Source organism: Nansenia antarctica (genome assembly GCF_963989245.1).
Source record: "Nansenia antarctica genome assembly, chromosome: 3".
Lineage (NCBI taxonomy): Eukaryota > Metazoa > Chordata > Actinopteri > Argentiniformes > Microstomatidae > Nansenia > Nansenia antarctica.
In genome coordinates this window covers 84,526,993-84,588,895 of record NC_137688.1, presented here as the reverse complement: position 1 = coordinate 84,588,895, position 61,903 = coordinate 84,526,993, and the positions used below count along the sequence as shown (strand labels likewise).

Below are 61,903 nucleotides of genomic sequence, written 5' to 3'. Positions count from 1 at the left end.
CGTCAGCAAACTTAACGATGCAGTTGGAGTCGAAGGTGGCCACACAGTCATGTGTGTACAGGGAGTACAACAGTGGGGATAAGACACAGCCCTGGGGGGCACCCGTGTTGAGGGTGAGGGGAGATGAGGTGTGCCTGCCCACCCTCACCACCTGAGGTCTGCCCGTCAGGAAGTCCAGGATCCATCTGCAGAGGGCGGTGTCTAGCCCCAGGTCCCTGAGCTTGGTGATGAGTATGGAGGGGGTTATGGTATTGAAAGCTGAACTGTAGTCGATGAACAGCAGTCTGACATAATTCAACACTTTCCCCTTGCTTTTGTCCAGGTGGGATAGGGCAGTGTGGAGGATGTGGGCAATGGCATATTAAGTGTAATGGCCAGCATGCCATTATCACTGTCTGTTGTGTTGAGTGTGGAGGGGTGGGGATGTCACAGAGACAGGTCACTACCAGGGTAAACTCCATGCAGCCAGGTCACATGGTACACACTGGTATACAAGGCAGTCCTGCCTGTGGTTGGGGGGAAAAGGGGACTTCAACAGGCTGCCAAGAAAGTGTTCCTTCACTGACAAAATGCTTTAGTGCAAATGGAATGGATTTAGAAGGATCTGCTGTTTGAATCCCAGACAGTGAAAATTTACTTAATAGTCCTTTACCAGGAAAAGCCTCTTCTACTCTATCTAGTGGTTAGCAACTGATCCTGTGTACCTCTCAAAAGTCTACACTAGACAGACTTGTAGGCCATGATATGGATCTATTGGATTTCTTCCAACTCATGAACAGCATGTAATCTTTGTACATCTCATTAGTGGCCCTCTGTAGCTCAGTTGGTAGAGAATGGCGCTAACAACGCTTATGTTGTGGGTTCAATTCCTCTTTGGGACCATATATACTGAAAATGTATGCACTCACCGCAATGTAAGTCGCTTTGGATAAAAGTGTCAGCAAAACGGCATATATATTTAGGAAGAACTTAAACACAGCTTGTTGTAATGTAACATTTTAATCATCATACGGCAGGTAGTTTGCAGCCCCATGACATTTCACAACTTAAATATAAAACTATTCAAACTGATAAGAGCGGTCTTTAAATTGTGTGAAATAAAGTTTATTGCTTAGACTTTTCATTGAACAACACAATACATATATTTCCTTTACAAGGAAAAAGTAATTTACGTGAGAACAGTTTAGCCAAAAAGAACCAGCTAAACGGCATATATATTTAGGAAGAACTTAAACACAGCTTGTTGTAATGTAACATTTTAATCATCACAATCGCTATTCCTTTCAGACCTTCAACAACTCCCAACTTTTGGGTCCTCTTTAACAGCATTGACACTCGGCTGTACCGTAAAATCAAACCAACGGATTGTGGAAGAAGTCGTGGATGTGCTGGGCTGCGGCCTGGCCCACCAGGGGCTCTAGTTCATGGGTCCCGGCGTTGCACAGCTGGTGGACGGTGGAGAAGGTCTGGAGCAGAGCCAGGGCTTTGACCTTCCCCACCCCCGGGATCTGCTGCACCAGGGCCAGGACCACAGGGTCCAACAAGCGAGACACACTCTTCCTGCGGAACGGGTTCTCTTTACTCTCTCCATGCACCTGCAGAAAAAAACACCCGCGGGGAAGTAACCAAAATCACCAATTATTCAGCCACTGAAAGTCATTGATTATTACTCTTTACTTGTTTAAAAAGTATGACTTACTATCTGAGAAATGAGTTGGGAGGCTTCTGTTTGACTGCCAACAGGTAGCAGTGTCAGACCGAGTTCAAACACCACAAACTTCTGCATGGCAGGGAAGTACTGCTCAGTGATTCTGGTCTTCTCCACTAACACGATCCCCTGGAGACTGCTGTTGGCCTTCAGAACAGGGCAAGAGACATGAGAGAGGCACAATAAGAACACCACTAATGAAAAGCAGTCTGAGTGTAAACAAACCTTTAGAATAGTAGTAGTAGACAACACAACATTGAATTTAAACTTACATTTCTAAACCGAACAAGTGTTCTTTTGTAGTTATTTCCAGCCACAATGTCACACTCAGAGACGTACAGGATGCAGCTTTTATTGGACAGATGAAAGTCAACCACGCCGAGCTCGTTCTCGAAGATGATTTTCACACTTCCTAGAGTCAAAAAGTCAATGAAAGGTACAATTCTATAGGAAGAAGTTTAGCCTGCAATACATGCTACGCCATAAAGGCTTATTCTATCGTTTGTGTTGTCAGGGTCATTTGTGTCCTCCCCCCCCAAAAAATGTAAAGGCTAAAAAAAAGTGCTTCAACAAATGAGTAGTGTTGTCTACCCACAGATCAGACAGTTGTTGTCTTATCCGACTCCATGGCACTTTACCACCGAGTCAGACAACCTTCCCGACTCACTCATCAGTTTAACTCTGATCAAAAGGACATGATCATTTGAGATGTTTTTCATCACCTTGATTGGTTGGTCCTGCGTTACTCCGAACTGCTGGGGGAAGTTGTATTTATTTTATTTAACCAGATGTCAATAGGCTAGGTGCACGATATCCCTACTTCCTGAAAGGCAACTGGGATGAACATATCCTGTCTCACTCTATTGGTTTAATTGATTAATCAGCTGTGCGGTAAACTGTTGGAACACACAGTGCACAGCTGATTAATCAATTAAACCAATAGAGTGAGACAGGATATGTTCATACCAGTTGCCTTTCAGGAAGTAGGGAGATCGTGCACCTAGCCTATTGAGAATCAATTGATTGAACATCAACAGTTCAAAGTTGATGGGTGAGTTGAGAAGGCAAGTTACCATGCAGTCGTATCACGTGGCTGTTTGTTTTGACTAAGGTTGTTGATTAGTTTAACTAGCGAGTTTAACTTACCCTTCAAACTTTGCACGAGTACTGAGCCCCTCCACTTCTCATTGGCAATGATGTGTCCATAAGGGGGGACGGCGTTGACAAGCACTGCCCTTTTTGTCTCCATTTGGAATCACGAACAGGACGAGTTTCCTGGGAATTCCGTTGGTTGATTCTACCTGGACGACAAAGACAGATGAACGAACGGACAGAAAAACTAAATAATTGAAGTACAACCGAACAGAAGAAATGGGTGGACAGACAAACAGACAAACTAAATAACTGAATTAGGAACGAACAAAATGGAAGAACTAAATAACTTACGAATGTACAGAATAACTAATTAAGTACGAATGATCAGAAGAAACGGACAGATTAACGGAAGAACTAAATAACGGAAGCAGGATCAAACAGAAGAAACGAACGGATGGCAATCAGACAGACGAACGTAAGAAAGAAATAACTAAACTAAAGTACGAACGAACAGAAGAATCAGGCGGACAGGCTAACTGAATTGCGAACAAACGAAAGAACAAAATAACAGAATTCGGAACAAACTAATAGACAAACTGAATAACTGAAGTACGAATGAACAGAAGAACTAAATAACAGAATTAGGAACGAATGAACGAAACGGGCGGACAGACCAACGGAAGAAAGAAATAACAAAAGTATGAATGGACAGACAGACATAATGGAAGAACTGAATTACGAATCAACTGATGAAACAGACGAACAGAAGAACTAAATAACTGAATCTAATTATAGGTTATTATTATCTACCGAAACGAATCCATATACACTTCTACTTACACTTCAACTAAAACAGGTACGAAATGCATACAAGGGTCGACAGGGAAGCAGTGGCGACGGGTTAGCTACAGCAAGTAGCAAGCTCGCTGTGATTGACCAATCACATTGCAGGTGTTCCAGTCAGGTCTGTGATTGACCAATCACATTGCAGGTGCCAGTCAGGTCTGTGATTGACCAATCACATTGCAGGTGCCAGTCAGGTCTGTGATTGACCAATCACATTGCAGGTGATCCAGTCAGGTCTGTGATTGACCAATCACATTGCAGGTGATCCAGTCAGGTCTGCAGGTGCCAGTCAGGTCTGCGTGAGGTGCGTTGGACTTCTTGCTCAGCGAACTTTAAGAAGGTACAAAACTAGTGAAATTGCTAAGCTATCACGATTCAAAGGCATGTGCAAGCGAATATCTGCTAGCTGAAATTATAATTAGCCAAGAAAATCTCCGTTTACCATATGAGTTTATGACCAGACTGCGTTTCTCGTGAAGTCATTAGCTAAGCAGGCTAAACGCAGGTGCTTATTTTATTGAGCAAAATCATCAAATGCACGACTATAACTAACTATTTTAACCATTATTATATAGCTTATGGATTTAAAGAACACACCAAGCTGAGTTTGTTGCTGTGTTGTGGAAGCTAGCTCATAGATAAAGCAAGTTGCAATGATATGTCATACAGCCACGTGCGATGTTCTTTGTTTTAACTTGCAGTTGGCCACGCTGTTGGAGGGTTGAACCATGCTTGACATATCCATTCTGAAGGTAATTATTTCATCATTGCATAAATGTGTAGTATTAATAGTGGCTGATGTCAGTTCAAGTTCTGACCTTGTTAGAAGAAGAATGAATGTTTTATTTGCCATGCAATCAACTTGTCAATCAATTGTTGGAATTTGGTATTTTTTGCTCTAGGCACAGGGTCAGCAATAGTCGGCTCCCCTGGAGCAATTAGGGGTTAAGTGCCTTGCTCAAGAGCACATGCAGCTCCCTCATGAGGCGGGGATCGAACCAGTGACCTTCCGATTGCTAGCCGGCCTCTCTAACCACTAGGCTACCGCCTCCCCCATACCATATTGTTGTTACCTTGCATCTTTGAGACCTAACCTGTATAGTTGACTTGACATGCTCTCTATCGAAGGCTGAGAATCCGTTCTGTCTCTGGGGCCGGATCGTGAAGGGACCAGGGATCGAACCAGAGAGTCCAAAAGCGTATGAAGACCTGCAGGTGAAGATGAACCTCTTCTATCATGATGTCAACCAGGATGTGCAGAAGATAAAGCCTTCATCTATACACGAAGGGCAGGTAATGACTGTGAACTGTTGTGCACACATTCTCCATCTACCTGTTCTGGAGACATTTTCATGGTATAAGAAACACATTTTGTAGTTTCTAGTAAAAGTATGCCTGCATTTCTACATGGCTTAGCTCAGTGGTTCTCAAGCCTCTCCTCGGGGACCCCCAGCCGCTCCACATATTTGGTCCGTTCCACCACCAGCACACCTGATTAAACTAATCAAGTACAAAGCAATTCTGGTTTGTACTTGATTAGTTGAATCAGGTGTGCTGGTGGTGGAATGGATCAAATATGTGGAGCGGCTGGGGAGCCCGAGGAGAGGTTTGAGAACCACTGTTTTAGCCCATGCATGACTTGAATGTGGAGGTGAATAGGGATGGTGATTGATAATATGTTATTGATACTAGGGATGCCCTGATACCGTTTTTTTTTTGCCACCGATCATCTATGAGCAATATCTGTCGATATACTGCCAATACCGATATAAAAAAAAGAAGAAAAAAATGAATTTGTGTTTTTAATTAACACATAAATAACATTAATCTGGTGTAGTCTAAAGAAATATGAATTCAAGAATACAAATAGTGAATTAAATAACACATATTATTTATTTATTACTAGGCTGGAAAAAAAGAAACAAAAATGACCTTATTATGTCTTGGAACCGCTTTGCATTATTGCAAACAAAATAAATAAATAATATTAATTCAATCAAAGCTCGTTTTCCATGGAGAGTGGCTTATTTAGGTTATTGAGCATGCGACTGTTATGTAAGACACTGTGTTTTGGTGTTTGCGAAGTCACTAAAACTACAAACACACCACAGAACGGTGTGGACCTCAATTCTTTCATGCCTCTGAAATATAACATTGGCGAAGAGGATGGCTGAGTTTTCACTACCAACACCTTTCTGGTCTGTGCTCGACGAGCCTCTGATTCCGTGGGGTTGCACAGCTGTCAACGATAATCAAATCATAACAAGAAAACACACTAACGTAATCACAACAAAACACACAATAAAGAGATGCATCTCTGTACCTCAAATAAACACAGCAAAAATAGGCAAAAGGTAGCAAGCTGCACACCACTGCTGCATAAAAGATATACAGGTGCAACTCAAAAAAATTGAATATCGTGCAAAAGTTCATTTATTTCAATAATTCAACTTAAAGGGTTAAACTTAGATATTATATAGACTCATTACATGCAAAGCGAGATATTTAAAGCCTTTATTTGTTATACATTTGATGATTATGGCTTACAGCTTATGAAAACCCCAAATTCAATATCTCAGATATTAAGTTTTTTCCCCAAGGAAAACATGCTTGTTATTTCTGCCCTAGTTCTTTTTTTTTAATAAAAAAAAAGCTTATCAATTAATCGATAATTGATCGTTAATTCTTGTGATTATCGAAAAAGAAATGTTGATCGTTTGCCCAGCCCTACTTCGGGTACCATAGATATTACACACAGTAGATGCCTCGTGCACGACGATAGACAGTCAGACGCATAGCGGCTACATACAGCAGTGTCCGATGAGGTATCTACGTTTCTATATCTACGCCGGATACTACACCACAGAGTTTGCCGCGTCTGGCAACCGTCAGAAAAAAATGCCGGCATCGATAAAAGAAAGAACAGATTCAGGTTCTCGATTCCCATCCCTAAGAATGACCACAGCTCTTCCTACATGAGATGGAGAAGGTGGGTCTACTGTGTTGCTCCCCCAGGTGTGTGTGGTGTACGTCTCTGGCCTGAAGAACTGGTGCAGAGCCATCGTGGAGTCCCTCTTCCTGGGTACCGTTGGCGGTCAGGCCATGTGCTTCCTGGTCGACCACGGAGAACACACCGTCGTCTGCTCAGATGAGTATGTCTCGACTCTGCTACTGAAACGATACAGAACTAGAATAACAATGCGTTACTGTAATCAGGGTTCCCACGGGTCCTTGAAATCCTTGAAAGTTTGTGAATTTGAGAGAAAAAAAATCAAGGCCTTATTCTCTCTCTCTCTCTCTCTCTCCCCCCCCCAAAAATATAGGTAACATGTAGAAGGGAATAAAACAACCATACTAGTTGCTGCGGTTAATTAGTTAGATTTGAGAACTGTTCATGGTCATTCCTATTATATAAATTCTCATCTAGATCTGTCTCAAACTATGCTGTGGTGGGCCCTTGAATTTGAAGGAATTGAGTCTTGAAAGTCATTGAAAGGTGCTTGAATTTGATGTTTCAGAAGGTGAGGGAACCCTGTGTAATGTAAGTAGGGATGCACTAGTATGAAAATTCAGGGCCTTTACCGATTATTCATAACACAATCGGCCAATACCCATACCGATTATTTGTTACATTTACATTGTTGGCTTTTAGCCGGCGCCTGACATTGACCTAAGACCAGTGACACTGCACTCTGCAACGCTTCGGGTTCAGGTGGTGAAACGGGGCTCTGATCTAGAGTCAGTTTACCATAGGGTAATCATTATGTAGGAAAGGGCAAAACTGATCTTAGGTCATTATGGGTAACTTGGCTGAACAACCGTTGCAAGAGTAGGCGCATTAGGTCTGACAAGCCATCAGAGTTGGATAGACCTCCGGAGAGAGAAGCTTCAGATAGGCCTTCACTGTCTAATCTTAACATAATCTCAGTTTACAGCATGCGTTGCCCAAATTCATCCCAGCTGGCTGTTATAATCACTCACTCACTCAAAAAAACAAACATGAGATTAAAACGGATCAAATGATTTGTTACAAATAGGTTTGTTAATGGGCAGGAGCAGATTACTGCCTTTCAGTAATCCCTGAGTTTGTGTGTGTGTGTGTGTGTCTGGCATCTCTGGACCTATGAGCATTTTGCATCCATTGAATTTCAGAAACTCACCCTTTTGACCACGTACAAGGCTCATTCAGAGGAACAGAATGTCTGGGTTTACGGTCTTGTGATTTCCAAAACCTTTCAGAGAGAATTCACGCTGGTTTTTAGTTACAACAATCAGCCACCAGTGTTTATTAGGATCTATTGTCCTAGACAGTATATTCCTTCGGTGAATTGATCACGCACAGACATTAAGAAAATATTCCTAATCAAATGATCATGCCAGGTTAGATATCGCAATATCGGTTTGAATAATCAGCCATGTCAAAGCATTCGGCTGATCAATTTCCTAACCATTATCGGCCAATACCGATTGCTGCCCATATTAATCAGTACATCCCTAAATATATAATGATTATGACATTGTAATTGTCTCCAAAGAACCCTTATATTTCTTTCTCCAGGGTCCGAGCCCCGTTGGAGAAGTTTCTGCAGCTGCCCTTCTGGGTCAGGAAGTTCCAGCTGGCTGGTATCCAACCTGTGAGGCTCCAGGTGTCCATCTGCAAAGAGAAAGTTGAACTAGTGTAAGGGTTGACTAACTACTGAACTAGTGTAAGGCTTGACTAACTACTGAACTAGTGTAAGGCTTGACTAACTACTGAACTAGTGCAAGGGTTGACTAACTGCTGAACTAGTGTCAGGGTTGTCTAACTACTGAACTAGTGTAAGGGTTGACTAACTACTGAACTAGTGTAAGGGTTGACTAACTACTGAACTAGTGTATGGGTTGATTAACTACTGAACTAGTGTAAGGCTTGACTAACTACTGAACTAGTGTAAGGCTTGACTAACTACTGAACTAGTGTAAGGCTTGACTAACTACTGAACTAGTGTAAGGGTTAACTAACTGCTGAACTAGTGTCAGGGTTGTCTAACTATTGAACTAGTGTATGGGTTGACTAACTACTGAACTAGTGTAAGGGTTGACTAACTACTGAACTAGTTTATGGGTTGATTAACTACTGAACTAGTGTAAGGGTTGACTAACTACTGAACTAGTGTAAGGGTTGACTAACTACTGAACTAGTGTATGGGTTGACTAACTACTGAACTAGTGTAAGGGTTGACTAACTACTGAACTAGTGTAAGGGTTGACTAACTACTGAACTAGTGTAAGGGTTGTCTAACTACTGAACTAGTGTAAGGGTTGACTAACTACTGAACTAGTGTATGGGTTAACTAACTGCTGAACTAGTGTCAGGGTTGTCTAACTACTGAACTAGTGTAAGGCTTGACTAACTACTGAACTAGTGTCAGGGTTGACTAACTACTGAACTAGTGTAAGGCTTGACTAACTGCTGAACTAGTGTAAGTGTTGACTAACTACTGAACTAGTGTAAGTGTTGACTAACTACTGAACTAGTGTATGGGTTGACTAACTACTGAACTAGTGTAAGGGTTGACTAACTACTGAACTAGTGTAAGGGTTGACTAACTACTGAACTAGTGTAAGGGTTGACTAACTACTGAACTAGTGTAAGGGTTGACTAACTACTGAACTAGTGTATGGGTTGATTAACAACTGAACTAGTGTAAGGCTTGACTAACTACTGAACTAGTGTAAGGGTTGACTAACTACTGAACTAGTGTAAGGGTTGACTAACTACTGAACTAGTGTATGGGTTGATTAACAACTGAACTAGTGTAAGGCTTGACTAACTACTGAACTAGTGTAAGGGTTGACTAACTACTGAACTAGTGTATGGGTTGATTAACAACTGAACTAGTGTAAGGCTTGACTAACTATTAAACTAGTGTATGGGTTGACTAACTACTGAACTAGTGTATGGGTTGACTATGACTAACTACTGAACTAGTGTAAGGGTTGACTAACTACTGAACTAGTGTATGGGTTGACTAACTACTGAACTAGTGTAAGGGTTGACTAACTACTGAACTAGTGTATGGGTTGATTAACTACTGAACTAGTGTATGGGTTGACTAACTACTGAACTAGTGTAAGGGTTGACTAACTACTAAACTAGTGTAAGGGTTGACTAACTACTGAACTAGTGTAAGGCTTGACTAACTACTGAACTAGTGTAAGGCTTGACTAACTACTGAACTAGTGTAAGGGTTAACTAACTGCTGAACTAGTGTCAGGGTTGTCTAACTACTGAACTAGTGTATGGGTTGACTAACTACTGAACTAGTGTAAGGGTTGACTAACTACTGAACTAGTGTATGGGTTGATTAACTACTGAACTAGTGTAAGGCTTGACTAACTACTGAACTAGTGTATGGGTTGACTAACTACTGAACTAGTGTAAGGGTTGACTAACTACTGAACTAGTGTATGGGTTGATTAACTACTGAACTAGTGTAAGGGTTGACTAACTACTGAACTAGTGTAAGGGTTGACTAACTACTGAACTAGTGTATGGGTTGATTAACTACTGAACTAGTGTAAGGGTTGACTAACTACTGAACTAGTGTATGGGTTGACTAACTACTGAACTAGTGTATTGGTTGACTAACTACTGAACTAGTGTATGGGTTGACTAACTACTGAACTAGTGTAAGGGTTGACTAACTACTGAACTAGTGTATGGGTTGACTAACTACTGAACTAGTGTAAGGGTTGATTAACTACTGAACTAGTGTAAGGCTTGACTAACTACTGAACTAGTGTAAGGGTTAACTAACTGCTGAACTAGTGTCAGGGTTGTCTAACTACTGAACTAGTGTAAGGCTTGACTAACTACTGAACTAGTTTAAGGGTTAACTAACTACTGAACTAGTGTAAGGGTTGATAATGGTCTTAAATCACTGTAATTGCTATAGTGCTATTAGATTTGAATTGTGTGGTTATTACTGATCCTTGAGAGCTTACGTTTTCATTCTAGACCGTCAAATCAATGGGACAGCTCTGCTACGCGCTATCTGCACAACCTCTTACAAGGTAAACTAATGTTGTATCATTGCAAGATAATTCTGTAGCATTGTAAAGATAATTCTGTGTCATTGTAAGATGAGAAGCGTGATTTTAACATCTTTGTTGATCGATAGTCTTATACAACTTCAGTGTTGAGATTCTCATATCAGCCCCAAATCAGCACTAACTATATTGTCTGTGTGGCCTGGGGTGGTCCAGTGGTCTAGCTCCATGGTGTACAGTGCACACATATCCCCATGTCGGCGTGGGTTCGAATCCGGCCCATGCCCTGCTGACATGCCCTCTCACCCTTCTTCTCCTACTTTCCTGTCTGTCTTCACTATATCTGTCCAATAAAATGAAAAATATGAGTGGGACTGCCCCACTCTGAAAAATAACTATATTGTCTGTTCAATTGTTTACCTGAAGCATCCAACCAGATGGAGGCAGTGTTGCGTGAAACACAAGCTGATTCCACTTTCATTGTGCTCTACCTGACCATAAGAAACGTGAAGGTGCGTTGGTGCGGAAATGTGGATTTGCAAAAAGAGAAAAAAAGTAGTGAAGTGTGCATAATTTCTAATGTACATTTGTTTAACGTTAGTCATAGAAGCTAATTCTCCCACTCTCCCTCTCCCAGATCTGTGTAAATGACGATCTAGTCACCAAGAGGTTTGCATGTTTCCCAAGCGGGAAGAGTCATTCCCCTGCACAGAATGGTGTTGTGGATCGATCCCCTGCCATCCTGACTTGTGACATCTACTCTGACACGGAGAGTTTCCTGGCCACAAATGGCTGCACCATACGATCACTGTCACCCCTGGTCTCACCCAGGCACCCTGCTGTCACTAAAGGTGAATGCACCATTATTATTATTATTATTATTATTATTATTATTATTATTATTATTATTATTATTTTCCCCTTTTCCACAATGCTAATGCATGTATTTTGAAAGGGGTAGATTTTGATGGTACCACTTATTAAAAAAGCCCTCTATATTGATTTCTTCAGTGACCAATCAGAGACCGGTAATAACATCAGGGCAAGTGGCATTGCAGACTTCCAATGGAGCATCACAGGTCAGTGTCACTGCCCATATCAACGTCTAGGAGAGATTACTGTGATTTGCAATTGAATTTCCCCAATTAATTTAAATGTTCTTTGTGGTTTTATTTAAGGGCCAAGGAAAGGTCAGAAAGCTCTCTGAGGGAGGCGGAATTAACCAAAAGGAGGCGCACCATCCAGAGCTTGACAGTGACGAGGGGTACAAATGTTTTACATCGTTTTGAGAATAAACTCAGAAATATGGCTGCATTATATGCAGCATGATGTAATTAGATCTGAATTGTTTAAACATGTGTGGGTTGAGAGAGGACACACAGGACACAGAAACTTCTCTGGTGGCAGACTTGTTAAAAAATCTGAATCGGGTCAGGTAAGATATTGACTTTTAGTTTTGTAATAGCTCCAAAGAGAGTCAAGTTAATTCCTACTTTTTCTTAACAGATTCCTGACGTTTCTGAATCCTGCTTCGAGTGCTCAAAGGCCGGTTCCTAATGTGAGTGTGGCTGTTTTTAGTTTTCTAAACTTGCAGTATATTTCACATCCCCTAATGTCTCATTCCTACATATTGGTGATTCATCATCCAAATCCAGGAAGTATACAGTTAGGTCCATATGTGATGGCAGCTGATGAAAGGTGCAACCAGTTGTCAACTGTGAAACCTTGTGAATCCTAAACATAGCTTTCTTTTGAACAAAATGTGATTTTAGTTTTTCATAATACGCAACTTGAAGTACCCACGCGATATAACAAGCAACTGTTTTACGATCACTAAATACGCTTCATTTGTCAGCAAAGTGAGCTTGTTTTTCTATCTGCTAACAGTAGGGTTTGGGGGTGGGGGGCATGTTTTGTTTCCAAGAAACCAAAGTGACAAAGGGGCGGGATAAACAAAAATGTCACAACAAGAAGTTCAGCCGCGAAGTTGTTGCACTGTTGTCCTATATCAGTGCAGACTGGCAGGGTAGGAGCACAGGTTGCATACAGGTTAGCGCACCGTTATTCTGTCATGGTCTGATAATGAAGCATTGTTATTGCTATTATTCGGCCGAATACATTCGGTGGCCGAACCTTCGGTGCATCCCTAGTATCGGCAGATATTGCTCATAGATGACTGTCTTCACTTTTCAGAAAGGCAAACTCAATGTAGAAAGATACCGCACGAGTGAGAGCCGCAGCAGCTCCGCGACACACGCGCTGCTGAGGTAGAGGTAGCCCTGCTGAGGTAGAGGTAGCCCTGCTGAGGTAGAGGTAGTCCTGCTGAGGTAGAGGTAGCCCTGCTGAGGTAGAGGTAGCTCTGCTGAGGTAGAGGTAGCCCTGCTGAGGTAGAGGTAGTCCTGCTGAGGTAGAGGTAGTCCTGCTGAGGTAGAGGTAGTCCTGCTGAGGTAGAGGTAGTCCTGCTGAGGTAGAGGTAGCCCTGCTGAGGTAGAGGTAGTCCTGCTGAGGTAGAGGTAGTCCTGCTGAGGTAGAGGTAGTCCTGCTGAGGTAGAGGTAGTCCTGCTGAGGTAGAGGTAGTCCTGCTGAGGTAGAGGTAGCCCTGCTGAGGTAGAGGTAGTCCTGCTGAGGTAGAGGTAGCCCTGCTGAGGTAGAGGTAGCCCTGCTGAGGTAGAGGTAGTCCTGCTGAGGTAGAGGTAGTCCTGCTGAGGTAGAGGTAGTCCTGCTGAGGTAGAGGTAGAGGTAGTCCTGCTGAGGTAGAGGTAGCGCTGCTGAGGTAGAGGTAGCCCTGCTGAGGTAGAGGTAGCCCTGCTGAGGTAGAGGTAGCCCTGCTGAGGTAGAGGTAGTCTGCTGAGGTAGAGGTAGTCCTGCGCTGAGGTAGAGGTAGTCCTGCTGAGGTAGAGGTAGAGGTAGCCCTGCTGAGGTAGAGGTAGAGGTAGCCCTGCTGAGGTAGAGGTAGCCCTGCTGAGGTAGAGGTAGCCCTGCTGAGGTAGAGGTAGTCCTGCTGAGGTAGAGGTAGTCCTGCTGAGGTAGAGGTAGTCCTGCTGAGGTAGAGGTAGCCCTGCTGAGGTAGAGGTAGTCCTGCTGAGGTAGAGGTAGAGCTGCTGAGGTAGAGGTAGCCCTGCTGAGGTAGAGGTAGTCCTGCTGAGGTAGAGGTAGAGGTAGCCCTGCTGAGGTAGAGGTAGTCCTGCTGAGGTAGAGGTAGCCCTGCTGAGGTAGAGGTAGCCCTGCTGAGGTAGAGGTAGTCCTGCTGAGGTAGAGGTAGCCCTGCTGAGGTAGAGGTAGCCCTGCTGAGGTAGAGGTAGCCCTGCTTGGTAGAGGTAGTCCTGCTGAGGTAGAGGTAGTCCTGCTGAGGTAGAGGTAGTCCTGCTGAGGTAGAGGTAGCCCTGCTGAGGTAGAGGTAGTCCTGCTGAGGTAGAGGTAGTCCTGCTGAGGTAGAGGTAGCCCTGCTGAGGTAGAGGTAGCCCTGCTGAGGTAGAGGTAGTCCTGCTGAGGTAGAGGTAGTCCTGCTGAGGTAGAGGTAGTCCTGCTGAGGTAGAGGTAGCCCTGCTGAGGTAGAGGTAGTCCTGCTGAGGTAGAGGTAGCCCTGCTGAGGTAGAGGTAGCCCTGCTGAGGTAGAGGTAGAGGTAGCCCTGCTGAGGTAGAGGTAGCCCTGCTGAGGTAGAGGTAGCACTGCTGAGGTAGAGGTAGAGGTAGCCCTGCTGAGGTAGAGGTAGCCCTGCTGAGGTAGAGGTAGTCCTGCTGAGGTAGAGGTAGCCCTGCTGAGGTAGAGGTAGTCCTGCTGAGGTAGAGGTAGAGGTAGCCCTGCTGAGGTAGAGGTAGCCCTGCTGAGGTAGAGGTAGTCCTGCTGAGATAGAGGTAGTCCTGCTGAGGTAGAGGTAGTCCTGCTGAGGTAGAGGTAGCCCTGCTGAGGTAGAGGTAGCACTGCTGAGGTAGAGGTAGCCCTGCTGAGGTAGAGGTAGTCCTGCTGAGGTAGAGGTAGTCCTGCTGAGGTAGAGGTAGTCCTGCTGAGGTAGAGGTAGTCCTGCTGAGGTAGAGGTAGCGCTGCTGAGGTAGAGGTAGCCCTGCTGAGGTAGAGGTAGCACTGCTGAGGTAGAGGTAGAGGTAGTCCTGCTGAGGTAGAGGTAGCCCTGCTGAGGTAGAGGTAGCGCTGCTGAGTAGTGCTGTCCCAAACGACTATTTTTCTAACGATTAATCTAGCGATTATTTTATCGATTATTCGATTGGTCTAACGACTAATTTATCGATAAGTCTAACGAAAATGTTTGTACTGTAAAAAAAAAAAAAAAAAAAAAAAAACTTTTTTGTCTCCACCTCACTGCTATGTTTAGCCAACTTGAATGCCAACATGGCCATTTAGAAGTCTGTCCATCACCACAACACATAGCTAGCTAACGTTACTCTCGCTGCTATGTTATGATTAGCTAAATTGATGCTAACGTAGCATGCGAGCTACGAGCTAGATAACGTACAGTAGGTGCTCGCACCACAATGACAATAGGCTACCGTAGCTAGCCAGCTACATAGCTAACTTTACTAACACCAGAAGACAAGACATACGAACTGTGGTGAGCTACATTGCTTGTGTAACATTAGCTAGTAGCTATCCATTTTCACTCATACACTTAATTGTCTCGCCTGGTAAAATAAAGGCAAAAAAAAAAAAAAATGCGACTAACCGACGTATATTACGCTAACCGACGTATTGACGTAGTCGGTGACGTCGACGACGTCGAATAATCGTAACAGCCCTACTGCTGAGGTAGAGGTAGCGCTGCTGAGGTAGAGGTAGAGGTAGTCCTGCTGAGGTAGAGGTAGTCCTGCTGAGGTAGAGGTAGAGGTAGTCCTGCTGAGGTAGAGGTAGTCCTGCTGAGGTAGAGGTAGCCCTGCTGAGGTAGAGGTAGTCCTGCTGAGGTAGAGGTAGCCCTGCTGAGGTAGAGGTAGCCCTGCTGAGGTAGAGGTAGTCCTGCTGAGGTAGAGGTAGAGCTGCTGAGGTAGAGGTGGTCCTGCTGAGGTAGAGGTAGCCCTGCTGAGGTAGAGGTAGTCCTGCTGAGGTAGAGGTAGCACTGCTGAGGTAGAGGTAGCGCTGCTGAGGTAGAGGTAGCCCTGCTGAGGTAGAGGTAGAGGTAGCCCTGCTGAGGTAGAGGTAGAGGTAGCCCTGCTGAGGTAGAGGTAGCCCTGCTGAGGTAGAGGTAGAGGTAGTCCTGCTGAGGTAGAGGTAGCGCTGCTGAGGTAGAGGTAGCGCTGCTGAGGTAGAGGTAGCCAGTGTGGCCCTAGTGTAACTGTTAGCCTGTGCTGCGGTAGCAAAGTAGAATCTTTCACTACTGGCTTTTGAGGACAACAAGATGATATTTCACCTGAGCATGAAAATAGGCCGAACCGTCCCTTTAAGTACTGTGGATGTTTTGATGTTTAGACTGATCTTGAGGAAGAGAATGAAGAAGATGATGTTCATGGGATCTCTGGGGCTAAAGATGAAGAGGAGCTGGTTGGTGCAACCCAGCAGACCGTAGATGAAACAGCAGGATGGTATGAATGCACGTTACACAACAACTGCTACTACTACCACCCCTAAGTAACTGTTAGATTTTAAAATCCAAATAGTTGGAGTATATAGCTAGAAGTATAGAGCTAAAAGAAGACAAAATACTTCCTCTTTCCAATACTTAATAATAATTTTAAAATGACACTGTATTCTATTGACATGTGATGATGACCTGTTGTAACAGTCCAGATCTCTGTGTTCTTGCAGTAACGGTGGAGGTGAAACTGATGATCCTATTGAACAGCAGGGCACTGAACCAAGGTGTGCCAGTCCTTCTCTGTCTGATGTTCTACTACATGTCTGTCTTCAGCGGGAAGTCCATGTTACTGTTTGAAAAAATACAATTGTAAACATGTGATCGTACTTTATCATATTAAACGCCAAGGAAAGTGATTTGTACATTCTCTGTGTGGTTAACAATGTCGTTCAGTTGGTCATTGGTTTGAAAGGCTCCTATACTGTGTTGTACCTCTCTAATGACAGTACTCCCAGTGACCCACCTGGAGCTCTTACACAGGAGGCTTTTGCTGAGCAGCCAACCATTGAGGGCGAGCTAGCCTGTGCACGGTATGGTCATCCTGCCCTGTGCTGCTCTCTTTGGAGTCTTTTAATGCTGCGCTCACTAGAAATTGAAATACACATGTGCTGACAATTCATAACCGTGGCATTGGGCTATGGTGGGAGTTTCAGTGCGTTGAGAATCATACCAGTGACCTGAGCTGCCGCTGTGTCTCTGCAGGTTGTTGCAGTCGCTGAACCCGGACCCTCTGAACCCGGACCCTCTGAACCCAGACGTCGATTCATCAGATGTCACCGTAAGCACTTTGGATCAACATCTTAGGAATGTGTGAATGCATGCAACTGGCTGTGTGGGTAGCAATAACCTAATACATCTTCTTGGCACCATTACGTCAAAGCGTCATTGACTGACCGTGTTGTCCGTGTCAGGTCATCCATAGTGATCCCAGCAGGAGCGCCGTTGTGGTGCACTCTGCCTTCAGTCTGGACCCGTGCACCAGTCTGGCCAACGCTCCCATCACTGACACCTTCCGCAGGGTACGTTCTGCTCTCTGTCAGGCACTGATAGTCCTGACTGAATCTACTGTTCAAATAACATTATATTACTCAATTGCACCTGGAATACAGATGAAGTCAGTTAAATGTATATTACATTTTGTTATGTCCCCAAATAGTATCCAGGGGATGAGGGGAGTAACAATAGAATAGAACCGGGAGACGAGACCAAGAGGCGGACAGGAGAATATAAATAAACCAAGATTTATTGTATAATTTGTCAAATAAACAGGTTTCCGTGAAACTCTTAACTAAAAACTACATTCTATTAAAAAAGGAGAAAGCAAATGAATATTTATAAGCAATGTAACAAGTAAATTATATAGTTAGCAGTTAACTGTAGAAAAGACATGGTTAAATGTAGAAAGTAACTTAAAGTATGGCCAAACACAAAACTAACACGCACTCTCAAAGTCAAAGTTACCCACACCGGTACACACTACAACCTGTAGCAACACACAATAGCTGTAGCTAACACTTTAAACACACACACACACAAAACTCGGCTCACTCAGGCCGTCACCATGGCGATAGGTAGGGAGGAAGGGCAATCACCTGGGAGAAACACAGAAAACAAACAAAACACACACACACACTACATAACAATTTGTTATATTAATAAAAATATTGAATGAGGGTTTCTACATGTGATCTGGAAGATGTGAAATCACATCCATTGATTATCAGTTGTCTAAGTCAGATGTTGTGGTGACGAATGTGTATAATATATGTGACACAGTCTGATCATTTGGTCCGCATGTCGGCAACCAATCAAAATGTTCAGACTTTTCTTTTGAAACACTACGTTTCAACGTTGTTGAGAATCACAACACAAACTCGCTAGTCAAGCCAAAATACTGCAAGGCAATGGATTGCCGGTGAGTAATCCCCCCCACTGCCTCCTAGTTAACTATAACACTACTTTACATTGTTAGCAGGCTCACAAAACAAGCTGTGTTCGTTGACTAGCGACATGTGTGTGTCATTGATTTTCAACAACGCGGAAATGTATTCACATTTTTCAAAAGAAAAGTCCGATCATTACATCGGATCCCGACATGAGGACCAAAGCATTAGAATGTGTCACATGTGTTCTCTCCAGATCCTAGTGAGACAGAAGTACACTAGGCCGTCAGTGGCTGAAAGCTATTGCTGGCCAGCAGTCGCCCGGGGCTGTGACACGGTCCTCATCTCCCGCAGCGCAGACGAGCCCCTCACCTACCTCCCCCCGTTACTGGCTCACATGCAGCTGTCCTCAAGCTACAGCACCCTCTCCTCACACACCGGGGTGAGCCCAGCACACACACACACACACACACACACACACACACACCAGACTGGAGGATGGAAGCTCAAGCCTGTCTCCATTGTGTCAATGTAGGAGTGTCTGTGTTATTAACAGACTAGCCTAAAACTAGCTAAAATGTGTACAATAGAACAATATTGTTCCAACTCCAGTACTTTCCATGCTATCAGTAGGCTGATTTTTAGATGTGGTTTTCTGGACTACTACAAATCCATAGTAAAACGACGGTGAGTGAAGATACCCATGTGTTGTTGTTGTTGTCGTCTGGTGTCCCCCCCCCAGCCCATAACAGTGATCCTGTGCCCGGGGTGGGAGAAGGCCCAGACTGTGTTTGACCGGCTGGAGGAATGCCAGACTGCCCAGTCCCTTCACCCCATGATTGCACTGGTGGGACTAGGGAAGGACGAAGCCAAGACGATCAAGATCCAGAAGAACTGTAAGCCTACTGTCACAGGAGCTCTATTAGACTTGCTCTAGTTGAAGTCAAAGAACATGTTTTTTTGGGGTTGAATTACAACATTGGGGGGGGGGCAGCGGTGGGGGTGACTGTAGCCTAGAGGTTAGAGAGGCCAGTAGCCTAGAGGTTAGAGAGGCATGTAGCCTAGAGGTTAGAGAGGCAGGTAGCCTAGAGGTTAGAGAGGTAGCCTAGAGGTTAGAGAGGCTGGCTTGCAATAGGAAGGTCAGGAGGGCGCTTGCATGTGGCAATTAACCCCTGTGCGTTTACTATGCAGGCTGGGAAGTGTGTGTGTGTGTGTGTGTGTGTGTGTGTGTGTGTGTGTGTGTGTGTGTGTGTGTGTGTGTGTGTGTGTGTGTGTGTGGCTACTTGAAAAGTAGATCTTGGTTCAAAAAAGATTGGGCACCCTGGGTCTAGAGCAAAAATACCAAATTCCAGCAATTAATTGCCAAGTTGACAAGTATATTGTTGGATATTTGGAATATGTCATTCCCTCATTCCCTCATTCCCTAACCCTTCTGTCTCCAGGCCAGATGGTTGTGACCACTCCCTTCAGCCTGGTGCGTCTGATGGCCTTCCACTGCTTTATGTTCCTGCGGCTGTGTCACTTGGTGCTGGACGAGGTGGATCTTCTCTACTCACAGGCCCCAGACGAGGTCAGAGAGAGAGAGACATGATTTTATGATGTTTAGAATGGGGTTCACTAAGTTAAAGAGGAACAACCGACTGATGCCGTGGAGGACTGTCTGTCAACTAGGGCTGGGCGATATGCCCAAAAAACGTTATCATTATATATGATATATTTTTCCTATTGATCAATAACTACAATTAACATAATAATTAATTAAATGATGTTCCATGTACTTTTTGAAGGGCATTTTATGCTTATTACTGAAGTCTAAAGAAACCAGCAGGTTCAAAATGTCTGAAGGCAATACCAGATAACCAAAAAGCAGCGCTTGATTACAGTTGCAGTAATAACACTTTTATCTATATATTTTTATTCATTGTCTTATTATATTGTTAAATGTGTATCTATTTATTTTCCTCCTTTTTCTGTATTTTTTAATGCTATATGTGAAGTTCTTTGAATTGCCCCTGTTGAAATGTGCTGTACAAGTAAACTTGCCTTGCCAACACCATCTCCCCATGAGTGTTCTCTGACTGCATTGTTCCTTCTCACCCTTCTCAGATGGCCACCATTCTGCAGCACTTCCAGAAGGTGACCGACAGAAGCGAGCGGGCTTCCTGCCCCAGGCAGATCATCGCCGTGGGCAAACGCTGGAGCAGCCAGATGGTGGGGCTCCTGGCAGACCACATGATCAACCCCTGCATCATCATCACAGTGACCGAGGAGGCAGCACTTTACGCCAACGTGCACCAGGTCAGCTTAACCCTTGAGGTTGCATATAGGCAACCATGTCTTTAAACTAATGCTGTCAATCGATTAATCGATTGACAGCATTAGTTTCGATTGACAACCGCATCGATTGACAACCGCTCTTTTTTCCCACTTTAAGCCCTCCAAAGGTATAACAACTTGAAATGCTAATGTTGCCTATGCGCAACATCAGGTGTTAAGGACTATAAATCACACATGTATGCTTAGGCTTTCATGTAAAATAATATTTTTGTGGCTCAAAGGCTGAATCAAGACACATGTGGGTATTAACTGCCTATACCTGTACAAAAAAGTCAGACGTGTTATCCCTTGGGAAGTCCTAATCACAGTTTAATTTCATGCAAGGCAAACTGGGTCCTGGTATCAAAGGGTTATGGGGGTAGAGCAGGGTATCCGCGGTGTCTTGAAAAGTATTAAAAGTTGATGAATCAATTTTGGGAAAATCAAGACCCTTAATAAGTATTAAAAAGTCTTATCACACTTTTATGAGGTCTTGAATTTTGTAGGTATTTTTCTGAATTAGACTCTGTCCAAAGAGTTTGAGTCCTAAAAACTTTTAGTAAAAGTTCGTGAATTTATTAGTTTTATTAAAAAACAAGGATCAATCAGAAATTCTGTTGTATGATAGTGGTCTAGTCTATTGTAAACTAAAACTGTTAAGTTAAAGGTGTTGTCAGTGGTTACAGCTCGAAGTGGCGGTGAGGTCTGGAAAAATATTGACAAGGTCTTTAAAAAGTCTTAGAAAGGTATTGAAATGAACCTCAAGATTCCTGTATATACCCTAGAGCAGGGGTCGGCAATTAGGTTTGGCCTCGGGCCAAAAAATTTTTTGCCACTAGATGGCGGGCCCGAACATAATTTAAGTAATTGATTGTTAAAAGATGTGACACGTTCTAATGCTTTGACTTTTCTTTCGAGAAATGTACACATCGCTAGTCAACTAACACAGCTTGTTTTGTGAGCCTGCTAACAATGTAAAGTAGTGTTATAATTAACTAGGTAGCAGTCCAATCCATTTCGTTGCAGTATTAGGCTTGACTAGTGAGTTTGTGTTGTGATTCTCAACAACGTTGAAACGTAGTTTCACCCTTTTCCATAGTTTTGAATAATAAATGTGTGGACTGACGATGTATCGCAGCCTAACTTATTCTAATAATTATTTAACATACTTTTATTCTGAATGATTCCCCCCTCCTCCAGACAAGGTCACATTATTTATTATTGGATTGGTTGTTTGCGTGTCGGGTGAAGTTAGCTAAACATTTAACCTGCTAACTAGCAAGAGAAACATAATGTCACTCTCCAAAGGTCTAAAGAGGAAAGTTGACGGTGAAAACAGGGCATTTAAACAGGAATGGACAGCGAACTATACGTTCATCCTACCTTTCATCAATGCAAAGCCGTTGTGAGACTCACATCTTCCGTGCTCACAATGTTCCCTTTCTATACATGCGAGTCGTCCTTTTCCTCAATGAATGTGATAAAGACGCACGAAGGAATCGATAGATGCATAAAAAATAAAAAAAACTGCCTGCGGATTAAAGTGACGTCAATATCACCAGATATCAAGCAAATAGTGACCGATGGGAGATGCCACTCTTCACATTAAGTGAGTACCAAGCCTGTCGTTATTGTATTTAATAAACTAATTGTATTTTGTATATTTTGAATGAATGGCTTATGGCTCATTGTACTTATTATCCCTAATAGCGCGTTTGCTCTGTCGTTTCAGGAGCATAGGTCTACCACCACTTTTGCGCCGATTTTGTTGTCAATGTTTTTCAGAAAATTAAACAGAATTTGCTTTGTTACTGTTCATATGTGTGTTGCAGTCACATACGTAAACATTACGTTTGAATGATTTAATGAGCTGATGTTATATATTTTTTTCAAACCACACACCGCATGTCGGCTATTTCAGCACCACGCCGTGTCCACCTGCTTATGATTCACTATGAGGGGTTCAGCGTCAGTGCGCTTCGGTGCACCCCGCTGCCTGATTGTCTGTCCCTGTGTCATTCACTCTCAACATGAATAAAAGTACAATAAGCATTATTCAGGTGGTGGTAGATTCTCTATTCGGACATTATAGGCGCGGTGTGGGACTGTCGGTCCGATATTGTAAAAAAAAAAAAGAAAAAAAAAAAGGTGGATTCTCTAAATAATCTGCTGGGCCAAATATTATTGGTGACGGGCCAGCAATGGCCCACGGGCCGCCTATTGCCGACCCCTGCCCTAGAGGGTCTCCACAAGACAGTTGGGTACAACTATCAAACCCCATGTCTCCTAGTGTTGTCATAAACAGACTTTATTTGGCATAATCAATCGGTGTACAGATCCCCCCAAAAATCTGCCATTTCTGGTTAAATCTTACGGTTTTCAATCACTTGAGATTATGTTTCCCGTTCATCTTTCTCCCCACAGATGATCCTGTTGTGTCTGGAATGCACAAAGATCTCAGTGCTGCTTGGTTCGTTAGACTTCGACCCTGAGGTGGTCCAGAAGACCCTCATTATCGCTAACTCTGCAGAGGAGGTCGAGCATGTCTTTAAGGTACAACACTCTCCTGTGTGAAGAGGGTTTTTTCATTTTTGCAACCTTATATTGGGATTTTTGCCTAATTCTTTAGCCATTTGACCAGTGATTGTTATGCCATTTCGTATGTCTGCTCACTGTGCCAATGTCTACACGTCTCCTGAATATTGTAACAATTAGTTTGTGCCATTTTAGTTTAGCATTTACCTTTGTAAACATGTATCTTGTCATGCAAAATATAAATCACTATCTTGGAGAAAAAGTACTGTAGAAGTATAATAAATAAATAAATAATAGTTGGTCATTAATTAATACATGTTTTAAAAAAAATATATAATCAGTATTTTATTGAATTGTTCATATTGTCACATTTGGTCAACACATTTCTCGACTCATACAACTGTAGTATAAAATGATAACAATATCACAGAATAACTCGATTGGACAATTTCTCCTACATAACACTGTCACCAAACATTAATACATGTTTTTAACTTTTAACTTATCTATTTGATCTTCCCTCCTTGAATCTGTCATTCAGGCTGTGACCAGCACATCTGCATTCTCCCTGAAAGCTCATGAGGGTTTAACATACCAGTTTGACTTTGTGATTGAGCAGTGGAGGAAGGACATTGGACTTGGCACTCATGTCATTCTGGGTAAATTAAATAAATAAATTATTTGACATTTAAATCTTGTCAATTTCATATTATTGATAACTTTCAACACATTTCTCCATGTATTTCCCCTGTATTCCTGTATTTCCCCTGTATTCCAGTCACCACCAATGAGTGTCTGAAGGCCCTGGGCATCAGGGATGCTACGTGTGTCGTGCATTACGGCTTCCCAAGCTCCCCTAAACTGTTTGGCAGCCGTCTGTTCTGCATGTCTGACAACTTCCAGAACCTCTCTGACAAGGTAGGACAGACCAGCTACCCTCCACTCCTTTCACAAGCATACTGAGTTCACAGGTCTTTTTTTATTTTTTTATTTTCTGTTTTATACACAAGACAAACAAACAAACAAACTAACAAACAACAAACTGCCAGGCATACATGTCTAGTATGATTTGGTTCAAAGCAAATTCCCAAAATGCAACATCGTCAGGTATTACAAGGGTACAAGTAAAGAGTAAAATTACAAAATAAAAAGTAAAAATAAAAAAGTGCACAGGCTTGCATCACTACAGGATATAATCAAACATTTGAATAAACTTTGAGATAGTCAATAATTGGACCCCATATGTTCAAATATCTATTGGGAACTTTAGAGTTGTAGAAGCGTATTCTCTCCATCTGCATGATACTGATTAATCCGTTGAGCCATTTCTGGAAGCAGGGAGGTGGAGGTGATTTCCAATCCAATAGAATAATTTTCTTAGCAGCAACAATACCAGTCATTAATTCCGACCGTTCCTCAGGCGTATAGTTGGAAGCAGTCTCTGAACATCCTAATAGTGCCAGTTCAGGATCAGGGGGAATGTCCCTTCCATAGACCCTGGAAAACCACCAGAATTTTTTGCAAATGAGGACCGAGCCAGAAAAGATGCGCTAGAGACCCATCTGCATTTTTGCATCTGTCACACAGTGGAGAAACCGATGAATAAATTCGGTGTAATGTCTTTGAATAGTGGAGTCTATGGATGTCTTTGAATTGGATCAATTTGTACCTGACATTAATTGATCAAGATTGGATTCTAGCTAAACCTTCATTCCAAATGTCGTCAGTCACCTTGATATTAAGGACCAGGCTTCCCTCAGATGGTCAGTGGATACAGATGTGCCTCACCTGGGAAACCCCATTGCCAGTAAGACAAAGCCCTAGCGTTGGCTGCCCAGAAATAGTTACGAAATACAGGAAGGCCTAATCCTCCCTCAGTTTTCGACTTTTGCAGATGTGCTTTCGATATGCGATGAGCTTTATATCCCCAAACAAATGGAAAGATAATGGAGTCCAACTTCTTAAAAAATGCTGAAGTGAGGAAGATTGGGAGATTCTGAAATAAATAAATAAAAACATCTTGATCGTGTTGATACGGCCTATCATAGATAAGGGCAGAACGGAGAGGAGCTCTCGAAAGCACGTCTACTCCATCCACTACTCACTAGCGCCCCCCCAGTTCACAGGTCTTTTAATTTGCGTATTATACCTGTTGCTTTGCAAACGTCTGAGAAATGTGCCCCATTTCCCAGCACCATGATTGTATTGGGTATTCTTTCTCTGCTGTCTGGCCTCACCAAAGGCTTTTCTTCAACAGGACAAGAAGGGTGCATCCCACCCCCTGAAGTCAGTCCTGCTGCTGTCTGAGAGGAACGCCCGTCACGTCATCGGGGTCCTGCGCTACCTGAAGCGCACCGAGGCATCACTGCCCCCCGAGCTGCTCCACTTCGCCCAGGGGGTCCTGCAGGCCAAGGAGGAGCAGAAGACTGACAGGCCCTTCTGCAGCTACCTCAAGAGCTTCGGCTTCTGCAAGTCAGTGTTCAGAATACGGACGGATTTACCTAAAATGTACTTGATTTGACATTAATGATCTGCTAACATGCAACAGTAATTAGCTGAACCCTGGATTCGGCTATTTTGCTCGTAGGTATGCGTCTGAAGAAAGGTGAAGTGGAACTGAATTCTGTAATGCTTAATGACTTTCTTTCTGTTGCAGGGACAGTAGTGTTTGTCCTTATCGACATAGCATCAGCCCCAAGCAGGACCGCCCACTTCATCAAGACTCAGGAACTATAGTGGTGAATCATAGTTTATGATTCATCGTTTATGATTCATCAAATTTTTTGACTATGGTCCAAATGTCATTCAGAGTATATTATATGGGTGGTAGTGGGTGCTTGTCTATCTTCCACAATGAGATGAACCTCTAACTGTAACATGCCTATCTGTGTATGTACACTTACTCAATATTTCCCTTTTTACCTGTTTGTCATCCAAGGTTTTGCCCTTGCACATCAAGACCGCTTCCCTCTATTATGGCCGCATTGTGAGCAACAAAGACGACTGTTACGAGAGCCTGGCTGCAGAGATGGTCTCTCACTACGCCAAGGAGAAGCTGTGTGCCAAGGAGGTGCTAGAGGGAGGCCTCTATGGAGTACAAGAGGAAGAAGCCTATCATAGGTGAGGAAACCCCCCCCCCACCCAACACAACATGAATACAACATTTCAGCTATGAAACGACAATGTTCTCAATGTCTTTCTTTCTTTCTTAATTCTTTTTATTGATTTTTTAGACATGAACATTGACAATACACATTACCGATTGGGGTGATCGGGTGAGCTGGTTCAGATTAGACATGAATACCAGGATGTAGGCAGCATTACAAAAAAAATATATATATATATATATATAAACAACAGTAACAACAATGGAGAGCCAAAACGCGACTCCATGGCATCTAATCATGTTCTCAATGTCAACAATCGGGTGACATTAGAGAGAAGTCCCGTTTGAGTTTTTTTTTTTGAGGCGGCTCCTCTGAGACTTAACCGTCTCCCCGCTCTGACGTTCATCTCTGTCAGAGTGCGGGTGACCTCGGTGCCAGAGGCGGCCGGGCGTCTGTTCTCCAGCGTGACGGTGGCGTTCCTGGACGAGGGGCGCGAGCAGGAGACGAAGACCCACCAGCTGCTGCAGCTGCCTGCTCAGTTCCACAGCCTGCCTCCCCAGGCCGTGGAGATGGTTGTGTGCCGGGCCAAGCCCGTCGACGCTGAGGTGGACTGGAACCCCAAGGTCAGTACAGTCACAGGACTCGAGTATCACGATTCGCAAATCTATGTACAAAAGAGACAGAGATGAGCAAAGGAGATGAGCAGACCAGCTAGCTAGCTTGCTAGTTCTTTGACACTATTCACACCATGGAACTATAATCAGACACTTTCTAGTCACAATAATAACGACCAATTTGAACCAGCGTTCTCTGTCACAATTATATTTGCTAACGTTTCAGCTTACTTTCATCTGCAGACATCTCACCCTGCAAAAACTCTCTCGCATTGCGCCAGCACAGTCGCGCAAAAATCGTTATATTCTCCAGCGTTGGCCTTGTGGGCGACCAGGTGCCCGCGGGCACCGTATTGGCTACCCCTGCTGTACTGTAGAAGAACATCATACAATGACATTCCAAGGGTGTAACTTACCCGCTCTGGGCTCACCATCTCTCCTCTGAGCAGGTCACGAGAGCCATCAGTCAGAAGATCAAAGGCCTGCATCACCAAGCCAAGGTCGTTCTGTGTCTGGGAAACACCGTCTTTGTGGATCCCATGGTAGGCTTTACATTACACTTAGCACTATAGCAACTTGATAACCCAGAGTTATCTCTACTTCATTTCAAAGTCAACTGAACTCCTAGCCTAACCCTTGTGTGGCATGTCTGTAGGTGAGAACCACCCGTCTGCCAGGCCTGAAGATGTCCATAAAAGAGTACAACGTCCACGCCGAGATCCTGAACACAGGGATGGGCACCAACAACCTGCACCACCTAGACCTGCTGAAGGAGCTCTGCCGGGGGACTGTGCCCGCCGGCGCTGGGGAGGTCACTCACAGCCTGGGGTGAGCGATGAGGCTTCCAGCACCACACACACCAGACATCCTAATGACCTCCTCACACGTCAGGGGACCCGTGGCATTTCGTTTCTATATGATAGAGAGATTTGTCGTTCTCAATCTCAACCTAGTTCCCCAATAGTTGCTGAGAGCACTTCACTGGCTCCCCATTAATAGTGTGTGTGTGTGTGTGTGTCATGTTAGGCCGGAGGGCTCTGAGGTGACTCTGGAGGACAGGATGCAGGCTGCCGAGGAGACCCTGACCCACCGGATGAGAGCAGCCAATCAGAGCCTGCACTGTCACCAGGAGGTCCTGACAGACCCACCCACCCAGGCCCTGACAGACCTACCCCAGGCCCTAACAGACCCACCCACCCAGGCCCTGACAGACCCACCCCAGGCCCTAACAGACCCACCCCAGTCCACCCCTGTCTACAAATAATACCATCTTCAGTAGCGTTGATACTTTGCATATCATTGATATACAAAATGAACAGTTTTGGGCCCAACACTGACCCCTAGGGGACACCACAAGCAATGTCCAAACATGTTGAGCAGAAGTTACTCATCTTCACAAACTGTTGTCTTGAGTTGTCAAGAGTTTTTCTATTGTGGAAGTAAAGAGATTCAGATTCAGATAACGTTTATTGCCATTATGCTTGACACATATAGGAATTTGCTTTGGCATTACAGAAGGTGCATTTATGCTTTTTTCACATATGTGTCACAATTTGATGTAAACAGACACCTCTCGGAAATGAGAAAGACGTGAAATTCGTCTTGAAAGTTTGTTTTTTTCTTTTTTCAGATTTTCGTTTTTTTAGCTAACATTCAACTCGAAGATGTGAAGTACCCACTCGTTATTTTTCCGAACAGTTTTACGTTCATTAAATAAGTGTAATCTATAACACAATGACTTCGTTTCTTGTTGTTTGATGGGGATTCATTATCTTTGATGGGGATTTTCTGTGCTTAGTGATTTCAGGTGTAGCAACTTTCAAATACTCGTCTTCAATTTGTTTACGATTTCAATGTATGATGCATCATTTGAAAGCTTACAATCTGTAGTTTAAAACAGAAAAATGATTTTGCCTACAGGTAGCCCTTTTCATTGGCAGTTGTCACATATATATGAATGAAACAAGTACAATACAAATGCAAAAACAGGCAAAAACAGGACAGACAGTGCATGGATAGTGCTGTATATAAAGTGCAGTGCAGAGTTATTCAAGGTCTAGTGCATGTTCAGTCCTGGGCAGACTTGGAGGCGGGGGGAGGGGGAAGCCAGAGTCATTTAGCAGCCTGGCGGCTGAGGGGAAGAAACTGAGCCTGTGGCGGGCCTTCAATGCCTTAGGCAGCCGCAACCTTCTTCCAGAGGGAAGCAGGGTGAGGAGGCCGTGGCCGGGGTGGAAGGGGTCGGCCATGATCTTTCTTGCCCTCCTCAGAGCCCTGGTGTCATGCAAGGAGTTGAGGGAGGGCAAGGGACAGCCGATCACCCTCTCTGCTGAACATATCACCCGCTGCAACTTGGCCTTGTCCTTGGTCGTTGCAGCAGGGAACCAGGTGATGATGGAGTGGGTGAGGATGGACTCTATGATGGCCGTGTAAAACTGGACCATCATGGACCTCGGCAGCCTGAATTTTCTCAGCTGCCGGAGGAAGAACATCCTCTTCTGGGCCTTCTTCGTGAGGGCCTCGGTGTTCCGCTCCCACTAAAGGTCCCGGGAGATGGTCATGCCTAGAAAGCGGCATGACTCCACGGAGGCCACCGGGGTACCTCCCAGCGTGACCATCTCCACTGTTTTTAGAGCGTTTAGCTCCAGATTGTTAAAACTGCACCAGCTCTGCAGCCCCTCGATCTCACCCCTGTAGGCAGATTCGTCCCCCCTGGAGATGAGGCCCACCAGGGTGGTGTCGTCTGCAAACTTCAGGAGCTTGACCGAGGGGTGGCGGGAGACACAGCTGTTGGTGTATAGGGAGAACAGTGCTGGAGACAGGACGCAGCCCTGCGGGGAGCCCGTGCTGGTGGACCTGGAGCTGGAAATGCTCTTCCCCAGCTTCACCCGCTGAGACCTGTCAGTCAGGAAGTCCGTGATCCACCTGCAGGTGGAGTCCGGCACCTGCAGCAGGGATAGCTGGTGCTCCAGGATGTGTGGGAGGATCGTGTTGAAGGCCGAGCTGAAGTCCACGAACAGGATCCTGGCGTAGTTGCCTGCAGTGTCTAGGTGTTCTAGTGTGTAGTGCAGAGCCATGTTCACGGCGTCCTCCGTGGATCTATTGGCTCTGTACGCGAACTGCAGGGGGTCCAGCACAGGATCCGTGATGAGCTTCAGGTAGGCCAGGACAAGGCGCTCCAGGACCTTCATGATGACAGAGGTCAGAGCGACGGGTCTGTAATCGTTAAGGCCTGTGACCTTGGCCTTCTTGGGGACGGGGATGATGGTTGACGCCTTGAAGCACGCTGGGACGTGACACAGCTCCAGCGAGGCGTTGAAGATGTGGGTAAACACCGGGGCCAGCTGGTCGGCGCAGTGCTTCAGGACAGAGGGAGAGACGGAATCCGGACCAGCTGCCTTCCGGGGATTCTGCCTCTTGAACAGTCTGTTTACCTCTCGCACTGTGACAGAGAGAGGGGGTGGGGAAAGGGAGGTGGGGGGGGGGGGCGGGGCGGGTGAGGAGGGAGGGGAGGGGAAGGGGGGAGGGTGGGGGTAGCAGGAGGGACATTGGCCCCCCTGGGGGACGGGGGTGGTGGTTGTAGCCGGGGGGGGTGGAGGGGGAGGGCGGGGGTGGGCGGGAACCTCTCTTTCTCAAACCTACAGTAGAACTCGTTCAGCTCGTTAGCGAGAGGGAGGTTGTCGGACATCAGCGGGGACTTGGGTTTGTAGTTGGTGATGGTCTTGAGGCCTTTCCAGACAGGAAAGTGTAGTTTGTGAAGTGGTGTTTGCTCCTAGTTTTATACAGAGGTATGACTTTAGCTATTTTCATTTGATCTGGAAATGGTTTACAAAACAAGCTGTGTTAGTTGACTAGCAAGTGTGTCATTGATTTTCAACAACGCGGAAATGTATTCACATTTTTCAAAAGAAAATTCTGAACATTAAATCGGATGCCGACATACGGACCAAAACACGATGCATCAGCCATCATAAGAAAGAAAACAAAGTGCCACTGATTGGCAATCCCAATGCTCCTTGTGTAGTGTGTGTGTGTGTGTGTGTGTGTGTGTGTGTGTGATGCATGGAACGGAATGAGGAATGGTGTCACAGAAACACACATCTATTGTTGCTCTTCGTGCTGTAAAAACACTGTAGACCGGCTGTATTTGTTAGTATGACCATCACATCTAAGACGATTCTAAGTGTTCTAGAACCGTTATGTAGTTCCAGTGTTTGTTTCACTAGTTCGTGACGTTAGAATTATGAGGTTCTATCATGTCAAAATTCTATTTGTCAAAATTGAGTTTTTTACATAATCTGATCCATTAGGTGTGTGTATTAATGCCTGTGTGGTGTTATTTTTTAAATGTTGAAATTTTTGAGTTAGTAATTCATAAAATACAAAGGTTCCATCCCACAAAACATAATGGAATGTAAAAACATTGACGCTCAATATCTCTGAACTGCCCTAAACGGAGATAGAACCTTAGAATTCTAAACTCACTTGTTCTCATCTGTCCTGCAGGAGAGTGGCAGCAGTGAGGTGGTGTTCATGCAGCTGGATCTGGGGAGTCTGGAGTCCGTGCGCTGCTTCGCTGAGACCTTCCTGAAGACAGAGCCCAGGCTGGACCTGCTCATCAACAATGCAGGTGAGTTCTGAAGGGAGAGAGAGGGAGGGAGGGAGAGAGACAGAGACAGAGAGAGAGAGGGAGGGAGGGAGGGAGAGAGACAGAAAGATAGAGAGAGAGGGAGGGAGATAGAGAGAGAAAGGGAGGTAGAGGGAGAGGGGGGGGGAGGGAGGGGGGGAGAGAGAGAGAAAGGGAGGTAGAGGGAGAGGGGGGGGGAGGGAGGGGGGGAGAGAGAGAGAAAGGGAGGTAGAGAGAGAGAGAGAGAGAGGGAGGGAGGGAGGGAGAAAGAAAGATGGAGAGAGAGAGAAAGGGAGGTAGAGGGAGAGTGAGAGTGAAAGGAAGGGAGGGAGGGATATCAAAATGAAAATCGTATTAATATGAATATTATTCATATGAGCATGTTAGGTAGGTCCACCAGCCGTCCCTGGCTGTAACTCATCCCATTTACATTGACATTTTTGGCATTTAGCAGACGCCTTATTCCAAAGCGACTTACAATCAATACATTTGAATACTAAGCAAGTGAATCATCAATCCACCAGTCGTAGCAGGAAGAGTAATCCACCTCAGGCCCGGGGCCACTGATAGAAGGAAAAACCTTCTTCTATCAACCTTCTATCATCCCCCTCTTCGGCCTCTCTCTCGTTTCAGGGGTGATGGGACTCGGCCGCACGGGGGACGGCTTCGGCGCGGCGTTCGGCGTCAACCACCTGGGTCACTTCCTGCTGACCTCGCTGCTGCTGGACCGGTTGAAGCGGTGCGGTCCGAGTCGCGTGGTCAACATGTCGGGCCTCCTCCACCGCCTGGGCACCGTGGACTTCGCCCTGATTGGCTCCCACAAAGACCTGGTGCCCCCGAGCGGGCAGTCTGCCTGGCACAGCCTCAGGGCCTACTGCAACAGCAAGCTGTGCAACGTCCTCTTCACGCGCGAGCTGGCGAATCGTGACGTTAGAATTATAAGGTTCTATCTCCATTTGTCAAAATCAAAATTGAGTTTTTTACATAATCTGATCCATTAGGTGTTTATTAATGCCTGTGTGGTGTTATTTTTTTTTTTTTATGTTGACATTTTTTTAGTTAGTAATTAATCAAATACAAAGGTTCCATCTCACAGAACATAATGGAATGTAAAAACTTTGACGCTCGATATCTCTGAACTGCCCTAAACGGAGAAAGAACCTTATCATTCTAAGCTCACGAAGTGGTGATGGTAATGCTAATGATGCTAATGCTACCAATTCAAAGTCAATGTAGACAGTTAAATCCATCAATCTGTTTTGATCTTTTCTCTCTCCTCCCCTGCAGGAGTCATCGACACTGTCGCAACCTGAGCCTGTGGCAAAGACTTCCCCTGTGGCTCTGTTCCAAGCTCTTCTTCCTGGACGCAGAGGCGGGCTCCCAGACCACCCTGCACTGTGCCCTCCAGGAGGGCCTGGAGCCCCTCAGCGGACGCTACTTCTCTTCCTGCGGCCTACAGGATGTGGGCGCCAGGGGGCGGGACGACGCGGAGAGAGTGTAATTGGCCCTGTCTGAATACTCTGAAATAGCACTTATCATTTCACTGATCTGAATGACTACTGATTGATAGGTTCAGTTTCTGACATATTGCTTTTATCCGTCCATGCTACAAATAAGTTCATAGTTGCAACCAATTCTCATCTACAATTAAATATAATGATTGATGTAATATAGCTAATAAATACAGTTTTTTGGAAGAAACTCGTGTTCTGTAGTGTTTTACACACAATCAACCCTCCCCCTGACCTGAGAGACGCTGGAACGCCCTCCCCCCTGACCTGAGGGACTCTGGAACGCCCTCCCCCCTGACCTGAGAGACTCTGTAACACCCTCCCCCCTGACCTGAGAGACTCTGGAACACCCTCCCCCCCTCTGGAACACCCTCCCCCCTGACCTGAGAGACTCTGGAACACCCTCCCCCCTGACCTGAGAGACTATGGAACACCCTCCCCCCTCCCCCCCTCTGGAACACCCTCCCCCCTGACCTGAGAGATTCTGGAACACCCTCCACCCTGACCTGAGAGACTCTGGAACGCCCTCCCCCCTGACCTGAGAGACTCTGGAACGCCCTCCCCCCTGACCTGAGAGACTCTGGAACGCCCTCCCCCCTGACCTGAGAGACTCTGGAACGCCCTCCCCCCTGACCTGAGAGACTATGGAACGCCCTCCCCCCTGAGGGCGTTGGACTCTGGAACGCCCTCTGGAACGCCCTCCCCCCTGACCTGAGAGACTCTGGAACATCCTCCCCCCTGACCTGAGAGACTCTGGAACGCCCTCCCCCCTGACCTGAGAGACTCTGGAACGCCCTCCCCCCTGGCCTGAGGGACTCTGGAACGCCCTCCCCCCTGACCTGAGAGACTCTGGAACACCCTTCCCCCTGACCTGAGAGACTATGGAACACCCTCCCCCCTCCCCCCCTCTGGAACACCCTCCCCCTGACCTGAGAGACTCTGGAACACCCTCCCCCCTCCCCCCCTCTGGAACACCCTCCCCCCTGACCTGAGAGACTCTGGAACACCCTCCCCCCTGACCTGAGAGACTCTGGAACGCCCTCCCCCCTGACCTGAGAGACTCTGGAACGCCCTCCCCCCTGACCTGAGAGACTCTGGAACGCCCTCCCCCCTGACCTGAGAGACTCTGGAACACCCTCCCCCCTGACCTGAGAGACTCTGGAACGCCCTCCCCCCTGACCTGAGAGACTCTGGAACGCCCTCCCCCCTGACCTGAGAGACTCTGGAACGCTTTCCCCCCTAACCTGAGAGACTCTGGATCGCCCTCCCCCCTAACCTGAGAGACTCTGGAACGCCCTCCCCCCTAACCTGAGAGACTCTGGAACGCCCTCCCCCCTAACCTGAGAGACTCTGGAACGCCCTCCCCCCTAACCTGAGAGACTCTGGAACGCCCTCCCCCCTGACCTGAGAGACTCTGGAACGCCCTCCCCCCTGACCTGAGAGACTCTGGAACGCCCTCCCCCCTAACCTGAGAGACTCTGGAACGCCCTCCCCCCTAACCTGAGAGACTCTGGAACGCCCTCCCCCATGACCTGAGAGACTCTGGAACGCCCTCCCCCCTGACCTGAGAGACTCTGGAACGCCCTCCTCCCCCCTAACCTGAGAGACTCTGGAACGCCCTCCCCCCTGACCTGAGAGACTCTGGAACACCCTCCCCCCTGACCTGAGAGACTCTGGAACACCCTCCCCCCTGACCTGAGAGACTCTGGAACGCCCTCCCCCCTGACCTGAGAGACTATGGAACGCCCTCCCCCCTGACCTGAGAGACTCTGGAACGCCCTCTGGAACGCCCTCCCCCCTGACCTGAGAGACTCTGGAACACCCTCCCCCCTGACCTGAGAGACTCTGGAACACCCTCCCCCCTGACCTGAGAGACTCTGGAACGCCCTCCCCCCTGACCTGAGAGACTCTGGAACGCCCTCCCCCCTAACCTGAGAGACTCTGGAACGCCCTCCCCCCTGACCTGAGAGACTCTGGAACGCCCTCCCCCCTGACCTGAGAGACTCTGGAACGCCCTCCCCCCTGACCTGAGAGCCTCTCCCTCAGAACTAATCTTTAAGCGGCAACTAAAGACACATCTTTTTAGACAGGCCGGCAGTCAATTTTAGCCTTCTTATTGTTACTGTTTATGTTTTGTTTATGTTGTCCCCTTTGTGTTTTTAATCATTGATGTTTCAAATGTGCTTCCCGTGCTGGGAAGGGTGCTATATAAATAAAGTTTTACTTACTTTACTTACTTACACACACATGTGACATTGTTGTTGTTTATTGTTCTTCTTTGCAATTTATGATGTCACATTCAATATTCAAAATTCAAAAATCACTTAATGTCATAGTAGGAAGCTTGTAACTCAACATGGCCGCAAAACTATTTCTGTTGGTCAATAAAACACATATAGTCCGGGAGCTATATGGGGTTGAACCTTGTTTTGTCGGGTAAATAAAAAAAGAATCTGCTGTTTCTTGTTGCTTGGGGGTTCCTCTTCAACATACAGGAGGGTGCCCGGTGCTCCTGAGAGATCTTATCCTGAGAGACTCTGGAACGCCCTCCCCCCTGACCTGAGAGACTCTGGAACACCCTCCCCCCCTCTGGAACACCCTCCCCCCTGACCTGAGAGACTCTGGAACACCCTCCCCCTGACCTGAGAGACTATGGAACACCCTCCCCCCTGACCTGAGAGACTATGGAACACCCTCCCCCCCTCTGGAACACCCTCCCCCCTGACCTGAGAGACTCTGGAACGCCCTCCCCCCTCCCCCCCTCTGGAACACCCTCCCCCCTGACCTGAGAGACTCTGGAACACCCTCCCCCCTGAGGGCGTTGGACTCTGGAACACCCTCCCCCCTGACCTGAGAGACTATGGAACACCCTCCCCCCCTCTGGAACACCCTCCCCCTGACCTGAGAGACTCTGGAACACCATCCCCCCTCCCCCCCTCTGGAACACCCTCCCCCTAACCTGAGAGACTCTGGAACACCCTCCCCCCCTCTGGAACACCCTCCCCCCTGACCTGAGAGACTCTGGAACACCCTCCCCCCTGACCTGAGAGACTATGGAACACCCTCCCCCCTCCCCCCCTCTGGAACACCCTCCCCCCTGACCTGAGAGACTCTGGAACACCCTCCCCCCTGACCTGAGAGACTATGGAACACCCTCCCCCCTGACCTGAGAGCCTCTGGAACGCCCTCCCCCCTGACCTGAGAGACTCTGGAACGCCCTCCCCCCTGACCTGAGAGACTCTGGAACACCCTCCCCCCTAACCTGAGAGACTCTGGAACGCCCTCCCCCCTGACCTGAGAGACTCTGGAACGCCCTCCCCCCTGACCTGAGAGACTCTGGAACACCCTCCCCCCTGACCTGAGAGACTCTGGAACGCCCTCCCCCCTGACCTGAGAGACTCTCCCTCAGAACTAATCTTTAAATGCCAACTAAAGACACATCTTTTCAGACAGGCCGGCAGTCAATTTTAGCCTTCTTATTGTTACTGTTTATGTTTTGTTTATGTTTTGTTTATGTTGTCCCCTTTGTGTTTTTAATCATTGATGTTTCAAATTTGCTTCCCGTGCTGGGAAGGGTGCTATATAAATAAAGTTTTACTTATTTTACTTACTTACACACACACACACACACACGACATTGTTGTTGTTTATTGTTCTTCTTTGCAATTTATGGTGTCACATTCAATATTCAAAATTCAAAAATCACTTAATGTCATAGGAAGCTTGTAACTCAACATGGCCGCAAAACTATTTCTGTTGGTCAATAAAACACATATAGTCCGGGAGCCGTGGGGTTGAACCTTGTTTTGTCGGGTAAATAAAAAAATTATCTGCCGTTTGCCCAAAATGCCAAAATCCCAGAAAAATAGGTATTTATCCAACCAACAAGAAACAGCAGAGAAAAAAACGTTTACCCAACAGAACAAGGTTCATCAGAAAAGCAGGCTTTGGCTCCCGGACTAATAGCTTCCTAGTTCATAAACAACAACCTGTCCTTCTCTTCTTCTTCTTGTTGTTGGAGCTGCAGCCCTCCTCATAGGCTGAATGGCAGATGGAACCTCACTGATGGGAGGGCTGGATGAGACATCCTCCTTAATAGTCTGGCTAGCTGCGTGAGAGGACTGGGCCTTAGATGGGCTGGGTTCTCCCTTGGCTGCATGGGTGGACTGCACCTGAGATCTGATGGGCTCTGGAGGTGCTGTAGCTGGGCTCTGGAGGTGCTGTAGCTGTTTAAAGACCAGGTTCTGATAGGTCCAGATAGGCTGGCAGGCTGAGTGGGAGGACTGGACCTGAGATCTGATGGCTTCTCCCATCTGGACCTTAGATGGGCTGTGTTCTCCCATCTGGACCTTAGATGGGCTGTGTTCTCCCATCTGGACCTTAGATGGGCTGTGTTCTCCCATCTGGACCGTAGATAGGCTGTGTTCGCCCATCTGGACCTTAGATGGGCTGTGTTCTCCCATCTGGACCTTAGATGGGCTGTGTTCTCCCATCTGGACCTTAGATGGGCTGTGTTCTCCCATCTGGACCTTAGATGGGCTGGGTTCTCCCTTGGCTGCATGGGTGGACTGCACCTGAGATCTGATGGGTTCTCCGATCTGGACCTTAGATGGGCTGGGTTTTCCCATCTGGGCCTGAGATGGGTTGGGTTCTCGCAGGGCTGCGTGGGTGGGCTGGACCCGAGATGAGGTGGGCTTTGTCTGGAGGTCCTGTGCCAGGTCTCCCACGTACCTGGTGACGAGTCGGGGGAAGCCCCAGAGCCGATGGCTGTTTTTCCTTCGGACATTTGACTCCAGCTTCTCTCTGGTCTCCTGGGAGATGAAGGGGATGGAAGCAGCCGGCAGGAACACCATGATGGGCTTTCTCTCCGTTGCCGTGGTGACAGTCTGGCACAGGGATTTGGCACGTGGGCAGAAGACCAGGGGTCCTATCCTGACGGCAGACGTCTTGGCCAGAGGGTGCGTGACGGCGTGGCGGGGCCATCGGAGTCTGGCGGGGAGGAGCATCCTGATGATGCAGATCATCCGTACTGCCAGCCTCCAGCGACGCAACGCAGAACTCTGGCTGAACTCCAGGGGGCGCCTGGGGGGTTGCTGGGCCTCTGGGGGGCAATGCCTCCTCCACTGCACGTCCTCCCCATCTAGGGCTTCGGTCAGGGCTTGTAGAGGGCGTCTGAGAGCAGGGCTTGTAGAGGGCGTCTGAGAGCAGGACCTGGACGACTGATCAGAGAGGGAGGGGCAACTGGAGCCAGTAGAGGAGGAGTCAGGGTCCAGAGTATGCCTCCACTGCCTCCACTGCACGTCCTCCCCATCTGGTCTGGACCGGGTAGGGCTTCGGTCAGGGCTTGTAGAGGGCGTCCGGGAGCAGGACCTGGACGACTGCTCAGAGATGGAGGGGCAACTGGAGCGAGTAGAGGAGGAGTCAGGGTACAGAGTATCCATCCGGTCCAGCGTCTTGTCCACTAGCTGCAGGCGGTGGGTGTAGAGCGGAGTGTCATCCTTGGGCTCCTTCAGCTTCTCTCTGGGGTAAGATGGGGTAGCTTCTCCCATCTGGACATGAGATGGGCTGGGTTCTCCCATGGCTGCGTGGATGGGCTGGACCTGAGATGAGGTGGGCTTTATCTGGAAGTCCTGTAGTTGTTTAAAGACCAGGTTCCGCTCCATGCGCCACCGATCTTCCTGGTTCATGAACATCACTCTGTCTGTCCGCCTGGGGCCCTGGGAGGGGGAGGTGTCACCAGTATCACATGGCTGGGGCAGGGTGGGGCATCGGAGTCTGGCGGGGAGGAGCATCCTGATGATGCAGATCATCCGTACTGCCAGCCTCCAGCGACGCAACGCAGAACTCTGGCTGGACTCCAGGGGGCGCCTGGGGGATTGCTGGGCCTCTGGGGGGCAATGCCACCACTGCACGTCCTCCCCATCTGGTCTGGGGGTAGGGCTTCGGTCAGGGCTTGTAGAGGGCGTCCGGGAGCAGGACCTGGACGACTGCTCAGAGAGGGAGGGGCAACTGGAGCCAGTAGAGGAGGAGTCAGGGTCCAGAGTATCCATCCATAACTCCAGGCGGTCCAGCGTCTTGTCCCAGTCATCCTTGAGCTCCTTCAGCTTCTCTCTGCAGGAGGACACAGACAGGGCTCTCATTCAGGCTAACTGTTACTGTTATTATCAAACCTTTTTCATTTAGCTATGAAATATGACATATCATCAATTGATGGAACTTACTTGTGTGTCTCATTGATGATGTCCTCCTGTTCAAACACAAACATGGGAGGGTAAGGATTAGCCTTTGAAATACACAAAGCACACATCCCTCACACACATCCCTCACAGCCTTAACACACAGCTCTAACACACATCCCTAACAGCTCTAACACACATCCCTCACAGCCTTAACACACAGCTCTAACACACATCCCTAACAGCTCTAACACACATCCCTCACAGCCTTAACACACAGCTCTAACACACATCCCTCACAGCCCTAACACACAGCTCTATTACAGGCCTAAAACATTCCTAACACACAGCCCTATAACATAGCCCTAACACAGCCCTAACATCCAACCGTAACATACAGTCCTAACACTGAGCCCAGCCCCAACACTGAGGCCAGCAGTGCTTTCCCACGCTAATTCCATTGCGCAACAATAATATTAACGCAGCTTTACCTCTCTTGCCGGCCGCGCGGTGGCATCTTTCCACAGGTGGATCAGCCAGGTAAGGAGCAGCAGGAGCGTGGAGAGGACAAACACCCCGAGCTGGACATCGATGACCACATCTCCACCAAGTTCCGATGTCGACTCCAGGAGATGCATGCGGTAGCGCAAGTGCTTGTTTGTTGGGGCTAACATGACTGGCGACTGGTGACTGGCACCTGGCACCACGAAGCGTCGGAAGCGCTCACGTTTCTGGTCTAGCTGTCTGGGGGTAGGGCTTCGGTCAGGGCTTGTAGAGGGCGTCTGAAAGCAGGACCTGGACGACTGCTCAGAGAGGGAGGGGCAACTGGAGCCAGTAGAGGAGGAGTCAGGGTACAGAGTATCCATCCGGTCCAGCGTCTTGCCCCAGTCATCCTTGAGCTCCTTCAGCTTCTCTCTGCAGGAGGACACAGACAGGGCTCTCATTCAGGCTAACTGTTACTGTTATTATCAAACCTTTTTCATTTAGCTATGAAATATGACAAATCATAATTGATCTGAACCTACTTGAGTGTCTCATTGATGATGTCCTCCTGTTCAAACACAAACATGGGAGGGTAAGGATTAGCCTTTGAAATACACAAAGCAGACAACCCTAACACACATCCCTCACAGCCTTAACACACATCCCTAACAGCCTTAACACACATCCCTAACAGCCTTAACACACATCTCTAACACACATCCCTCACAGCCATAACACACATCCCTCACAGCCTTAACACACATCCCTCACAGCCCTAACACACAGCCCTAACAGCCTTAACACACATCCCTCACACACATCCCTCACAGCCATAACACACATCCCTCACAGCCTTAACACACATCCCTCACAGCCCTAACACACATCCCTCACACACAGCCCTCACAGCCTTAACACACATCCCTCACACACATCCCTCACAGCCTTAACACACAGCTCTAACAGCCCGAACACACAGCTCTAATACAGGCCTAAAACAGCCCTAACACACAGCCCCAACACTGAGGCCAGCAGTGCTTTCAGACAATAATTCCATTGCGCAACAATAATATTGACGCAGCTTTACCTCTCTCTCATCTCCCCACAGGTGGATCAGCCAGGTAAGGAGCAGCAGGAGCTGTTTAGACATTATAACACATTACTAGGGAAATCTATCCATAGATTAGCCTACACTGTGTAGGCCTACGTGTGTACACTTCGATAGACAAAGCGTTTATGAATGTTGTTGATGATTGGCATACCTCTTATGCATTAAATGGTTATGACGTCATAATGATGTGCCACGCAATACACTGGTCAAGAGACTGCGTCATAATGAAGGGTTACCATGACGCTTTATACAGCCGTTTGCATGCAGTAAATAGAGGGAGCGCGATTTCATCCTTTTACACAGAGCTCAACTTTAAATAAAATTGCTGCAGCATGAACCAAGTCTGAAATGTGAAAACGATGGAATCAAACATTATTGACTTATCCCATATAACAGGTCTTAATTTAATAACACCCACAACTGAATGACAGATTATTCACTCAAACTATGAGTGACGGACTTAGCGCAGTCTCAAAACAGTCTGGCCCGTGGCTGCCACGCTTGTTGTGAATGAGAAGCTCCACTGTAATAATAATAATAATTCATTACATTTATATAGCGCTTTTCCGAGGCTCAAAGACGCTGTAGGCTGGATACATTATATTACATTGATTGTCGCTTTTATTGTAACCTGAACAAACTATACAAGTGTAACCAGTGGGGTTAATCGGTAAATCACGCCCACTTGGCATATTCTCTATAAATAGCTTCCCTGTGACAAGTGCCTGTGTCTTGCTCCCCTCCTCCTCTGTTACCAGCTGTGGCCACGCCCACTGATGACGCACGGCTACACTCTGACTACAGGTATGAAGCGACTCCCTGGGTTTCCCAGTCGGCAGTGTGCACATGGTTTAGTAGGCTAATGTGTGTTTGGTATAGGGTCATGTAGTGGTCCCTATGTAGCCTAAACTCGTGATATACATCCATACATTTCAGATATCCCCGCTATTGAGCTGTCTACTCCTGTGAGGGAGTTCATTATTGTTCCCTGGCTCAAGACACGTTTAGAGCCGTCTGGTTGCGGGCATTGATAGGCTACAGCCAAGGTAATGTGTTCTAAACACACAAACTAATATTGACAACCTGTAAAGTGACATGTTCTCTGTAAATATCCGTATCAATGTATTATGTTTATGTGATGTCTAATTGGCTAATGTCTGTATTATTGAATGTCTTTCTTTCCAGAACAGAACTACAGCTTATAGCCATTGTCACTGCTGCTCGCCCGTCAGGCTTACCTGGTTCATATGACTAGATTCTTTAGGTGAAAGTCCTACGGTGCCGTTGTCACACCTTGTAATTTTAGGCCCCCAGTTGGCCGGGTTACAATCTCCCTCAGGTCTGCAGCAGTGTTAAGTTGTGTCCTATAGTGTAATGTTGTCTTTCCCTCAGGTCTGCAGCATCTCATGGCTCCTGTTCTGGTCAGGTGAATCCCAGTCCTGGTGGAGAACCTTATGGTAGGTGTCAATTTAACACCACACTGGACATGTTTGTTTTAAAACCCCAAAATGGATACATTTCACAGGTATTGTAATAGTACACTGAACTGTTTGTCTGTAAACTGCTGTCTTGACTGATTTGTCGATAGAATGCAGTAAGAGCAAAACATTGTAACACATTTTATATATAGCTTCAATTCATGTCACCTTCAAATCATGAGAACAAGAATAGATGGATAAATAAAAAGTAAAACAAAAGCACAGATAGTAAAAACATCAATAGAAATAGTTAAATATTAAAATCTGGTTTAAAAGGATGCTAAAAAAAAGATCAGTGAGAGCTGAGAATTGTAACACATGCCAACAAATCACCCTGAGATAGTAATTGAACCTGTATTTTGTTTCCAGGTCTTCAAATAATGACATATCGTAGACTGGGAAGCATCACCAGGTAGGACCATTGGTTTCAACCATGCATTCATGGATTGAACCTTTCTACCTAAAGCTGTGAGTAGAATGAGTAGGTTTTTTATTTTTTTTATTATTTTTCTTATTGTGTATTTGGGAGTGACAGGGTACATCAAAGAATGCACCAGAATGTTTCATCCATAGACCTGTAGTTTTGGTTTACTCTCTCTGCATCATTTCAGCACAGTTTTTCTTCCATAGTTTCATCCATAGTCCCGTAGTTTTGGTTTACTCTCTCTGCATAATTTCAGCAAGAAAGGGTAGTCAGGGTAGGCATTTCAACAAGATGTTAGGGTAGCCATTTCAACAATACGTTAGGATAGTAATTTCAGCAAGACGTAAGGGGAGTTATTTCAGCCAGATGTTAGGTTAGTACCATTAGGTACCAATTTTTTCAGCAAGGCCTTGGGTAGATAGGCATTTCAGCATGGCCTTGGGTAGATAGGCATTTCAGCAAGGCCTTGGGTAGGCATTTCGGCATGGGTTTGGGTAGGCATTTAGCAAGGCCTTGGGTAAGCATTTTAGCAAGGCCTTGGTTAGGCATTTCAGCAAGGCATAACGTTTGCCACTGTGTTTCCAGACTCTTTCACTTCTGTCACATGTGTTCAGTGTGAACCTGGTCTTATCTGTGATGAGAACGGGGCGCCAATGGCGAACCTGCCAATTCTGCTGTTCTCTGGCAAATGACAATCGAGCTGCACCACTGTCCTAGGGGACTTACTGTTCTCCCTCTATGCCAAGTCTCTTGGCTCGGTAATCTCCTCACATGGGTTCTTCTACCACAGCGATGCAGACGACACTCAACTCTTCCTGTCCCTCCCCCCCCCCCCCCCCCCCCGACCTACATGTGGCAACACGTGTCTCTGTGTTTCTTGCTGACATCTCTGCATGCATGTCAGCCCACCACCTCAAGCTCAACCTTAACAACACTGAGCTACTCTTCCTCCCTGGGAAACCCTGGCCCTCTCCAAGACTTCTCCATCACAGTTGAGAACTCTAGTGCAACCTCCTCCCAGACAGCCAAGAACCTTGGAGTGATCCTGGACAACCGCCTATCCTGTGCGGACAACATTGTAGCAACAGTGAGCTCCTGCAGATTCTTCCTCTACAACGTCAGAAGGATATGTCCATTCCTCACCAGAGAAGCAGCTCAACTCTTGGTCCAGTCACTGGTCATCTCCCGCCTTGACTACTGCAACGCACTCCTGGCCGGAGTCTCCACCTCCGTCATCAGACCTCTGCAACTCATCCAGAATGCTTCTGCCCGTCTGGTTTTTAACGTCCTCAAATTCTCTCATATTTCCCACCTCCTTCACACCCTTCACTGGCTCCCGATAGCAGCTCGCATTCCCCCAACCCCATGAAGATGAAGATGATTTTTCATTTGTTTATTCTTCAGTTCTTTCATTCGTCCATTCGTTCCTCAGTTGTTGTTTTCTGCCAGTTCTTCCATCTGTCTGTTCATCTTTTTCATTCTTCTGTTTGTTCTCCTGTTCATTCTTCAGTTCTTTCTTTTGTGTAACCATTCTTTCATTCTTCTGTTAGTTAGTTTGTGTTGTTCTTCCTTGTTCATGTTTGTTCATTCGGCCGGCCCTGGGACTTTTGTGGCTCTAAGCAAGATTTTTTTATAAAAGCAACAAACTTGCACATAACAAGGTCTATAAATAAACACAATGACAAAAGAACACCAATAAAAATATATATATTTTTGACAAGTAAATAAAAATATTCAAAATAAGTAAAGTGAACACAAATTGTTCTGTTAACTACAAAACAAACAACAGCGATAGACTACTGTAGAAGCTAAATAACAATTTACAACTATTCAAAATAATGTCAAAATGTAAACATTAAAAGCAACAACCTTGCACATAAGTAAACCTCTATAAGTAAAGACAATGACATGTACACCAATAAAAACCAAAATATTTTTGACAAATAAATAGCAATGAACAATCAATTTAAGAGTGCAAAATATTCCAAATAAATAAAGTGAACCCTACAAAATTGTTCTGTTAACTACAAAACAGCTATAGGCTACTGTATAAACTAAATAACAATTTACAACTGCAAATTATTCAAAAATAATAGTCAACATTTAAACTATAAAAGCAACAAACTTGCACATAACAAGGTCTATAACTAAAGACAATGACAAATGAACACAAATAAACACCAAAATATTTTTGACATAAATAGCAGTGAACAATCAATTTAAGAGTGCAAAATATTCGAAATAAATAAAGTGAACCCTACAAAATAGTTAACTGTTAACAACAAAACAACAGGCTACATGCCTTTGGCCGGACCTGGTTTGTTCTTCAATTATTTTCTTCTTCATGTCTTATATTCTTTCCTCTGTTAATTATTTTCTTCTTCCATCCCTCTGTTCGTCCATACTTGCTTCAGTGTTTTTGTCCATCTGTCCCTTCATTAGTTATTCCTTTAAACATTTTTCTGTTAATCAATTTCACCTGCTTTGGTGCAAATGAAAGCGACAACAGGTGGACAGGAGAGGCAACAGCAAGACAACCCCCAAAAAGGAAATGGTCATGCAGGTGGTGGCCACAGACAATTTCTCTCCTTATCCTTCCTGACTGATTTTTCTCTAGTTTTGCTTTCTGCTAGTGCCCTCGTCACTACTGGTAACATGAGGCGCTACCTCCAGCCCATTCAGCTTGCACAGGTAGTACAGCTCCACAGGATGGCACATCCATATGTGCCGGCGCAAGGTTTGCTGTGACAGTAGAGACAGTTTAGAGACAGTAGAGGCAGTCTAGAGACACTATGGACAGATGTTTGGAATCGCTGGGTTCATCCTTTTCTTCTGGGATCTGCCAGGACGTTGGTCTGGCACCAGACAGGACAGCATGTGGAAGGACAGTGGATTTTGTTTATCCGGTTGGTTTCACTGTACTGGACCCAGAAGCGCCCTGCTTGAGGCTACGGGCCTGAAACTCATTAGTTTTTTTTAACACCGCGGACCCTGTTCTGTCCGCGGTGTTTCCTCTTCACCACGTTTTGCTCCTTGGTTGGAGGCCATCTTGGTTGGAGGCTGTGTATCCCAGCACAGTCTCAACATCGTAGAGGAGACACCGGGAGACGGGCCATCATGCGAGGAGCACTGCCAGAGCCCTACAAAATGAACTCCAGAGGCTTACTTGTGTGCATGTTTCTGACCAAACTGACTCCACGAGGGTGGCGTGAGGGCCCAACGTCCTCTAGTGGGACTTGTGTCTTGTTGTCTCAGGTGTACAATGATTACTGAACTAGTCTCCATTGTCTCAGGTGTAGAATGATTTCTTATGAACTAGTCTCCATTGTCTCAGGTGTAGAATGAACTGGTCTCCATTGTCTCAGGTGTAGAATGAACTGGTCTCCATTGTCTCAGGTGTAGAATGATTGCTTATGCTGATTTTCTCAGACAGACCCCTCCCCCAGTTGCTGTGCCTCAAAGGTAATTTCAATATATACAATATTAACACAATTAAACCTTTACAATGTATATTTGATCCCCCACAGGGATATCCACCCTACTCACAGCCCAGCACTGCATTTACATGTTTGGTATTTAGCAGACACCTTATTCCAAAGCAACTTATAATCATACATTTGACTAAGTAAGTGAATCATCTATCCAACAGTCATAGCAGGAAAAGTAATCTATGCATAGGCCAGGGGCCATTGGCAGTCGTCGTGCTAGAAGAACGAAGATTTATCGACATTGGTGAAATCGTACAAGGGGGTAGTAGATGTCTCAGGAGAAACAGTATGGGGGGGGGGATGCAGGTGTCTCAGGAGACACAGTGCTTGGGGGTAGTAGATGTCTCAGGAGGAGCAGTTTAGGTGTATCCTGAAGAGATGAGTCTTCATTCTCTGACAGATGATGGGGTGTAACTCTGCAGTTCTGACAGCCATGGGAGGTTCATTCCACCAGAGGGCAGTAGTGAGGATAGTGAAGAGATGTGACTGAGCAGCGTCACTGCCGCATTGGCGTAGAGTTGGTGGGGCCAGTCGGCCAGCAGAGGTGGAGAGCGGAGTGGATGGGCTGAAGTTACCCCCCCAAACTTAAGCCCGTTTACTCCACTCCTCCACCTCTGCTGGGGGACTGGTCCCACCACCTCTACGTCAACGCGGCAGTCACGCTGCCCGGTCACGTCTCTTCACTACACTCGCTCCCCGCTGGTGGAATGAGCTTCCCACTGGTTTCAGAACTGCAGAGTCACTCCCCATCTTCTGTCGGAGACTGAAGACCCATCTCTTCAGGTTACATCTTAACTGCTCCTCCTGAGACATCTACTACCCCCCAGCACTGTGTCTCCTGAGACACCTGCTTTCCCCTCTACTGTGTCTCCTAAGATGTCTACTTTCCATTGTCTCAGGTGTAGAATGATTACTTATGAACTGGTCTCCATTGTCTCAGGTGTAGAATAGTTGCTGAACTGGTCTCAATTGTCTCAGGTAAAGAATGATTACTTATGAACTGGTCTCCATTGTCTCAGGTGTAGAATGAACTGGTCACCATTGTCTCAGGTGTAGAATGATTTCTTATGAACTGGTCTCCATTGTCTCAGGTGTAGAATGAACTGGTCTCCATTGTCTCAGGTGTAGAATGAACTGGTCTCCATTGTCTCAGGTGTAGAATGAACTGGTCTCCATTGTCTCAGGTGTAGAATTAACTGGTCTCCATTGTCTCAGGTGTAGAATGATTACTGACCTGGTCACAGTGCTGGGGAGTAAAGGAAGGAGCAGTTAAGGTGTAGCCTGAAGAGATGAGTGTTTATTCTCTGACAGAAGATTGGGAGTGACTGCAGTTCTGACAGCTGTGGGAAGCTCATTCCACCAGCGGGGAGCGAGTATGGTGAAGAGACGTGACTGCCGCATTGGCGTAGAGGTGGTGGGGCCAGTCGGCCAGCAGAGGTGGAGGAGCGGAGTGAACGGGCTGAAGTTTGGACTCACGACTCGAGCAGTAATTCTACCTCCGAGCTGCTTCTTTTCATTCCACCTACAGTATATCTGTCGCGATCCCCTGTAGCGTGGTCTTGAAGTTAGCTAGCTCCTGTAGCATGGTCTTGAAGTTAGCTAGCTCCGCACCTGTGTCAAACTTGGCCTCCTCAGTCGTTGCCATCTCTTTTCCTTCTTTCTTTTCCCCTGCACGTATCCTGTCACCTGGCATGTTCTCAAGTTGTTTATAGCACTATTAGGCTTTTAATCTGGTACTTATAAATATATTATATTGTTTTTTAGAGGGGAATTGTGTTCAGCTCTTAGGAGCTCTTTAGCTACACAGCTTCTCTGGAGAGGGATGGACGTATCCTTCTGATGTTGTAGAGGAAGAATCCTGCAGGTGCGTGCTGTCGCTGCGATGTTCTCCGCAAAGGATAGGCAGTTGTCCAGGATCACTCCAAGGTTCTTGGCTGTCTGGGAGGAGGTTGCAGTAGAGTTCTCAACTGTGATGGAGAGGTTTTGGAGAGGGCAGGCTTTCCCAGGGAGGAAGAGTAGATCAGTCTTGTTTCAGGTTGAGCTTGAGGTAGTGGGCTGACATGCATGCAGAGATGTCAGCAAGAAACGCAGAGACACGTGTTGCCACATGTAGGTCGGGGGAGGGGGGGGATGGACAGGAAGAGTTGAGTGCCACCTGCCTAGCTGTGGTAGGAGAATCCATGTGAGTTGATTACCAAGCCAAAACACTTGGCATAGAGGGAGAACAGTAAGGACCCTAGGACAGTCGTGCAGCTCACTTGGCATTTGCCAGAGAACACCAGGATTTGCAGGTTCGTCATTCGCGCCCCGTTCTCTTCACAGAAGAGAGCAGGTTCACGCTGAGCACATGTGACAGACGTGACAGAGTCTGGAGACGCAGTGGTGAACGTTATGCTGCCTGCAACATCCTCCAGCACGACCGGTTTAGCTATATGGCGCGATTCCGAGTTGTAATGTTGTTGAAAAATGTATGTAATTGTATGTTTTTGATATGTGCCTAATAAAGTTGCCTCCTAAAATCCAACCCCTCGTCCACGTCGTAGGAGGTGGAAACGGATAAGTTACAGGTGACGTTTAGCTCACTAGTAGCAGCACCTGTGATTTACCTGGCAAACGGGGCACTGGTGTTGTATGTTTCCATTTTTAAGACGTAAATACAGTTGAAGACTAAAAGGATAAATGTTATATTTTCTCACCAACCTGTGAGGTTTAATATCAAGTCTTAAATATGTTAGTAAAGCCAAGTCTTAAATATTGTCAAGGCAAGGGACTCAGTGGTACAAAGTCCTTCAGCATTTTATTAAGGCAGTGGAACCTACATTTTGTTTTAGGGGATATAACCTCACTTGTGTGACTGTTATTAAATGTTTTATCTATTTATTTCTTACATTTGTTTCTCTTCTTTTATTACATTTTATCTTTACTTCTTTTTACTGTTTTATCTAGTTCCCTTGCTTTTATATAAATGTTATGCTTGTGGGGCGCTTAGGTGGCGTAGCCGCAGGGTCCCCGGTTCGAATCCGGCCGGGGACATATCCTGCATGTCATCCCTCCTCTCTCTCCCACCCATCCTTCCTGTCTAGTTCTCCACTGTCTCTATCAATAAAAATGAAAAATATGAGTGGGACTGCCCCACTCAGAAAAAATAACTTTAAAATTTAAAAAATCATAATAAAAAATGTATGCTTGTATATGTTTTTATATTCACTTTATGTTTTTACCCCTGTTGTAAAGCACTTTGAGCTGCATTTCTTGTGTGAAAGGTACTTTTTTTGGTCTGTTGTCTATTGTCAGGGTTCCCACGGGTCCTTGAAATCCTTGAAAGTTTGTGAATTTGAGAAAAGAAAATCAAGGCCTTGAAAGTTTTTGAAAATAGACATGGGTCATTGAAAGTGCTTGAATTCCCCCCCCCTCTCTCTCTCTCTCTTAAATAAAAAATAAATAAAACGTTTTACGTAATTATAGTAGATAAGTCACATTGCTTAACACAGTAACTTCACAATATATTGTTTGGCTGTGCTGTGGTAGAGAAGGCAAGAGACCATCTAGTAACCCTCTCTTTCCTATATGGACAAGACTGAACCCACACTGACATGCTTTCTTCACACCAGCGGCTCTAAACAGCAGAATGCACCCACCCCGCTTTGAACGCAGTCCCACACGAGGCATCCGCGCGCTCCCAGAAAAACAAGTCACAAGTGTTAGTGTGTTCCAGATATCCGACATTGTGAATTATCCGTATTGCTCTTTTTTGGAGAATAGTTAGTGAATATATAAAACTTTTGTAGTTATTGTCCCAGACCTCCACACAGTAATTTGGATATGGTAAAACTAGTGAACAGTAGAGAATGTGCAGTGATTTCTGATCCAGAACCTGCGTTGCTTTATTTATTACTAAAATGCTTTTTGACAGTTTAGTTTGTACGTGCTTAACCATTGGCTTAATTCAGATAACATTTGAACAGTTTAACAAACCTGCATGTGATTAATCTTTCCACGTTGTCATTTTCATTTCGCTCAACTCGTATAGTGCCGAGAATTAATAAAGTTGCCCAAATTGTCAACATTCGTTGCCGAGTGCAAGCCAATCAAAGTATTGTAATCAAAGTAAAAATGCCACATAAAACATTTGGCACTCTTGGTGGTCAGTGAGTTATATCACACAAGCAAATATATCTATGTAATGATTGTTATAGCCCATGTAATCTGCATAGCAGCTGGGTCTTGCAACATGTGTTTCCTATCTTGCATTTTGCTTAGCATCTGCAGGCTTGACAACCTACATCAGTTTAAGTTTCACTGAAAAAAGCGCGGAATCAAAGCGGCCAAGGCAGAGCACAGAGAGAAGATTGAGGAATGCCTCCTGAGCAACGACTCCAGGCGGATGTGGCAGGGGGTTCAGCACATGACAAACTTCAGAGCAAACAGGCTCACAGCCGCAGAGGACGACCCCCTGCTGGCGGGAAAGCTGAACACCTTCTACGCCCGGTTCGACGAGGGGCGAACGGAGGTAACCGCAACACAAACACCACTCTCTCCAGCTCTCAGCAGCCTCACCCTCACAGAGCATGAAGTGAGACGCGTACTAAAGGCGGTGGACCCCAGGAAAGCCTCAGGGCCGGATGGCGTCCTGGGACGGGTGCTGAGAGACTGCGCCGACCAGCTGGCCGGGGTTTTCACCAACATCTTTAACCAGTCCCTGTCCCAGGCCACCGTCCCACCCTGCCTGAAAACCTCAACTATCATCCCAGTCCCGAAGAAAAGCACGGTGAGCTGCCTAAACGACTACCGCCCGGTGGCACTCACACCAATCATCATGAAGTGCTTCGAGAAACTAGTCCGGGCCCACATACTCACACGCCTCCCGCCCAACCTGGATCCATACCAGTTCGCCTACAGAGCCCACAGGTCCACAGAGGACGCCATCGCGACGACTCTCCACGCCACTCTATCCCACCTGGAGAGGGGAAACAGCTACGCGAGACTGCTCTTCGTGGACTTCAGCTCCGCCTTCAACACCATCCTTCCAGACAGGCTAGTGACCAAACTACTAGACCTGGGTCTATCACACTCTATATGTGCGTGGATCAAGGACTTCCTGACCGACCGCCCCCAGAGGGTGCGGGTGAGCCCCCACACCTCCACAGCCCTCAGCCTCAGCACTGGGTCCCCCCAGGGCTGCGTGCTAAGCCCAATCCTCTACAACTTCTACACCTACGACTTCACCCCCGTCCACCCCAGCAACTACATCGTAAAGTTTGCAGACGACACCACCGTGGTGGGATGTATCTCGGGGGGGGACGAGGCGGCGTACAGGGATGAGGTAGAGCAACTGAGCAAGCTGTGCAAGGTTAACAACCTGCTGCTGAACAAGTCAAAGACCCAGGAAATCATCGTAGACTTCAGGAGGAAAAAGTCAGAGATCCAGCCCCTGCTCATCGACGGAGAGAGCGTGGAGAGAGTCTCAACCCTCCGATTCCTGGGACATCACATGCGGGATGACCTGACCTGGAAGGACAACACAAAAGGCACCATCAAGAGGGCACAACAGCGGCTATACACCCTGAGATGCCTCAGGAAGGAACACAGCAAGCAGGAGATACTGGTGACCTTTTACGGCGGCGCAGTGGAGAGCATCCTCACCTACGGCATCTGTAACTGGTTCTCCAGCTGCACAACAGCGGAGAGAAATGCGCTACAGAGAGTCGTGAGAACAGCACAGAAGATCACCGGTGCCCCCCTCCCCTCTCTGGAAGAGCTGGACAACACACGCTGTCTCAGGAAGGCCTCCAAGATCTCCAGGGACCCGACCCACCCTGGGCACGTACACTTTACCAGGCTGCCCTCAAAAAGGTGATTCAGGACCCTGGCCGCTAAGACAAACAGACTGAAGAACAGCTTCTACCACAGGGCCGTCCAGGCCCTGAACACAGCAAAGACCTAAGTTCTGGGCCCTGGACAGTCTGGACGGATTGTATGGCAGCTGCTGGACTGAAAAAATCAGGTGTAGTGCTGAGGCACAAACATGTACATTTCAAGCCTGCAAACTGTGACACTTTAAATAACGTGAAACAATACTATTGTGCAATATGACAACCCTAGTCGTCTATCTGTACAGTATAGTACAGTGGATTGTGTACATAGCCTTTATTTATGTAAATCCAGCTCCTTCCCTTCTTGTGATTTTTTTAAAAGTGTTTTTTTTTTTCCTTTCCTAACACCAGGGGAGCCACCCCTCCTAAATGTCGTTGTTTGGTACCTGTACTGTAGCAATGACAATAAAGTCCATTCATTCATTCATTCATTCATTCAAAATAGCGATAATCAAAAAAAGAGATTGAGATTGCCTCCTTTGCGATTATTAAAGGCCCAGTAAGCAGATGTAAGCATTAAAACAGTGCTAAATGGCCATGATAAATTGGCAGCAATCAAGGAATGAGGTCACAAGAGAGTGCTTGCTAAATTCTGGTGTAAAGGTTTACAAGCATAGTGCCAGTGCTTGCCGTTATTAGAAAACGTAGCATATGTTTTTGCTGTGTTCCAAAAGTGAATATATTTCAATGATATTTGATATACAGTTTGTCATTGATATTGCGATGATGACAGTGTGTTGGAAATTGAGAGGATTGGACTGGTCACTACTGAGGATATTGGGTCTAATTTGTGTGACTCTACTCTCATATCCTAACCTTCAAGCTCAGATAGACTTTTGAATGACATGATACTGTATCCACAGTAAATGATAGGGCTATGTCAAGCAAAATGTGAGTTGCATATAATGTACGGTACATGGATATAATGTATGTACAGTGGGGGAAATAAGTACAAAAAGTACAACATTTTGTCCAGTCAATGTATTTCCCATGAGCCTATTCAAGTGGTCCTTGACTCTTTGGCTCCTCTTCTGTATCCTTCTGACTCCCTGATCAGAAATCTTGCGAGGAGCTCCTGTGCGTTGAGGCCGGTTGATGGTGGAGTGATGTTGCTTACATTTACAGATAATGCCCCCAACGGTGCTTACTGGAAGATTCAGAAGTTGTGAAATACGTCAGTAGCCAATTCCATTTTCATGTTTCGCAACAATCTGGTTGCAAAGGTCAGCTCTTTGCTTTTACCCATCATTAGATGTTTGTTGTGTGGCACCTTGGTAACAAAAAAAACTTTTATAGCCCATCAATAACCCAGCTGACATTACCGTAATTAGCACAGATTGGAGGTAGAGTTGGTTTTATGGTCAATCTATCAATACTCTTTTCCCGTTTCATTCCACTTTATTACACATAATGTTATTTACATATGGACTTGAATGTTTAGATGTTTAGATTCAGAAGTATGGTGCAAATTTCACTTGAATAGGCTCATTGGAAATACATTTACTGGACAAAATATGTCCAAAATATGTCCACAGGAATCCCCCATTGTATAACACATGCTAGTCTTGTGTACTGTAATAACCCTCAGAATTTGGACTGATTCCTGTGTCATGCATGTCGATGAGATAAGATTCAGTTCTTGGGCAGGAAGTACTGCCAGTTGTCCCTCACCCTTTAGTAATGCGACACGCTATCTGTCTTTACAGTTCATGTTAGCTGTCCAGGACTTGTTCCCACCATACTGCATGTCCCTCTGTATGTGCCTCTCCATATCCCTTAAGCAGCTTTTACTCTGTTAGACACAGCCACCCAGCAGCTGGGGCCTATTTGCATTCAAAGGGAGGGGTCTGCTTAACTATTGGCTGCACAAGTTAGAATGTCTACCCAGGGAATTAGCAGATCAGGTCACAGGCAGCAGATGTGGTCTACGCCCATTCAAGGGAGAAAAAGATAAACACAGCGCTCATGGTATCGTAGACACAACACCCTCAACTTCCCTCAAAACATTGTTTTACAAAAAACAGTGAGTTTAAGGAAACCTGTTGCTTCTCAGGTCTTGATATTGGGTAAGTTTTCAATTGTCTTTTTGCTGTTGTTTTGACAAAGGAGTTAGTCTTTTTTCTTTCTTTTTTTTTCCTTTTTTTTTCCTTTTTTTTTTGACAGTTGTACTTGAACTGCCCTTTCAGAAGGACAGAGAGAAAGTGACCACCGAACCAACTGCCAAATGTTACTGTCATATGAAATATAAGTGCTCCCTTGGCTTGTAGTTATTGATTGTGGTTTTTTTTTAGAAAAGGTTTGAAATAAAGAGCCAATTTGTTAATTAACACGTTATCTTGTGTAGTGGCATGCTGTGACTCTATGGGAATGTTAAAACATAATGTTGCTATCACTTTACATTAAGGTCTTCTTAAAGGGTTTATAAATGGTTTATAATGAGTTAAATATCACTTATAAACAACTTACAAATAGTTATAGCTCATCAGAGTTTGACATTCATTTGGTACTTGCCAAATAAGGAGCTTTGTCTTATACCGGATTTGTGTAATTATGAATGTAATTAGTCTTAATTGCTGTACTCCATCTATCTATGCCTCTGTCCGACAATGACCATCATGGCAGAAACTGAGACCGACCACTTTAATTGCTTAATTCCTGGTATGGCAAGACCTCATTGAACAACTGCAAACTCGGAGCACCACAAAGTTTTGTTATATGACAATATGACAATAGGACAGTGCCTCTAAGCCTCTCTGGGTACACTTTTGTAATAATTGAAAACATTTTGAAAATGCATTAATTACCAATAACAACCGTATTTCATGATAATTGTCTATTACTGTAATCATTGAAACATATGTATTTACAGTCCAAAGAGTGCCCTATGTTGTCCAAATGGTCAAATGAAAGAGACATACAGCAATGCACAGGCAACTCTGTGCTAAGGATCATAGTCTGAAGCAAAGATGGTCAAGCTCTGTGTATTGGATTTAATGACTGCTACTAGGACACAATGTACAAAGTCAGTACAAGTGTTTGTAACGGCAGGTTATTTGGGTACATTTCAGAATGACTATAATTTAAACATTTATAGGGCAGTACTCTTATTTTGAAGAGAAAAAAGAAAACTCTATTTTTTAAGGACTTGGGTTTGACAAGTACTGGAAGTGGTTTTCACAACCATTTAGAGCCATTAGCACATCACAACATGCTGAGAGAACATCAACATGCTAAAAACACATAACTACACATAATTAGATGATCACACAGTCCTTGCTTTTGAATACGTCTTAAAACATAACTTTGATTACCAGCCATGTATCGACTGGTGGATTGATGAATAACTTACTTAGTCAAATGTAGGCTATTGATTGTAAATCGCTTTGGAATAAGGCATCTGCTAAATGCCAAAAATGTAATGAAAAATATACAGTGAATCCAATTAATAAATTACAAGCATTTAGTGATCCTAAAACTCTTCTTTGTTATATCGAGTGGGCTCGCTCTTCAACAATTTAACTTTTGTAATATGCAACAAAACTGAAAACAATAATAACAAAAAAATGTTTTAAAATATGGTCATTTGTGCGACGTAAGAATGTTTTCACCTGAGAAAATCATTCTTAATCAAAACAGACGCGTTCACTTATGTTACACGTTCTAGTCTTTTGGTCCGCATATCGGCAACCAATCAAAATGTTCATACTTTTCTTTTGAAACACGGAACTACGTTTCAACGTTGTTGAGATTCACAACACAAACTCGCTAGTCAAGCCAAAATACTGCAACCGTAACGCAATGGATTCGGTGAGTAATCCCCCCTGCTACCTAGTTAACTATAACACTACTTTACATTGTTAGCAGGCTCACAAAACAAGCTGTGTTAGTTGACTAGCGATGTGTCATTGATTTTCAACAACGCAGAAATGTATTCACACATTTCAAAAGAAAAGTCTGATCATTACATCAGATCCCGATATGCGGACCAAGGCATTAGAATGTGTCACATATTCTCTGTCCAGAATTCTGTCTACTTATCTGATCAGTCACAATCCCCATGTATGGGGAAACCCAACATCCTTAAATCTCACGTGTACATTCTTACAATTATTCTGTAATTGCTAGAATCAAATCAAAGTTTATTTATGTTCATTTATTTAGGTTGCATTATCAAAGCTGACTGAAGCCGACACCAATCACATTTCCATCTCCATCAATGGGTCTTCTGTAGATATTGTAAATAGTTTCAAATTCCTGGGCATACACATCACAGACACACTCTCATGGTCCCTGAACACCAAACATATCCTCAAGAATGCTCAGCAGAGACTGTACTTTCTGAGGCGCCTCAAGAGATTCGGCCTGAGCACCAAATCTCTTGTGAACTTCTATCGCAGCACCTTAGAAGCTGTTCTGACAGGATGCATCACAGTGTGGTTCGGCAGCCTGACTGCCCAGGATTGTAGACGCTTACAGAGGACAGTGAAGACCGCAGCCAAAATAATCAACACAGAACTGCCACAACTCAATAACATCTACAGCACCCGCTGTATAAAGAAAGCTCAAAACATAATTAAAGACACCAGCCACCCTGCCTATGCGCTATTCACACTCCTCCCATCCCGAAAACGATATAGAAGTATCAATTCACACACCACCTGCCTAAGAAATAGTTTCTTCCCACAGGCAGTTAGGTTGGTGAACAGCTGAACCATGCGCACTGCACTTGGCACTTTACACCTTTACACCCTGCACTAAGACCTTTACACCCTGCACTAAGACCTTTACACCCTGCACTAAGACCTTTACACCCTGCACTAAGCACCTTGTACTGTGTGGTTGTTTTGTTTGTATTGTGGACTATGTTTGTTGTGTGGGATGCTACAGAGAGAGTCGAGGCTGAAGAATTGACAATGACAATAAACTTGGACTTGAAGCTTATTTATGTCAAATTTCCCCCCATTTCTCTGCAATGTTGCGTGCTAAGCGTGTCTTTTGAGCCTGAGAAAGGCAATTTTAAATGAAATATAATATTATTATTATTATTATTATTATTATTGGAGTTTTATTCTGTCTGGGACACAAAATTGATGCTTCTATAAATGTTTCTTTGTTCTCAGCACCTTAACAGTCTGCATATCCAGTATTGATTATTGGTAATGATGAGTGTGACCCCTGCACCACACGCCATGACGGAGTCTCCACATGAGTATCCAACTGACGGGCTCCCTGAAGACTTTACCCACAAGCTGATACAGCACGTCATATATGAGGGTAAGTGAGTCACTGTGATTCTTTCCATGGCCACACATTTTTAAAATATATATATATAATAATATAGATTTGTTATAAATCCAAGCCATGTGATTCCTGACCATTATTGTGTCACACAAATACTGTTTAGTCTAGCACTGAGTAAGTCATGCATTGTCTTTAGACAAGTTGGCTTCAACCAGCTATAAATGCTGCCCCTTGTGAAACAAATGTCAAGTTGTTGCAAATAGTAGGCCCGCAATTCGATTCTGCTGTAGAGTCTACGGTACTGTAGCAATGAATTTCCTTAGAAGTAAGGAAGGTAAGTAAGTAAGGCCCCCGTTCGAGGCAGACCTAGTCTGTCTCATTGACCCTCAGGGTGTTGTTATCCATTTCCGAGTAACATGCTGGAATACACGCTAGAGACACAAGGTCACCGAAGGCCAGAGTTTCTCCATTTATTTATATGGGGATACTTTGTATGAAGCGACCAGGGCGGGTATGCACTTTAGCTTGGCCATAGCGTAGCTTGTGCTTGGGGAGAGACATTTTTCCTTCTTGCCACTTCGTCATCTTTTTCTCAGGAACAAAGACACATTCACAGATACTTAGAATGGCATGCAGTTCACTTGGCAGACAGCTGTCAGCTGAGTGTGTGAGAGGTAAAGTAAGTTTAGATGAGAGAGATGACGAGAGCTCACTCCAAGAGATTAGACAGGCGATGACTTAGTACTAACTCACAGATCGTTTTTCTCCTTGGGAAGAGAAAACTGTTTAACTTGGGAGTTAAGTAGTAAAGCCATGGAGGATGGAGAGAAGGACAGAAAGGAGAAAAACAGAGAGAGAGAGAGCGAGAGAGAGAGCGAGAGAGAGAGAGAGCGAGAGAGAGAGCGAGAGAGAGAGAGAGAGAGCGAGAGAGAGAGAGCGAGAGAGAGAGAGCGAGAGAGAGAGAGAGAGAGAGAGAGAGAGAGAGAGAGAGAGAGAGAGAGAGAGAGAGAGAGAGAGAGAGAGAATTAAGTAATGAAGAGAAGGGAGAGTGTGAGCAAGAGAGTGGCAGTGGCAGGGGTCCAGGAGATGAGTAGCCTATCACACTGTGGAAGTGCAGAGTTGTGGACAGTCTGTTTATCAGGCAGGCTCAGATAGGAGCACCACGGGCCTTCTCCTAAGGACAGGTCAGACTGGAGCTGCTCCAGGGAGCACTCACACTCCCAAAATAAAACCATCATTAACAGACAGTTGAAAAACTTGACAATAAAACCTGTACAAGCCTGTTTGTGATTGCTGAGCTCACCAGTGCTGTGCTTTTCCTTAGCCCTAAGCCTACTAAGTGTTTCAGATTTGCCTGACTCATAATGGCTTCTTTGACATTCATTGACATAGATCTCATTGATCCTCTTGTTGACAGACACCAATAGCAGCAGACTCCAAAGGCAATTGCCAAGCCTAGAATCAACAGTAGACGTTGCAGGTCTCTATGCCTGCACATGGGACAAAACACACCTGACTTGCCAGAAACATCTGTCAAGCCAATTGTCCCATTCCCTTTGGTGCCCTGAAATAGGGGGACTATGTAGTCCTCTGTGGGGTCTTTTTGAGAGCTATTGTACTTGCCACTTTATTAGGTACACCTTTTCAACTGCTCGTTAACGCACATATCTAATCAGCCAATCATGTGGCAGCAACTCAATGCATTTAGGCATGTAGACATGGTCAAGACGACCTGCTGAAGTTCAAACCAAGCATCAGAATGGGAAAGAAAGGTGATTAAAGTGACTTTGAACGGAGGGGCCCCGCGGTGGCGCAGCGGTCTAAGCATCAGTCTCTGGTGCAAGCTGCCCACTGGGGACTGGGATCGAAACCCGGTCTCGCCAGACCCGAGGGTGGTATAGGCTATTTCCGGATAAGGATCCGTCGCGCAACACCGCCCCCGTCTGGTGCCGGAATAACAGTGTTGGGCTTGAGGGGCCGGGTAGCTAGTCTATCGGCTCTCTCATCTGGGCTGCCGGCCACGGGGTGCGCGTGCGGCCGATCCTACGCAATAGGCGACAGGGGATAATTGGAAACTAGGTTGGGTATAATTGGATACTAAATTGGGTGAAAAAGGGATAAAATCAACAAAAAACTAAAAAAAAATGACTTTGGGCATGGTTGTTGGTGCTAGACAGGCTGTTTTGAGTATTTCAGAAAGTGTTGATCTACTGGTATTTTCCTGCACAACCATCTGTGGGGTTTACAGAGAACGGTCAGAAAAAGTTTAAATATCCAGTGAGCGGCAGTTCTCTGGGCAGAAATGGTGGTGGTGGTGTAATGGTGTGGGGGATATTTTCTTGGCACAAATCTTCAGCAACTGTGTGATGTCATGTTACAATATCAATATGGACCCAAATCTCTGAGGAATGTTTCCAGCACCTTGTTGAATCTACAGTATGCCAGGAAGAATTAAGGCAGTTCTGAAGGCCAAAACAGGGGAGGTTCAACCCGGTACTAGCAAGGTGTACCTAATAAAGTGGCCAGTGAGTGTTATACAGTATGCAGTGTATACAGTACTCAAGTTGTAAAAAAAAATATATATATAATAAATGGGGGGATGGTGGATTTTATCATATCGGGACAATTTGTGCTGATGACAGCGCAGAGGGTGGGAGACCAACTGTGTACCCTTTTGATTATTATTAAAGCATAAAGATAATTATTATACTCCTAAAACAACATGCATGTTATGGATGTTAGGTGTCAGATCCTCCATACGTCATTGCTCTTGACCAAGGCACCTCAGGACTGGAGTCAGTCACCGGGCTACCATGCCACCACTGCTCTTACATGGTTAGGGTCAAATGCAGAGGACAATTAGTGCAAAATATTTGTTTAATACCACGTTCATTGATAAAATGACATAAGGGATGGAAAGGGGGGATGGCAGTTTTAGAAGGGGGATGATTTTGACCGTTTTTATTTCATCCCCCCTCAACTTGAGTGCTGAGTGTATACATGTATGAGTATCTCCATGCATAAGCCAGCGGTGATGTCATCGTAGAGGAAGGGGCTCTGTGTCCTCTCCTCCACATCTGGCCAGAAGTGGAGTCATAGGGTGTGGATGCAACTCCCAGTAGCACGTTGGATTGATTAACACTTAATCAGCCCCTCCTTCAGGACCCTCCTTTCATGACTTTCCCTAGATATGTGCGTACTACCACCCAGTATCCTTACATTTTCATAATCACATCAGGATAAGCTAATATTAAGCTATTTTGCAGCTTTTCTGTGTAGGAAGCAGGCTAATTTACAAGCGGCCATCTAGTGGGCGTTGTGTGTAAATAGCAGCTTGAGCATTGTAAAGAGAGGCAGGCCCGAGGCGGCTATTTTAGTAGGTAAAAAAGGCAGGGCTGTTGTCGTGTTAAACGGGGATCTCTTATATGTGATACAGTCTGGTGAAAAGGCCCAGATGTCGGCAATTCTCAATTGCAAAAATGACCAAAAAGCTTCTAATAAAATAAAATGTTTGCCAGTTTTTCTGCATACGAAAGTTGAAGTCTTGAAGAGCCCACTCGATATAACAAGCAACAGTGCCCAGGCTACCTTTTACCCCAGGGCCATCCAGGCCCTGAACACAGCAAAGACCTAGGTTCTGGGCCCTGGACAGTCTGGACGGATTGATGGCAGCTGCTGGATTGAAAAATCAGGTGTAGTGCTGAGGCACAAATGTGTACATTTCTAGCCTGCAAACTGCGACACTTTAAATGAATGTGCAATAACACTATGTGCAATATGACAACCCTAGTCGTTTTATCTGTACAGTATAGTATAGTGGATAGTGTACATAGCCTTTTATTTATGTAAACCAGCTCCTTTCCCTTCTTGTTTTTTTTCTTGTTTTTTCTTTCCTAGCACCAGGGGAGCCACCCCTCCCAAATTTCGTTGTTTGGTACCTGTACTATAGCAATGACAATAAAGACCATTCATTCATTCATTCATTCATTCATACCTCACCTGCCTGCTTCACTGTTCGCCCATCTATCCCTCATTAAATACCCTTGCATTGACATTACGTGTTCCGCGTCTGGGTTCATTAGCCAATCCTTAACAAGTTTGGGACTGTTTTTTTAGGTGGAAATGAGTCAAATTGGGCTTTCAGCAGAAGGGGTTAAAGCAACTAACTGTAAGTGAGTGGTCTTACACGCTGCCTTCTCATGAGGCTCTGCCTTTACCTCATTAACTTCGGGGAGAGCCCCAAATGATCTCACTACAAAGCCATCTGTCCCTCCTCTCCGTGGACCACAGCTTCAAACCAAAGAGAAGTAAACAACCACCAGGTCTTGTCAAAAGGCTGCCTGCAGTTCACACATGCAAGACCATTTGAGGCCCCATTCTCCAGCCCATTATCATAGACAGTACTGTACCTTTCCCTTGCGATGATCTAAGAAACCAAACACCAGTGCACGTTTGCATCAGCCTGGTCTTCCCCTTAATGACCAGCGCAGTCCCCTAGTGCGGTCTCCATCGTCTGGGGTCCAAATCCACACTTTCCCTCCCCGAGAAGACATCCTGTGGATTTGGGTTCAACTCTTGTCAGAGGAAACAGATGTTTCAGCAAGGTGCAACAGCAGAGAGCCTTTGGGTCAAATACACACTATGTCCTGTTTATTCTACAAATCTCAAAAGTCTTGGCCCTGAGTGCTAGTGTGCTCTGTGACACTTGTTCAGATTCTGAGCAACAACCAACCTATGTCAAAGTACTGAAGAGAATTAGTGATCTTTATATTTTTTCAT

General features: G+C 45.6%; 3 protein-coding genes across 3 annotated transcripts; 2 read left to right on the top strand and 1 right to left on the bottom strand.

The window, feature by feature from the left end:
* Window positions 1–1,352: 1,352 nt before the first annotated feature.
* On the bottom strand, window positions 1,353–2,957 carry LOC308153595 (Fanconi anemia core complex-associated protein 24-like; the record flags this gene model as incomplete). Its single annotated transcript, XM_080526776.1, has 4 exons — window positions 1,353–1,595; window positions 1,700–1,855; window positions 1,981–2,120; window positions 2,855–2,957. The coding sequence occupies 4 exons, from the start codon at window positions 2,955–2,957 to the stop codon at window positions 1,353–1,355; spliced, it is 642 nt and encodes a 213-aa protein (XP_080382902.1).
* A 1,420-nt stretch (window positions 2,958–4,377) lies between these two features.
* Window positions 4,378–27,979, top strand: LOC308154533 (putative ATP-dependent RNA helicase TDRD12; the record flags this gene model as incomplete). Its single annotated transcript, XM_080527680.1, has 23 exons — window positions 4,378–4,401; window positions 4,778–4,942; window positions 6,665–6,801; window positions 8,208–8,327; window positions 10,650–10,705; window positions 16,431–16,484; window positions 16,730–16,790; window positions 16,963–17,038; window positions 17,172–17,279; window positions 18,400–18,585; window positions 18,886–19,039; window positions 19,586–19,713; window positions 20,250–20,441; window positions 22,884–23,012; window positions 23,536–23,653; window positions 23,773–23,912; window positions 25,252–25,466; window positions 25,651–25,732; window positions 25,933–26,114; window positions 26,517–26,724; window positions 27,165–27,257; window positions 27,371–27,543; window positions 27,742–27,979. 23 exons carry the CDS (start codon window positions 4,378–4,380, stop codon window positions 27,977–27,979), a joined length of 3,039 nt encoding a protein of 1,012 aa, XP_080383806.1.
* A 2,554-nt stretch (window positions 27,980–30,533) lies between these two features.
* On the top strand, window positions 30,534–32,840 carry LOC308154532 (dehydrogenase/reductase SDR family member 13-like; the record flags this gene model as incomplete). The annotated part of the gene is made up of 4 exons (XM_080527679.1): window positions 30,534–30,554; window positions 31,219–31,342; window positions 31,973–32,268; window positions 32,580–32,840. 4 exons carry the CDS (start codon window positions 30,534–30,536, stop codon window positions 32,838–32,840), a joined length of 702 nt encoding a protein of 233 aa, XP_080383805.1.
* Window positions 32,841–61,903: the final 29,063 nt, after the last annotated feature.